The sequence below is a fragment of the Garra rufa genome, chromosome 22 (genome assembly GCF_049309525.1).
Source record: "Garra rufa chromosome 22, GarRuf1.0, whole genome shotgun sequence".
NCBI classification, from domain to species: Eukaryota; Metazoa; Chordata; class Actinopteri; order Cypriniformes; family Cyprinidae; genus Garra; species Garra rufa.
In genome coordinates this window covers 4,074,617-4,146,705 of record NC_133382.1, presented here as the reverse complement: position 1 = coordinate 4,146,705, position 72,089 = coordinate 4,074,617, and the positions used below count along the sequence as shown (strand labels likewise).

The following is a 72,089-nucleotide window of genomic DNA, read 5'->3' as shown; positions in this document are numbered from 1 at the left end:
AGGGAGCTCTGGATAGGAGCAGGGTCTCAACAACCTCGGTTGAGAGACCCTAGTCTATGAGTTGCGCCCCCCCCAGGGGCCATACTCATAACTTTCCACCTCTCCATGTGGGGGTAGCAGGCCGCGCCCCCAGCTTGAGAGGGAAGGTCCAAGGCCATGGTTGGACTAGCCGTGACGATGCCGGCATGCTCTTTCCAGAACTCCAGGGTGCACAGTGATCGGGAGAATGTGTACAGACGCAGCCTCAGCCACGTCTGTACTATGGCGTCCAGTCCGGGCGGACCTGGAGGCACTAAGGAGAACCAGAGAGAACCTTGCGATATCTATCGAGTCGCCAGAGGTCCCAACTTCTGAGTCTCCATGCTTCATTACTTCCTGATGAAGCCTGGATCTCCCGACCGTGGAGGAAACGTGTGACCAGGGGGTACTTGCCCACTGAGAGGCCACCTAGAGGGGCGTGGAAGGCGTTTATAGCCGCCACGTAACCCTCAGGGTGGAGTGAGCTAGCCCTGCGGAAAGGCGAGACTGTAGGAACTCCAGAACTGTACCGACCGGGCAGTTGACTGGGTCCAGGTGGTGCTCGCGGCACCATCTCGTGAATAAGTTCCACTTAAGGCCATACAGTTTCCTCGTAGAGGGAGCTCTGGATTGGAGAAAGGTCTCAGCAACCTCGGTTGAGAGACTCGCTCCTATGAGTTGTGCCCCCTCAGGGGCCACACCCATAACCTCCACTTCTCTGGGTGGGGGTGGCATATTGCGCCCCCAGCCTGAGACAGGAGGTCCCTCCTGACGGGAATCTCCCATGGAGAGCCGTCTAGGAGAGATACCAGGTCCGAGAACCATACTCGTGCCGGCCAGTACGGGGCTACTAGTAGCAGCCGCACTTGAAACCGACGGACCCGTTCCAGAACTCCCGGGAGCAGAGCGATCAGGGGAAAGGCGTACAGACGCAGCCTCGGCCACGTCTGTGCCATGGCATCCAGCCCCAGTGGAGCTGGAGGAACTAGAGAGTACCAGAGGGGACAGTGCGATGTCTCTTGAGTCGCAAACAGGTCCACCTGTGCCTGGCCAAATGTTCTCCAGATCTGCTTCACCACCTCTGGGTGAAGCATCCATTCCCCGGGCCTCAGCCCCTGCCTGGCAGGACGTCTGCTCCCACGTCCAGAGATACTGGACTGCTCTCAGGGAGAGAAGTCTTTCCTTAAGACCATAGGAGAATCCGGTACGCCAGCTTATATAAGGGGCGTGAGCGGATACCTTTTGGAAGGAAACACTTCAGGGCGTGGAACACGGCTAGCATCTCTAGGCGATTTGTGTGCCAGGAGAGATGGAATTGCTCCACAGGCCTTGGGTTGAGCGGCCACTCATGACCGCCTCCCCATCCGGTGAGGGATGCGTCCGTCGCTAGCATGACGCGGCGACGAGGAGCTCCCAGAACCGGACCCTGAGAGAGAAACCAGGGTTTCTTCCACATGGCCAAGGCACGTAGGCAGCGCCGCGTGACCTTGATCTTGCGAAATGGGTTTCCCCTCGGGGAGAACCGCCTGGTTTGAGCCACCACTGAAGTGGTCTCATAAGCAGCAGTCCAAAAGGTATCACGTTGGAAGCGGCTGCCATAAGACCTAACAGTACTTGGGACTGTAGACAGTGGGTGACGGGCCTAGCTTGACCGCATTTACTGCAGTAAGGATCGACTCGAACCGAGCAGGTGACATTCGTGCCTGCATCGTGGTCGAATCCCAGACTACACCTAGATAAGTGATTTTTAGAAATCACACCCTTCTTGGTGTTGAGTCTCAACCCCAATTCTTTCATGAGAGCGAGAACAACACCTCGATGTTGAGCCGCTAATTATTCTGAGCTGGCCAGAATCGACCAGTCGAGTATGCGGATGTCCTGGAATCACGGAGGAGCCAGAGCAGCATCCACACACTTCGTGAAAGTTCGGGTGAGAGCTAGGCCGAAAGGAAGTACTCTGTATTGGTGAGCTTTGCCCCTGAAAGCGAGCCTGAGAAACTTCCTGTACTGACTTCCTGTTCCAGACCCTGCTCGGGGTTTACCCCGCTGAAAGGTGTCGGCTTGGCGCCGAACTGAATAGTGTAACCTTTCTCTACAGTACGCAGGACCCACTTTGAAACATTTGGCAGTAGTTTCCACGCTGCCAGAGAGTTTACTTAGGGTACCAGCCTCTCGAGACTGGTGTCTGGATTTACTCGAGGAACTAACTCGGAGACCTGTAACAGCAAGCTGGCAGGAAGCTCCTGAACTAGCTCTTCGAGAGACCCCCGCGGGGGCTGCGAACTCTCCAGGGCCGCTACGTTTCCGGGCGGAACAGCTAGAGGATGTTCGCGGGAGATAGCCGCGCCCTGTAACACTGGCAGGGTTAGCTGACTCATCTCCTGAGGGCCACGAAGGGGTCTGAAACCCGCACCCGGAGGTACGGTGCAAACCCCCTCGCGAGGGGCTGCCCTCAACGGCCCTGAGCCACAACCGTCAGGGCCGTTTAGGCGAGGACTTCCTGGATAGGAGGACGACCCTCAGGTCGAACCTCTTCTTTTTCTTGGAAGCCCCCGACTTAGAGCGTTGCTTTCCGGGTCCTCTAGGCATAGCCGGAGGAACGCGGGCGGCATCGCTCTGTTTCTGCGCCTCTGATGTGGAGAGCTGGTACACGGCTGGGGTTTAAATCTTTCCCGTCAGGAACCCCAACACGTGTTCATTTGCTCATCAAACCTGATTTTTAATTTTATTAAGCGGCCTGAAGAGCAAAGATGGAGCCTTCAAAAATGATGCCTAGACCGGGGAACAGAGGCTGATAGCGTCTGTTCAACCCGCGGCGTCATCTTTACTTTCTAGTTTTTCCTAGATCTAAAACTCAATGTAGATCGGGAAGGACAGAAAGCTCCGTTTGGAAGTGCTGACTTAGTCCGCAGGAAGCAAAACGTTTGCTTTTCTGCGGCTCATGTTTGCTTATTTAGCTAATGCACAGTCAGCACAACCACCAGCTCATATACTGAGGCGATCAGGGGGGGGCGGTTGAATACTTTTGACAACGCACTTCACATCAACCTCCTCGGAGGAAGATATGGAAAGCGTTGGAAACCTTTCCTGGAGGGAAGTAACCGCATTGCGGGCTTCCTCATCCAGAAAAAAAGGTTTACCGATCCACCAGATAGGAGAGGAGATAGGGTATTATTAAAACACCCGTCTCCAGTCCCTCTAATAGATCGAGCCGCGATCCCAGCGAGTGAAGCAACCGCTCCGCCTCGGCGGAAGCGGGGCCAGACCCGCGAGAAACGCTGGCGAAGGCTCCCTCCTCGAAGAGAGCCTTCTGTGGAGCACCCACAGTGGAGATTTTTACACTCACACTGTGGACAGTCAGCCTTTTCGAGGGCTGACTGTGCGTGCTCTACACTCAAGCAGACCACACATAGACTGTGTGTATCCCCACCAACAATGAAGCATTGGCAGGAAGGAACACACTATCTATGTGGCTGCTTGTACCGCCTAGTTTCGTAACACTTCTTTCCCCCATGGTTGCATTTTAAAGGTCATACTACTCAAATAAAAGCCGTGCAAACTGGCACGAAAAAACAGCAGTATGACCGAGACAGACACAGACACAGAGCGCTCTCGCTGAATGACAAAAGCTGCCGCCGGCTTCAAACGCACGCGCTTTATACTTCCCGGTCGATGACGTCACCGCGCCTGTGACGTCACTCCCGTCATTTCATTGGTTGTTAGACATAGTTCAGAGTGCGGCCCGCCAATGGCGTTCCCCATAGCGTTCCTGACGCGGCTCGAGTTCCCGGAAGGGAACTACCTTATGTACAACTGAGTTGTAGACAAACATTTCAGTTTTGGTTTGAGCTGAGGATTATAGCCATATGGAGTGTTTTCACAACGCGTCATAAATCAACAATGCCACTGAACTGAACAAAACTCGCATATTTTGGGGGGAGGGGGGGCGAGCAGAGCTAATTAGCATTTAAAGGAACATGCAACAGAATAGCTCGCTCTAAAAAGGGCTGATTTTGACAAGGTAAAAAGAGTGTTTTTTACACTACCATTTAGAAATCTTAACCAAAGTATGTTATATAGACTTCTCATTAAGACCCAAAAGAATCATATCAACTTGTGGAAAATGGGCATCCGATGACCCCTTTAACAATGAATGACATAGGCATAGCATAAGCATATTAAGAATAAGCTAGTCTTGAGAGAATCAAGTTTTGTTTACTACAAGTATACTCATAAGTTTTCTTTAAGTGAACTTTACATAATGCTTTTAAGTATACTATTATGTCCCTATTTAGGTATTAATTTGTATATATTTTGTTATATGAATATCTGAACTTCATATATCTGAAATATAATATCTGAAACATCAGAAGAAAGAACAGGGTATCTGCTTGTAAACAAAAACATTGTATTCTAGCTTCATGCATTGTTTTTTATAAACTCTTGAATGTGGGTAAGTTTCAACAAATAACCTTTTGAAAAAATAAAAATAAATACAGTTCATGTTAACCAAAACATAGATGGAGTCAATCAACACCCCAAAGTTTGACAGTCATTATTACCTCTTCATGGGTCGACATTTTATTCCATAACGTTACACAGTTTTACAAATCTATGGTTTTGATTCTGTTTTATGTCTGACGATTGTGTTAGATTACATGTGGAAGCATCTGTTGTTTCAGTTTCTTCTTCACTTGTGTTTTGAAAATTCTGTACAGAAGATGTGTAATAGTGCCCCTAACATATAACAATGAAAACACAGATTCTCAGAGCACAAATATAGTTCAAATATATTTAGACGTTTTCTTAATATAAGTCAAGTATATTTAAATGTCATTTTAAGTATATTCCTTAAAAATATATAAACCACATTTCTGAGAAGTACATAAAAAGTAGACTGAAAGTATACTTTCCTCTTTTATTTTAAAAGAAGTAAACTAAAAGCACACTTGAATAAACTTCTTTTTTTATTAGGGAAAACATTTTTAAAAGGCTATAACTCTGATTGTATTTGTCTAAAAGAAGAAAGTCTTGGATTGAAGGTGAGTAAATCATAGGGTAGTTTTAATTATCAGTATCAGCAGATGTCCTTCTGAATTATCGACTACTGGTATCAAAGGAGAAGTGTATTACTATTGCATGTATATTTTTGACATTGTAATGATTTTCTCCACATCTTTACCTCTGAGAAACCATTCCAAAAGTCAAACACTTCAGTAATCAAATTGCCCAATTCAATGACACAAGCTCACAAAACTCCCTCCAAAGCTCCTAAGCAAGCTTAGTCATGAAACATCTCCTGGAGGCAGGAACAAAAACACAGATCTTTAAATATCCTCATTCATGCGGTTCCCCAGAAGTGACAAACATTGGCAGGCCTGCAAGGATCCAGACAGGAGGGCTGTTTATTCCCATTCATCTCCAAACAAGACACTTCATGCTCCGCGCTGGAGATCTGAGCGTTGGCCGTCCTTTAATGTTATTTTCTTAATTAGGATCAGCTGTGTTACTTCACTTAAAGACTGCTGTCTCACCGCCGCAGCGCTGACAGATGATGATGATGGACAAGGATAAATTCGCTGTAAATGGGGCAGAATCGCTCCCTCAGGCTGAGTGCATGAAATATGGATAGGTTTGGCTCTTCCTCTTTACCTGCCCGATCACTTCATGCTGCGGGCGGAAAGATTCGAGCAGAGGCGGGTTGGTATCGATGGACCCGTGACAAAGCAAGATTTGCCTACGATAGAAAACAAAGTGCTGGTTTCTTATTGACAGACAATTTATCTTCACAGCCTACCCTCAGTGCATTTCCCAATTTAGTTGTCTGTGTTGTTGACGGCCTGTAGTGTTTGTGAATGTTCCTGGAGTGGAAGGTGTTTTCTGGGAAACAATCCTTCTTGCAAGGGTTGGGCCTGCTGGTGAGAATACAACATGCTGTTTTCACACTGAGAACAACAAGGTTACGTGCGGCCGGTGTTCCTGGATCTGCAGACGTGCCGAATGTGTGATGAAAACACTTCTTTAGAAGCGTAAACAGATGAGTTGATTTCTTCATTTTGGAGATCAGTTGTTCACCAATGGATCTTCGGCAGTGAATGGGTGCCGTCAGAATTCGAGTCCAAACAGCTGATAAAGACATCTCTAAAATCCACAAGTAACCCCTCCACTCCATCAGTTAACATCTTGAGAAGCCGAAAGCTACGTGTTTAGAAACAAATCATTAAGACGTTTTAACTAAAATATGAGTCCATAATGCATAATATCGCCTTTTCTATAAAAAAAGGGGTCTGGTCTGAATATGGAGCGAAATCTGCACAGATCAAACACTGTTTACAAGCCTAAACAATGATTTAGATGAGTTTGTTTCTACATTTTGGAGAATTCCATTACTTGTTTACCAATGGATCTTCGGCAGTGAATGGGTGCCGTCAGAATTCGAGTCCAAAGAGCTGATAAAGACATCTCTAAAATTCACAAGTAACCACTCCACTCCATCAGTTAACATCTTGAGAAGCCGGAAGCTACGTGTTTAGAAACAAATCATTAAGACGTTTTTAACTAAAATATAATCCACAAAGTCCATAATATATAATAATGCCTTTTCTATAAAAAAAGGGGTCTGGTCTGAATATGGAGCGAAATCTGCACAGATCAAACACTGTTTACAAGCCTAAACAATGATTTAGATGAGTTTGTTTCTACATTTTGGAGAATTCCATTACTTGTTTACCAATGGATCTTCGGCAGTGAATGGGTGCCGTCAGAATTCGAGTCCAAAGAGCTGATAAAGACATCTCTAAAATTCACAAGTAACCACTCCAGTCCATCAATTAACATCTTGAGAAGCCGGAAGCTACGTGTTTAGAAACAAATCATTAAGACGTTTTTAACTAAAATATAATCCACAAAGTCCATAATATATAATAATGCCTTTTCTATAAAAACAAGGGTCTGGTCTGAATCTGGAGTGAAATCTGCATAGATTAAACACAGTTTACAAGCCTAAACAATGCTTAGATGAGTTTGTTTCTACATTTTGGAGAATTCCATTACTTGTTAACCAATGGATCCTTTGGAGTGAATGGGTGCCGTCAGAATTCGAGTCCAAAGAGCTGATAAAGACATCTCTAAAATTCACAAGTAACCACTCCAGTCCATCAATTAACATCTTGAGAAGCCTAAAGCTACGTGTTTAGAAACAAATCATTAAGACGTTTTTAACTAAAATATAATCCACAAAGTCCATAATGCATAATATCGCCTTTTCTATAAAAACAAAGGTCTGGTCTGAATCTGGAGTGAAATCTGCATAGATTAAACACTGTTTACAAGCCAAAACAGTCAAAACAACAAATATGTGTGTGGATTTTAATGTGAGAGACAACAGGAAATGACTTTTTTCACTAAAGGAAGAGTTATTATGGATTATGGATTTAAGAATGGATTTGTTTCTTACAAACACAGCTTTTGGCTGCACTAGATGTTAACTGATGGACTGGAGTGGTGTGGTTTATTTGTAAACAATGATGCAGATGAGTTTGTTTCTTCATTTTGGAGAATTCCATCACTTGCTCACCAGTGGATCCTCTGGAGGGAATGGGTGCCGTCAGAATGAGAGTCAAAACATCACAATAATGAACAGTGCTTGATCTGTGTAGATTTTACACAGACCAGACCAGACCAGACCACTTTTTACTAAATGAAGCATTATTATGGATTATAGACTCGTATTTTAGTTAAAAATGTCTTAATGATGGATTTGTTTCTTACAAACATGCAGCTTTTGGCTTCTCAAAATGGTAATTGATGGACTGGAGTGGTGTGGATTACTTAATTATTGTGATGTTTCTATCAGCTGTTTGGACTCTCATTCTGATGGCACCCATTCACTGCAAAGGATCCATTGGTGAGCAAATGTTGAAATGTGACATTTCTCCAAATCTGATGAAGAAACAATATTTTAATATGTTTTGTAATTTTAGGGTGAACCATTAACTACAAAAACTTGCTTTGTACTCCCGTGGTGTTATTTTGACTTTTTTTTTTTTGGCAATTTGACAACAACTTTACACCCTGAAGACTGGAGTAGGCATGCCAAAAATTCAGCTTTGCATCATAAGAATAAATTACATTTTACAATATATTCACATAGAAAACAGTTACTTTAAATTGCAATAATATTTCACATTTACAGTATTTTTTATCAAATAAATGCAGCCTCGGTGAGCAGAAGAGATGTATTTTATGAATATTTAAAAATCGTACTGATCCCAAACTATTTTATTTAAAAAAGGTCTTAATGATGGATTCGTTTCTTACAAACATGCAACTTTTGGCTTTTCAAGATGTTAACTGATGGACTGGAGTGGTGTGGATTACTTGTGGATTATTGTAGTGTTTTTATCCGCTGTTTGGACTCTCATTCTGACGGCACCCATTCACTCCAGAGGATCCATTGGTGAGCAAATGATGAAATGCGGAATTTCTACAAATCTGATTAAGAAACAAACCCCAAAGGTGAGGATATTTTCAGCAGATTTTTATTTTGGCCACAAAAACCTGCATTGTACTCCTGTACCGTTATACATTTTTGGCAATTTGACAACACCTTGAAGACTCGAGTAATGATGTTGAAAATTCTGCTTTTCATCACAAGAATAAATTACATTTTACAATATACTCACATAGAAAACAGATATTTTAAATTGTAATAATATTTCATAATTCTTAATGTATTTTTGATCAAATAAATGCAGCCTTTGTGATAAGAAGAAACTCAAAAACAGCCAAAAATCCTACTGACCCCAAACTTTTGAACAGAATGTATGTATTTTGAATGTTTTTTTTACAGTTACATTGTAGCATATTAGTGTAACTTTATTAGTTTGTTCATCAGCTTAAACTGTCTAGCATTTCTTAGCAAAGTGCTATTAATTGTTCTCCTTAAATAATTAGTATACTTCAGTTAGCTGTGTGAAAGCTTCCCAGTCGATATGATTTCAAACTTGCGTTTTCCCAGAACTATCTATCCTGTTATTTTAATGGCACACCCTGCGGTTGCATCAGCTCTCACTCAAGATGTTCAGACTGACAGGAGTTTATTAATTTTTTGTTCCCGTTACTATATTTCCTTAAACAAATACATCACACATCGCCTCCGCAGAGGGCAAGTAAGGTAATGCGTCTCCGAAAGCAGGTACGTGAAAGAATGCAGTGTGTTGCAGCTCCTTCAAGCAATCAATCACACGGAGCGCAGAAGAGCTGCTGTTGCAGTATGTTATCAATGTGCCAGCAGTTAAAGCGGCTCATCAAAGCCTTTTTATTCCTCCTGGAGGCCAGATACTCTCCTCAACCTGGATCCTTCACTCAAACACGCTTCCTCTGCAATGTTGGAGGCAAAAATACGTGATTGTTAGAAGTTGGGAGTAATGATATATTTGGATATATTTGGACTCCTGAGGCGTGAGATATCATCTGTTTGGATATCAACTGTTGATGGCCAAATTGTAGCGGATCTTTTCTGAATTTCAGTGTAACGTCTGAGAGGTTTGATGAGGTAAAATGCATTACCTCATCAAAATGCATTAGAAAAAGGAGGGGAAATAAAGAAAGAGTAATTCATAAATAGTTTATCCTCATTTGACACTTGAGAACCTGAGCGTTTTTTTTCCTCCCGTTTGGAACGATATGTGAAGAGAAGGAATTTCTTATAACTGTTAAACAGTTAAAGTTAACAACAAGGCACTGTTAAAGTTAATCTATGGTCACAGGGGTAAAATAAGGTGAGGCGTCTCATAAGCAGCTCAATGTTAAAAGACGCAGAGTAAAATAATAGCAAAATCGTTTCTTTTGAGAGCATAAATTAAAAAGTTAAAATATTTTTTATAATATTTTATTTTAGTTTTAATATTTCCATTAACATGTTATATTTGAGTTATTGTTTTTTTTTTTTTTTTTTTTCAGAGCATTATTGAGTCCAAGGTGTGAACCATGAGCCAAAGTGCACTGTGAATGAAATGTTCTTTGTTCTGTTCACATTCTTTGGCAGGACTAATGAGGGTCATGTAGCCCTTTTGTAATCAGAATTAGTGTTTTTTACTCACAGTTCGGTCCATGTGTTCAACATAAGATAAACCCTCATTTTAATTGACATTTGTGACCATGGACCACAAAACCAGTCATAAGGGTCAATTTTTTGAAATTGAGATTTATACATCGTCTGAAAGCTGATAGATAAGCTTTCCATTGATGTATGGTTTGTTAGAATAGAACAATATTGGGAGAATCTGAAATGTAAGGGTGCAAAAAAATCTAAATATTGATATTGAAAATTTACAAAATATCTTCATGGAATATGTTCTTTACTTAATATCCTAATGATTTTTGGCATAAAAGAAAAACCAATCATTTTGACTTATACAATGTATTTTTGGCCATTGCTACAAATATACCTGTGCTACTTTTGTAGTCCAAGGTCACATTTATTGATTAAGGTTATTTTAATCCAAATGTACAATTTCATCAACACTGGCTGATTGACTTGATTAAGGAAAATGTGTTTTGCTCCCATAGTGTATGATTGCAGAAAAAGGAATATCTTTTTATTGATCAAGGGCTACACATTCTGTGGGAAACCATAAAAGTAGTTTGTTTTCTTTAAATCTGTATATACAGTGCCTTGCGAAATTATTCATAACCCTTCATTTTCTTCACATTTTGTTATGTTGCTGCCTTATGTTAAACTACTTTTTTCCCCACATCAAACTACAATCCCTACTCCATAATGGCAAAGCAAAAAATAGGTTTTTAACATTTGTGCAAATTTATTAAAAATAAAAAACTGAAAAGATCCCGGTGCATAAGTATTCATACCCTTTTCTGGGACACTCGAAATTTAGCTCAGGAGCATTCATATTGCTTCTAGATGTTCCTACACTTGGAGTGGAGTTAAACTGTGGCAAATTCATTTGAATGAGTCTGATTTAGAAAGGCACACTCCTCTCAGAAAAGGTCTAACAGCTGAAAATGCATATCTGAGCAAAAACCAAGTCCTGAGGTGCCTGTAGAGCTCAGTGACAGACTTGCGTTAAGGCAATGATCTAGGGAAGAGTTCAGAAAAAAATCTGTTGCATTGAAGGTTCACAGAAGCATTCTCCATAATGGAAGACGACTGGAACAACTAGGACTCTAGAAAATGTCTGCCAGCCCCCATCCAAGCTGACAGAGCTTGAGAGGTGAAAAGGTGAGGCAAAGAACGACAGATAATTGCCAAATGCAGATGTGCTCAGCTTGTCACATCATACCCAAAAAGACTTGAGGCTGTAAAGGTGCTTCAACAATGTACTGAGTTAAGGGTATGAATACTTATGCAATGTGCTTATTTCAGTGTTTTATTTTTAATAATTTTTTTAAATTTTTGCTTTGTCAATATTATGGTGTATGGAGTGTAAATTGATGTGGGGGAAAAACTAATTTAAAGCAGTTTAACATAATGCTGCAACAAAACAAAATGTGAAAAAAATGAAGGGGTATGAATACATTTGCAAGGCACTGTATGTATTTATACAAATACTTCAGCAAAAGTGGTAATATCTAAGTTAATACTTTTTCAAGACAATCACTTCAGCAAAGTTTAAACCATTTTCTGTTTATTTTGATAAGCAAAATAGTGCAATTTACATGTATTCACTCAAATATAAATATCAATATTCAATTAAATAAAAATGCATTGAACAAAAGTAAAAATAATTAACAAGACATTTGTGACCATGGACCACAAAACCAGTCTTAAGTAGCACGGGTATATTTGTAGGATTGTATGGGTTGAAATTATACAGCTTTATTTTATGCCAAAAATCATGTTCCACAAAGATATTTAGTAAATTTTCTACCATAAATATGTCAAAACCTAATTTTTGATTAGTAATATGCAATGCTAATAACTTAATTTGGAAAACTGATATTTAGATTTTTATTGCACCCTCAGATTCCAGTTCAGATTTTCAAATAGCTGTTCACCATATATTGTCCTTTCCTAACAAATACATCAATGGAAAGCTTGTTCACCACAAATCCAGTCTTATGTAACACAGGGTATATTTGTAGCAATAGATTCAAAAAATACATTGAATGGGTCAAAATGATACATTTTTCTTTTATGCCAAAAAGAGATATTTAGTAAATTTCCTACCATAAATATATTGAAACTTAATTTTTGATTGGTAATATGCAGTGCTAAGAACTTGATTTGGACAACTTTAAAGGTGGTTTTCTCAATATTTAGATTTTTATTGCACCCTCAGATTGCAGTTTTCAAATAGTTGTATCTCGGCCGAATATTGTCCTATCCTAGAAAACCATACATCAATGGAAAGTTAATTTATTCAGCTTTCAGATAATGTATAAACCTTAATTTCACAAAACTGACCATTGTGACTGGTTTTGTGGTCCAGGGTCACATTTATCTTAAAGTATATTCAGAATTACTTTTTTGCTACATAAATCTAAAACTTTTTTAAGAACTTTAAATATTACATCTAATTAGCATAATCAGCCTATTTAGCATAATCAACGCGGTCGTGTCCACGTGCACGCGTCAAAACTAAGTTTACCTTTCATGCTTTAAAAGCGAATAAAATCAAATACGTCTTCTGTGCATCTTTAGTAGTTTTGTACCTTTATGTCGTTTCTTTCTTGTATGTTTAAATGTACCGACAGCATTGTCTGTTTTTTTTTTTCAATCTGTTTTTCACTTTGTTATAGGTTTTATTCGCCTACTCCTTAATTTTGCGATTAAAGAACGTTTAACATTGTGGTTGTGACTTTTTATTTGTGTGACAGGATTAGATTCTGTTTATGCTATATATCTGATAGAGCAAGCTCATTTTAATTAATAAATCCTATGATATTGCACGATAAACGTTTAATTGATCAACTCGTCAAATGAAAACCAAAGCTGATGGCATAGTATTTGTATGATTTAAGTGGATTATGACGGATGCTTATATACAGTACCTGTTGATTCTGTCATTTATTGTCCATCAACAAGATCACAAAGAAATAGGCTAATAATTCAGCTGTGACATCTTGCTTTCTTACTTCGCACATATAGCAGGCTAGTTTTGTCCTGAGAAGCCTTTGTATTGCTCAAGCATGATGAAGATATTATCTGTAATTGTTTAAGCTGCTATGTATTACTGTACTTAAACACTGATATTTGAAAACCAGCTCTTGCTTTTGGATTCTTACGTGGTTTTAAAAGGGATCGCGTACGCGCAATTCCCACGCGCGCGCTTCCCAAGCGCGCATCACGAGGATAAAGGGTTAAAGCAGCAGCCTAGAGCGCTTTGAAAGAGAGGCAGGTGTCCCAGTACCAACCCAAATCTGGACCAGATGTTTTTAATCCTTTCTCTAGAACTACAGAGTAATTCATTACTGTCATAGCGCGTAAGGCGAGTTTTGTGGTTAGGAGAATAGCCTTTGTTGCTCAAGAAGTCAAAACTATTAAAGAGTATAAATACAGAGATCTAAACTCACTCTGCACTCACAGTATTCTGAATCACTGGGAGAGAATTTTTTCCTTGTTTCCTGCTGCTTGGAAGCTCGAGGCGCACGATTCTGGCTCAGCTGTTTCAATAAAATTAGGTTAGTAACTCCTCAAAATAAGTCCTCATTTCTGCCCTCCAACATGTGGTGGATGCTGTTTCCTCGCTGGATCTGGTTCGTCTCGGGACACTTTTTGCTGCTATTTGTGGACAGGCAATGCGTGAAAGGCATGACTTTGCAAAGAGTTGCGTATTCCCACGCAGGGATCTGTCCAAACGACATGAACCCAAACTTGTGGGTTGATGCAATGAGCACCTGTATGCGAGAATGTGAATCTGATCAGGTTTGCCTTTTCATTCCATTCAAATCAGTAATCATTTTGACTGCAATTGATGTATATGTATGCGACCATTTAATGTATATATACATACAGTTTGTATATATGTATATATACAATATTAAAAACACATACATATATATACATATATATGTATTTATGCATGCATGCAATATATCTATCTATCTATCTATCTATCTATCTCTCTATCTATCTATCTATCTTGCATGCATATGTCTATATATATACTGTACACTGCTGTTCAAAAGCTTGAGATCAGTAAGATTTTTATTTTTTTTTTAAATAAAGTTTCTTATGCTCATTAAGGCTGTATTTATTTGATCAAAAATACAGAAAAAAAACTGTAATATTGTGAAATATTATTGCAATTCCTAATACTGGTTTTCTACTTTAAAATTTGAAAAAATAATATGAAATATTATTTATTTATTTGACGCAGCCCTGAATGTTCATCAACCTTTACTCCAGTCTTCAGTGTTATACAATCCTTCAGAAATCAGAAATATGCTGATATATTATCAGTGTTGAAACTGTTGTGCTGCTTATATTTTATTGGAACACATGTTACTTTTTTCTTTGATTTTTTGATGAATAAAAAGTTAAAAAGAACAGCATTTATTCAAAATAGAAATATTTTCTAACAATAGAAGTCTTTGCATTTCTATAAAAAAAATAAAAAAAATTAAGCAGCACAACTGTTTTTAACTGTGATTATAAATCAGAATATTAGAATGATTTCTGAAGAATCATGTGACACTGACTGGAGTAATCATGCTGAAAAATTCAGCTTTGCATCACAGGAATAAATACTATTTTAAAGTATATTAAAAAAAAAAAAAAACACAATTGCAATAAATGCAATAATATTTCACAATGTTACTGTTTTGTCCTGTATTTTTGATCAAATAAATGCAGCCTTGATGAGCATAAGAAACATATTAAAAAAAAACATTAAAATCTCACAAACTTTTGAACAGCACTGTACATATGCTTATATATGCTTATCCATTTCATTTATATATCAATATTATATATATATATTTATATATATATATATATATATATATATACACACTTTTATCTATACATGTCAATTTTATATGTGACCCTAGACCACAAAACCAGTCAAACGGGTAAATTTTTTTATTTATACATGAATAAAGCGGAAATAAATAAGCTTTCCATTGATGAATGGTTTGTTAAAATAGGACAATTTGGTCGAGATACAACTGAAAATCTGGTATCTGAGCATGCAAAAAATCTTAATATTGAGAAAATCACCTTTAAAGTTGTCCAAATGCAGTCCTTTGCAATGCATATTACTAATCAAAAATTAATTATTGATATATTTACGGTAAGAACTTACAAAATATCTTAATGGAACATGATCTTTACTTAATATCCTAATGATTTTTGGCATAAAAGAAAATCTATAATTTTGACCCATACAATGCTATAAATATACCTGTGCTACTAAAGACTGGTTTTGTGGTCCAGGGTCACAAATGACTTATATGTACAGATGCGGCCAAAAGTTTTGAGAATGACACAAATATTAGTTTTCACAAAGTTTGCTGCTAAACTGCTTTTAGATCTTTGTTTCAGTTGTTTCTGTGATGTACTGAAATATAATTGCAAGCAATTCATACGTTTCAAAGGCTTTTATCGACAATTACATGACATTTATGCAAAGAGTCAGTATTTGCAGTGTTGGCCCTTCTTTTTCAGGACCTCTGCAATTCGACTGGGCATGCTCTCAATCAACTTCTGGGATAAATCCTGACTGATAGCAACCCATTCTTTCATAATCACTTTTTGGAGTTTGTCAGAATTAGTGGGTTTTTGTTTGTCCACCCGCCTCTTGAGGATTGACCACAAGTTCTCAATGGGATTAAGATCTGGGGAGTTTCCAGGCCATGGACCCAAAATTTCAACGTTTTGGTCTCCGAGCCACTTAGTTATCACTTTTGCCTTATGGCACGGTGCTCCATCGTGCTGGAAAATGCATTGTTCTTCACCAAACTGTTGTTGGATTGTTGGAAGAAGTTGCTGTTGGAGGGTGTTTTGGTACCATTCTTTATTCATGGCTGTGTTTTTGGGCAAAATTGTGAGTGAGCCCACTCCCTTGGATGAGAAGCAACCCCACACATGAATGGTCTCAGGATGCTTTACTGTTGGCATGACACAGGACTGATGGTAGCGCTCACCTTTTCTTCTCCGGACAAGCCTTTTTCCAGATGTCCCAAACAATCGGAAAGAGGCTTCATCGGAGAATATGACTTTGCCCCAGTCCTCAGCAGTCCATTCGCCATACTTTTTGCAGAAGATCAATCTGTCCCTGATGTTTTTTTTGGAGAGAAGTGGCTTCTTTGCTGCCCTTCTTGACACCAGGCCATCTTCCAAAAGTCTTGGCCTCACTTTGCGTACAGATGCGCTCACACCTGCCTGCTGCCATTCCTGAGCAAGCTCTGCACTGGTGGCACTCCGATCCCGCAGCTGAATCCTCTTTAGGAGACCATCCTGGCGCTTGCTGGACTTTCTTGGACGCCCTGAAGCCTTCTTAACAAGAATTGAACCTCTTTCCTTGAAGTTCTTGATGATCCTATAAATAGTTGATTTGGGCGCAATCTTAGTAGCCACAATATCCTTGCCTGTAAAGCCATTTTTATGCAACGCAATGATGGCTGCACGCGTTTCTTTGCAGGTCACCATGGTTAACAATGGAAGAACAATGATTTCAAGCATCACCCTCCTTTTAACATGTCAAGTCTGCCATTCTAACCCAATCAGCCTGACATAATGATCTCCAGCCTTGTGCTCATCAACATTCTCACCTGAGTTAACAAGACCATTACTGAAATGATCTCAGCAGGTCCTTTAATGACAGCAATGAAATGCAGTGGAAAGTTTTTTTGGGATTAAGTTAATTTTCAATGGCAAAGAAGGACTATGCAATTCATCTGATCACTCTTCATAACATTCTGAAGTATAAGCAAATTGCTATTATAAAAACTTAAGCAGCAACTTTTCCAATTTCCAATATTTATGTAATTCTCAAAAATTTTGGCCACGACTGTGTTCTGTAATGTTTACTTCTTTTCATTCATGTAATTATGATTATCAAGAGAATACAACTGCAATATCATGCCAAATGATGCATTCACTCTTTGCTTTCTTAGGAATGTGAATCGTTTGAAAAATGCTGTGCCAACGTTTGCGGTAATCGCAGCTGTGTGGCGGCCCGCTACATCGACTCAACAGGCAAGAAAGGGCCCATGGGGATGCCAAAGGAAGCGTCCTGCGACAAGTTCATGTGCACTCAACAGGGCTCCGAGTGTGACATCTGGGATGGCCAGCCCGTGTGCAAGTGCCGCGACCGCTGCGAGAGGGAGCCCCACTTCACCTGCGCCTCGGATGGGATGACCTACTACAATAAGTGCTACATGGATGCAGAAGCGTGCTCCAAAGGCATCTCCTTATCGGTGGTCACATGCCGCTTCCACCTCACCTGGCCCAACACTAGTCCTCTCCCGGCAGGCACCACCATACTGCCCACAACCACTCTGCAACGTACCACTCCTGTAGACGTGCATGCTCCCGTCATGGTGAACAACCCTTTGCAGCAGTCCGTGTTAGTCGGCGACACGGCCAGCTTCCTTTGTGAAGTTGCTGGCAGGCCGAAGCCAGAGATCACCTGGGAGAAGCAGGAAGGAAACGTGATCATGAAACCCAACCATGTGCATGGGAATGTTGTGGTTACCAACATCGGCCAGCTGGTTGTCTACAACGCCCAACTGCAAGACGCCGGTATCTATACTTGCACGGCCACAAATGCAGGTGGCTCCGTCCAAGCGCAGTTTCCACTCTCCGTAGTTAAGCAAGAGCCAGTCAACAAGTCGAACTCTGAACGTTTCCCAGCAGAGGAGTGCTTTAAGGTGCCTGAGAGTGAAGATTGTGGGGAGGAAAAGCTGAGTTGGTTTTACGACCCCCAGAGAAACAACTGCTACACCTTTACCTACGGCAACTGCAGCAAAAACCGCAACCACTTTGAGACTTACGAGACCTGCATGTCGTCCTGTCGGGACGAACTCACCGTTCCTTGTAACCTTGCTATCTATCAGGGACCTTGCAAGGCATATGAACCTCGCTGGGCCTACAGCGGCTCCCAGCGCCGGTGCCAACCCTTCGTATACGGCGGCTGCAAAGGTAATGAGAACAACTTCAAAACCAAAGAAGCATGCGAGGACACCTGCCCATTCCCGAGGAACCATCGGTGCAAGCCGTGCAAGCCACGGCACAAGATGGTGACCAGCTTCTGCAAAAGCGATTTTGTGATTCTGGGACGTATGACGGAGCTAACCGAGGACCAAGACTCGGGTCAAGCTCTGATCACCGTGGAGGAGATACTGAAGGATGAGAAAATGGGGCTGAAGTTCTTCGGGAATGAACCCTTGGAAGTGACATTGCAGAACATGGACTGGGCTTGTCCGTGTCCGAACATCACCACCTCTGACGGTCAGATCATCATCATGGGGGACGTACACAACGGCATGGCCATCCTACAGCCTGACAGCTTCATCGCCCTTTCCAGCGTCAGACGCGTTCGTAAACTCCGCGAGGTCATCAGTAAAAACACCTGTGACATTTTGAAAGAATTCATCCAGTAGGACTTTTTCAAGATGTCTGACGTCACCTAAAGTAACGATTAAATCGTTGTTCTAAGAATCGGTCTTTTATGTACAGCTTTTGTACCTGGACTGTTTGCTTTGACAAGGTTAGATATGTTTCTACAGCTTGTATAGAAATGCTCACATCTACTTGGAAGGTGTTTATAAGAGTTGCCCTTACAGTTTAAAGTTAAAGAACATTTGTAGACATATAAATCAAACCCATCTGCTCTCTCTAAAATCCCTCAAATGGAGCCTGTGTCATCTGATGATTTTGATAAATTAATGTTTTTTTTCTTTCTGCTTGGTTGAACTTTCATTGCAGATTTGTTGTTGCTCCTAGTAATTAAATGACTGTTGTATTATAGAGTTAGACTTGCTTAATGCACTTAGATAAGTTGTATAATTTTGAATATAAGATCAATTTCAGTAGGAGAAATAATCTGTCTTTAAGGCTCACTTGTGTATAGAACTGAGTGTATATGATTTAGCACGGACTGCATTTAATTTTAAGCTATTTATTTTGAATTTTGTTTTGATGAACCAAAATGCTAATTTCTTACAAGCACTTATGTATTTCTTCAGTTGTCTTTTTTATTATCTTTCTAGTTCCATGTCTGTCGTGATTTGCATCATAAAGTGACAAAAATAAACATCTGAAACTTTGTCTAATTCTACATTTTCAAGTGCATAACACTGATTATGCATTATGATTATGATTACATTTTCTTAGCCAAATGTTTGAAAGGAAATCTGCTTTCACAAAACAGTGTTCAGCCATTTGCATTTAACCTCCTGGTTCAAACATAGGTAAGGGTTTTTTTATACTACTTTTTTATATGCTTTATTACAAGTTTTTCCTAAAAAGTTATGTTTAAATATGCAAAATAATGCATTATCTAATTAAACATGGGCTAATTTTCATAAACTTTCAGGAGATTAATAGGAACATAGGATAAAGCCAGGTTCAACAAAAAAAAATTTAATTTTTTTTTTTTGACAAATTAGAGTTAAAGGTTTTTACTGAGGGGATTTGGGATTTCTCTTTTTATCACTCCATAAATCAGAAAATATTGTCAACAGTCAGAAAAAAAATCATTTTCATTATGTTCTCAGGAATTAAATATTAACTATATGTGACCCTGGACCACAAAACCAGTCATAAGGTTAAATTTTTACAAAACTGAGATATATACATCATATGAAAGCTCAATAAATAAGCTTTCTATTGATGTATGGTTTGATAGGATAGGACAATATTTGGCCGAGATACATCTATTTGAAAATCTGGAATCTGAGGGTGCAAAAAAATCAAAATACTGAGAAAATCACCTTTAAAGTTGTCCAAATTAAGTTCTTAACAATGCATATTACTAATAAAAAATTACATTTTGATAGGTTTACAGTAGGAATTTTACAAAAAATCTTAATGTAACATGATCTTTACTTAATTTCCTAATGATTTTTGACATAAAAGAAAAATCAATAATTTTGACCCATACAATGTTTTTTTGGCTATTGCTACAAATATACCCCAGCGACTTAAGACTGGTTTTGTGGTCCAGGGTCACATATATGAAGTGAATGATATATGAACAAACCCTTCAGTAAAAACTTTTATAATATAGATAGGAATAAAACTGTAAATTTTGGTAAATGTAAGCTGCTGAAGTGGAGAAACAAACTTTTCATTATCTATAACCTTTTTTTGAAACTAATTTTCCAAAAAAAAGTTTTTTTTTTTTTTTGTTGTTTTTTTGTTGACATATTAGAGTTAAAGTTTTTCACAAAAGGGATTTCTATATTTATCACTTCATAAATTTGGAAATACTATCTACAGTCAGAAAAAAATACATTTTCATTATGTTCTCAGGAACTAAATATCAAGTAAATTATATATGAAGAAACCCTTCAATAAAAACCTTCAGAATATAGACAGGAATAAAACTCTAAATTTCGGTGCATGTAAGTGCTGCTGAAGTGGAGAAACAACCTTTTTCAGATAACGTGTATAAAGATTGCAATTGAAATCTACAGAGGCAAATAGATAAAGTCTAATCAAACAAACACTAGGATAAGCCAAACAGCCCAACATTTCAAAACTGACCAGTGCATGAAAAAACAATGCATGTGCCTGTGAAGTTTTGCCTTAAAGCTTCATGTTGTGTGAAATGAATAACATCACTATTGCATACAATCCTATAGCGTTGTAGATATTTGCCTCCAGCATGGACGGGGCCCCTCGGATCATTCCAGTCCAGACGCAGGGCCATGCTGAGATACGGGGGGAGCTAGAAGATGAAGAACTGTTTGGATATGAGCTTTGACCATTTGGGACTTCCTCTAACAGATGGTTTCCTTATAGTTTTTCAGGGTGGGCTTCAAAAGACGCCTGCCGCAGGCGGTGGAAAGCAAACCCGTGACCTTAAAGGCAGGGAGTGGCAGAATAGAAAAATATCAAAAGTGTTTTTTAGCTGCCAAGTGCTCAGTAGACCGATCAAGGGGGCCGAAGGGAAAGATTGGTAGAATTATGTTGGAATCCGTCCAGTTCGATGTCATTCAGAATTACAGCACATGGGTGAAACCTGAGTATTTTGACGACAGTTTTTAACGTCCTTCTGTTAGAAGAGAGAGATTGGGACGTGTCCTGGGATGCCCTGAAGTTTTCTAGGTATAGTAATAACTTGCAATGGAGCAGGGAATACCTTCTCTCACCCAAAGTAAACATGTTGGCTTCCTTTAGTACTCTGAATGTTCCTGTTGTAAATATGGCAGCGTAGAAACGTTTCATTGTAGCTGCAAATCCTCCTGGCATCATAAAAGAAAATTTACGGCACTTTGTGTGCCGTTCCAATTCAGATTAATAGGAACCTCACGCAGGTCTCTGATCTGCCAAGTGTGTGCTGAGTTATGTAAACCTTGTTCAATGAATTTCACCTGGTGGTTCCTGTTCCCTGGTTTCTGCTTCTTCAATCTGGCCCCACAGACTCCGCAGACCCACAGCGACGTGTCCCCGTTTAACATCGAATCATAAAGCAGATGTTTGCCAAGGTAATATATACATATATATATTACAATTTAAATGCATATTACAATCAGCAAACATCACCTCGCTAGTCAAAAGCTGCCTAATTGGTTGATAATTATAGGGAGCGGTACTGGTTTCAATGAAAGTCAAATTTGGAGCCATAATTACTATTCAAATTATGTTGTTTACACACTGGGATATTATCCAAAAATCTTACCTCAAATAACATCGTGGAGTCTATTCAGAAACACAAAGTGTAATTGTATGCATTTATTTACATGTTTGGCATTGGAAATTTTTGGCCAGACAACAAAAAAGACACGACTGCCAGACCGTGTGAGGTTTGATACGCACAGCACGGCTCACGTATTTGTCCATTCAGTGATTTTTCAGACAGTCTTTTCATATATAAAAATGCTTTTTGTTTCCACAAAGGATTTTTTTGAGACTAAAACATTCAATGCAACCGACATCAATCAATCTATCTATCTATAAACATTTGATCCATCAGGCTTTTATGGCTCATATAGTCTGATGCAGTGAGAATATGGAGGAAAAATCAGCTCAGTTTTATTCAGAGACTCATGCTGATTTATGTCTTAATAAGATGATATTTATGATCAAATAATTTAATGCAATGCAATCCGATTATGATTCAGAGTACAAAAAAAATCCTCAAAGATCTGAGATGTTCTGGAGGCTTGGGAAGATCATTCCTCCACTAAGGAACATGGGAAATAAAGCTTCTGGAAACAAATGTTGCTCAAAAGATCCTGATAATCAGATTGAACACTCACTGATTTTTCTACAAAAAAAAAAAAAAAGTCTGGATAATCAAGTAAAGCGAAGCTGCTTCAGTCCAGTAAGTGTTCGTCTTGAAATATTACTAAAGTTATTCTAATGTTTACCTGATTAAAATCAGTAAAGATCTGACAGCAAAAAGACACGTGAATTATACTGTAAGAACTTTTACTTGCTAGCTGAGCATTTGTGGTTAAAAATAAATATGATCAAACAATAGTTTCGCAAGATAAGAACCTTATTCCTCGACTGGGGTCGTGTAAAACACTTTAAAGCTGCATTGAAACTACAATTTGGACCTTCAAACCATTGGCCACCATTGAAGTCCACTATATGGAGAAAAATGGAATGTTTTAATCAAAAACATAATTTATTTTCGACTGAAGAAAGACATAAACATCTTGGATGACATGGGGGTGAGTAAATTGTCAGGAATTTTTTATTCTGAAAGTGAACTTCTCCTTTAAATTCCATTTTAAATTTGCAATGTGAGCTATGAATGAATATCTACAATCAAACCAAAATGTATTCAGACACCAACATTTCTCACATCAATAACTGTTTATTTGCTATAGTTTCGAAAATTGTAATAATATATCACAGTAACCCAAGAGTTAAACTGTGTCGAAACAAATTCATCTTGATAATGTGAGATATCTTTGATAGTAAGGTATGTAACAAATCATGGTCAGGTCAAAGTGTCTAATCAAATTTTTGGTCCCAAATTTTAATCAATCTTACTGCTGGTCCACTGTGTGAAGCCTTTTTTTGGTATAATATGTCACAGTTTATTTAGCTATCCTCACGTATATTAATGAACAGTTACGTAATAATATTACTTTTTCCAAGTAACTAGTAAAGTAACGCTTACTCAGTAAAAAAACAGATACAGCATTCCTCAAAATGAATAAAAACAGTGAAATTCAACGCAAACCTGCAATAATTAAATATGTTAAACAATACAAATATCCTTTATGTATTTAATCCCATTTTATTAACCAATGTATTTGCTAACGACCTTCGTTGATCCAATTCATCCATACTAATTAGCAAAAATTACTCTTCTGTGGTCTACTGTACAGATGTGACTTTACTTTTCTCTAAGCCTGAGGCTTTTGGTGTAAAAAGGCTTTTACATTTTACAAAAAAATTTTATATTAAAAACAAACAAGCCCTGCCCAGATTTTAAAAAAGTAACGCAAAAGTAATGTAACGCAGTACTTTCCATAAAAAGTAACTAAGTAACGTAATTAGTTACTTTTTTAGGGAGTAACTCAGTATTATAATGCATTACTTTTAAAGGAAACTTCCCCAACACTGTAAATGAACTATAGTGTTCTGCACCCACTAGTAAAAAAATATCGAACAAATATATTTGGTGTCTGAATAATTTTGGATTTGACTGTATTTCTGCAATAGATATAAGCAGATGATTTTGGTAAGCTAACAGAATATAAGACGAAGACGTTAGCTAAAAGGTACTATAGATTAAAAACTAGTAATATTGAGTTCATACATATTAGAAACACAAACCAACACATTCTTACCTGTGAAAGTTTATTCGGGAATTTAAATTTCGCTTTTTACAACCAGAGGCTGTGCAATATTGTGGAATCTTGAAACGCACTGATCCAAGATGGCGGACGCACCGATAATAATAAATTAATAAAATAAATTAAATTAATAAATTGTATTGGCTACCTATTAGATTGTGTTTTATTAACGTGTACACCTACCCCAACCTTAAACTAAAACCTATTGTTTTTATTCAGCGTGACGAAAAGTATGCAATATTGATGTGCGCATGCCCAGTAGACGCAGCTAAGATACGAGAGCGGCCTCTAGAGGCGGAAACACTGTCGTCTCTTACTGTTTGTTTTGACATGAGGCTGCACTAAACTTACACTTCATATAACGATTTAAAAATGTCGACGACGAAACGGTGAGTATATAGTACACTACATGTTTCCATATCATTATAAATTAATTTATTTGTTAACTAGATGCTGCATTGGTAGGGAAATAATGGCAGGATGTTTGCTGTTAGGACTGAGACGAAACATTAGCAGCACCTCAAGCGGTTAAAACAATGTGAACAAAACACACACAACTCTTGAAAATGTTTATTATCGCGATTGGTTTAGTCTGTTTGCACCAGTTCATATCCAGACTGTTCGCTCTAATGCATTTATAGCTAACTGAGTGACTGATAAGTTCACGCAGAGACAGAATAGCCAATCAAAAAAAATCACATCTGATTTTACTGTAGCTCATTTTTTATAATCACTGTTATACATATTTAGTTATTTTGGTTAATCACGTGTTCTAAAATAGAAGCAAAAAGATGGGAGAGTATACATACAATGTTTCGCTGCTCAGTAAGATTTTTAATATGTAAAAGTCTCTTATGATCATTAAAGTTCCATTTATTTGATCAAAAATACAGAAAGAAGTAATATTATGACATATTAATGCAACTAAAGCAGTTTTTTTAATATACTTCAAAATATAGTATATATAGCAAAGCTGAATTTTCATCAGTCTTCAGTATCAAATGATCCTTCAGAAATCATTCTAATATAATGATTTATTCTTTTAATTATCAATGTTGGAAACAGCTGTGCTGCCTTTTTTTTTTTTTTTTTTTTGGAAACGGTGATCCTTTTTTAGGGTTCTTTAATGAATAAAAAGTTAAAAAGAACAGCATTTATTCAAAATAGAAATCTTTTCTAACAATATAAGTCTTTACAAATATTTTTTATCAATTTAACACATCCTTGCTGAATAAAAATATTAATTTCTTTCAAAGAGAGAAAGAAAGAAAAAACTGACCTCAAACTTTAAATGAAGTGTTTATTGTTACAAAAGTTTTCTGTTTTAAATAAATGCTGTTGTTTTTAACATTTTATTTATCAAATAATCCTGAAAAAAGTATCACAGGTTCCAAAATAAAATATTAAGCAGTACAACTGTTTCCAACATTTTTGAATGATTTCTAAAGGATCATGTGACACTGAATAGTGGAGTAATGCTTGCATCACAAGTATAAATTATATTTTAAGTTATATTAAAATAGAAAACCATTATTTAATTTCATTACCATTTCACAATATTATTTTTTTCCCCTGTATTTTTACGCAGGTTTGATGAACAGAAAAGTTTAAAAAGCATTAAAAATCTTACTAATCCCAAACTTTTGAGAGGCAGTGTATTTATGCAATTTTAGTGCCTTAGATATTTAAAGATGACCATCTTTAAGCTTGACCATTTTGATTTATATAAAACAAAATATAAAAGAGTCCATTTGTGTATTGTATAGTCCACATTAACCCTTTGAGTTCCAACCATGAACTCAGGTCAGGTCATTGTTAGATTGTTAATTTCAACATTCACTAATACATTTTTAAATGATTTGTTATCATTAGTTAAAAGGATAGTTCACCCAAAAAAGAAAATGTGATGTTTATCTGCTTACCCCCAGGGCATCCAAGATGAAGCTGATTTTGTTTCTTCAGTAGAACACAAACGAAGATTTTTAACTCAACCCATTGCAGTCTGTTAGTCATATAATGGCAGTGAATGGGCACCAAACCTTTGAAAGTAAAAAAAAAAACATGCACAGACGAATCCAAATTACACCCTGCTGCTCGTGACAATACATTGATGTCCTAAGACACGAAACGACTGGTTTTTGCAAGAAGCTGAATAGTATTTATTAATTAATTTTTATTCTTTCACATTTGTAATCCTGGACCACGAAAGTCTTAGGTAGCACGGGTTTATTTGTAGCAATAGCCAACAATACATTGTATGGGTTCTTTTATGCCAAAATCATTAGGATATTAAATAAAGGTCATGTTCCATGAACATATTTTGTAAATTTCCTACTGTAAACATATCAAATCTTAATTTTTGATTGGTAATATGCATTGCTAAGAACTTCATTTGAACAACTTTAAAGGCGATTTTCTCATTATTTAGGTTTTTTTGGACCCTTAGATTTCAGTTTTTCAAATAGTTGTATCTCGAGCCAAATATTGTTCTATCCTAACAAAGCATACATCAGTGGAAAGCTTATTTATTTAAAAAAATGACCCTGGTTTTGTGGTCCGGGGTTACATTTGTTCCCCATGCTTTCACCAGAAACACTTCCAGGACAGTATTGTAAAAAAGAATCCTGTCGGATTCAGGTTTGAAAAAATATTTCAGTACATTAAACAGATTGTTTAATTACAAGATTAATATTATGAGAAGGTTTGCTGGTTTATGTCATGTTCTGATCTCATCAGTAGATGTCAGTGTTGTACAGACTGTGTTTCTTCAGTGATTAGTATTTCATTACAGTCTAAATTTGCCTTTTAGCATGCAGCATGTGTACTAGAATACACAATGTTTTAAAGGTTTCATTCTTTCCCTTTTACATAGAGGCAATAGAATAAAACATGAGATCTAAAATTAACATGCATGATCTTGGATTAGCTTTTATATAAGTCTTGTAAAGCTTCAATATAATGTAATTTAATAGTATGTTAATAAAGAAATAAATACATAAGGGTCAAAGACGTTGAGATGTCCACGTCAAAAGAAATTTACAAAAGTGATTTTATGTCTATAGAAAGCGCATTAAATGTAAGTAAAGTGTCTACTTTTAAGGTTTCAAATATGCTTTAGAACAGGGGTCCCCAAACTTTTTTCTGAGAGGGCCACATAATTTTCTCTTCTTTAACGGAGGGCCAGATTGGTTTATAAAAGAAAATACCATGGGCTGGACTGACTACTAGTAGTATTATTATTTTATTTTGATTTTACCTGTATTTATTCTACCTTTTAATGCTAGAATAGTTTATTTTGTTATGCACCACACAGACTGATCATTTCTTTTCAAAAGATATACAGGTGCATCTCAATAAATTATAATGTCATGGAAAAGTTAATTTATTTCAGTAATTCAACTCAAACTGTGAAACTTGTGTATTAAATACATTTAATGCACACAGACTGAAGTAGTTTAATTCTTTGGTTCTTTTAATTGTGATGATTTGGCTCACATTTAACAAAAACCCACCAATTCACATGGTGACATGCTGATCAACTCAAAACACCTGCAAAGGTTTCCTGAGCCGTCAAAATGGTTTCTCAGTTTGGTTCACTAGGCTACACAATCATGGGGAAGACTGCTGATCTGACAGTTGTCCAGAAGACAAGCATTGACACCGTTCACAAGGAGGGTAAGCCACAAACATTGATTGCCAAAGAAGCTGGCTGTTCACAGAGTGCTGCATCCAAGCATGTTAACAGAAAGTTGAGTGGAAGGAAAAAATGTAGAAGAAAAAGATGCACAACCAACCAAGAGAACCGCAGCCTTGAGAGGCTTGTCAAGCAAAATTAAAGATTAAAGAATCCACTGTGTTTTTTCAATCACATCAACTCTGCCTTCATCATTTTCAGCGCTTCCACAGACTTCTCAGACTTTCTCAGCTGAAAAACTTTGGGTAACTGGGAGATGAGTGAAGTCTTGCTTTCGCACATGTCCCACAAGCAGTGCTAGTTTCACCTCAAATGCTATTGAGTCATTTTGTCATCACTCTGAATTTTCACCTGTTCGATTGCGATGACACATTATGTTGAATGTACCGTTCTATTGGTGAATTTAACAAATAATTAGGCTGTTAATAACCAAGGGAAATTTTAGTTTGAAAGCCAACCTTTATAATCAAATACCGATATGATATAAGTGAAACATATTAAAAAATTTTAATTTTAATTTTTCTCTGGCATTGCTCAGAGGGCCGGTCCAAATGTGAGGGCGGGCCGAATGGGCCTTAGTTTGGGGACCCCTGCTTTAGAGAATAAAACGTCAAAATTTGGTTAAAACAATGTTACATTGTTATTTAGTGTAACAATATAAAATTCAAACAACATGCTTATTCTGACTTGTACATATTAAAATAGGTAAAAGAATAAGGGAAATAAGGGGACATTTTATTGTGTTTTAAACGAGTAAAACATTCTTACTGACAAATGAGCAAAACCTAGGATAGTGGCCAATTTTAAAAATGTAGAGTTACAACTAATTAGTATTTGGGGTGAAAGTAATTTGTCTTTTAATGACATTTTAGTGGGTTTCTTCTGGAAATGAGGGAAAAACGTATGATATTTATTTTTTGCTCAAAAAAACAAAAATGCAATTACATTAAAACAATACTTTTTAATATTTTCTTTTGGAAAAACAACAATTTAAAGTAGTATCACACTTATTGTTGTTATGCTTTTGACCCATAAACAAATATAAGAAATAAAAATATGTATCTGGTTTATTAATTATATAAAAACTTTTTTAAAGCTTTAACATAATATCTAATATAATAATGTCAATAAATATAAATCACTATATATCAGATTTTATCTAATTTATTAATTAAAACATTACACAGATAATATTTCACCCTTTCATTTCACTCGTTTTAACCATAAATCAGTGATATTTATGGTTAAAAAGAACTGAAGTCATAATAATATAATATAATATATTAAAGATTAATTAACTGAAAAAAGTCTTGATGTATATATGTAATATAATTTACATATTAAAATAACAAAATAATATTAAAATGTATCTTTCTTAGCTGTATGACCTTTTTCTTGTTTCAAGCTTAAATAAAAGCAATTTTAGTCAGATTTATGGGTAAAAAATCAGAAAGTCATAATATAATAGAATATAACTTTAAGATTAACTAGCTGATAACAAGTCTTCAAATCCTTTGAAAATGTATTTTTCTTACCCCACTGACAATTTGTTTGCTTGTTTTAAACAAAGTGTAATGATTGCATACTTATCATTATATGCAAGTGTGTTGTGATGTGTTATCTGTATACGTGATAATGTTTTGACACTGAAAACTCTCGCTAAGGCCATCATAAATGTAGTCACACATTCCAGCAATAACCTTTGCTCATATTTACAATCAGATCTACCATGTTTGCATGCAAACACTCACAGATTTGATCTGCAGTTCACCTGATCGCCGCTGGGTGGCGCTGTTGCATTGTCCGTTTTGGACCGCCTTCGCAACCCTATTATCTCTAAGCAAAGAGTTACGCTGACGTCACCAAAACACAACATTGCGGCATGTGAGAAGCCAGTTATTGCGTTTTATTTTTGGCCCCAGCTCGCGCTGTACTCAGGAATAGAGCGTGTCGGAGCAGAACCGTCATAATCCGGTGGGACCAGGTCTAGGGTTAATCCAGCCTACCTCACCAGGACTATCAAAAGCACTCTGTATGCGACACTTCAGGATGTCTGGTTAGATCTCAAGCACTCGGTCTGTCTCCGTCTCACGCTCTCGCCGCTCCTCGGCCTGAATTCATCCCTCTGCTCTCTTATATAACTCACTCATCAGGGTTTGAGCCACACAAGCTGCTCCAAAAATCCACTGCCCGTGTTTACTCCAATTACGCAATCAGCTTTCTGCTTCACACATAGGATGCACAGAAACTGAACGAGCACATGACCTCTGCTTGGCCTGTACCTACATAATCAGCTGATTCAGATTCACTTCACATCTGATTGTTCTGTGCACCTGTAATAAATCTTAATAACTTTTCTGTTGGACCATCTTAACATGCAGAAAGAATAAGAAAAAAAAAAAAAACACTGAGTGGGACATTAAAAGAATGGTTAAAAATAGGGAGAAAAAAAAGATTTACCATTGGGTAATGAAAACATTTTAGGATTTGTTTATGACACATAAGTTTATTTTTCCAACCCAATTTTCAGTATTTTTTTTTCTTGCTTTAAGCAGGCTATAAATCAAAGCAAATTTAGTGAGATTTATGGTTTAAAGAAGAAAAAGCAAAAGCGGGGTTTAAAAAAAAACACTTCAAGATTAATTCACTTAAGAACACTTAATATCTTGTATATTGAAATAACAAAAATAATATAAAAGTTTGTTTATTTTTCTTACCCCATTGAATTTTTTTTCTTGCTTTAAGCTTAAAAAAAGTATAGTGAGATTGGTTATGGTTAAAAAATCTGAAAGTCATAGTAAAATTACATTAAATACTTGATTAAAGATTAAATAGTTGAAAACAGATCTTGGTTTATATAATTTACATATTAAAATAACAAAATAATATGCAGCTTTGTTTATTTTTCTTACCCCATTGACATTTTTTTTCGTTTTAATCTTAAATTAAAGCAAGTTCAGTTAGATTTATGGTTAAAAGGAACTGAAAGTCATTAAAAAAAAAAAAACACTGAGTGGGATATTAAAAGAATGGTTTAAAAATAGGGAGAAAAAATTTACCATTGGGTAATGAAAATATTTTTGAGTAAACTGTTTAGGATTTGTTTATGACACATACGTTTATTTTTCCAACCCAATTTTCAGTAGTTTTTTTTTTCTTGATTTAGGTAGACTATATGAGATTTATGAATAAAAGAAGAAAACCAAAAGTGGGGTTTAAAAAAACACTTCAAGATTAATTCAAAATTAATTCTCTGAAAATTAGACTTAAAATCTTGCATATTAAAATGATAAAAAAATGTAAAACCTAGTTTATTTTTCTTACCCCATTGATTTTTTTTCTTGCTTTAAGCTTAAATCAAAGAAAGTATGGTGAGATTGGTTATGATGTTAAAAAAAATGGATATGGTGAAAAAAATCTGAAAGTCATAGTAAAATTAAATACTTTATTAAAGATTAAATAGTTGAAAACAGATCTTAGTGTATATAATTTACATATTAAAATAACAAAATAATATGCAACTTTGTTTATTTTAGTACCCCATTGACATTTTTTTCTTGCTTTAAGCTTAAATAAACAAAAAGTATAGTGAGGTTGGTTATGGTAAAAATGGATATGGCCACAAAATCTGAAAGTCATAGTAAAATTAAATTAAATTAAATACTTTGTTAAAGATTAAATAAGAGATCATAGTTTATATAATTTACATATTAAAATAACAAAATAATATGAACATTTATTTTCCTACTCCAAAAGCAAGTTCAGTGAGATTTATGGTTCAAATGAACTGAAAGTCATAATATAATATAATATAATATAATATAATATAATATAATATAATATAATATAATATAATATATAATAAAGAATAATTAACTGAAAACAAGTCTTAATGTATATAGTATGTCATATAATTTACATATTAAAATAATGTGAAAATTTATATTTCTTACCTTATTACATTTTTTTTGTTTTGTTTTAGGATTAAATTAAAGCAAGTTTAGTGAGATTTATGGTTAAAAAAAATCATAATATAATGAAATATAATATAATACTTTATTTAAATTAATTATCTGGAAACACGTCTTAATTTATATATGTAATATAATTTAAATGTTAAAATAACAGAATAATATGATTTTTTTTTCTTACTCCACTGACATTTTTCACTTGTTTTAAGCTTAAAGCGAGATTGGTGAGATTTATGTTTAAAAAGCCATAATATAATATAATTTCATATAATATCACATCATATAATATCATATAATATAATACTTTATTCAAGATCAGTTATCTGAAAACAAGTCTTACGTTATATATTTATTTATGTAATATAATTTAAAAATTAAAATTACAAGTCTTATAATTTACATGGTAAAATAACATTAAACAATATGAACGTTTAATTTTCTTACCCCATTGACAATTAGTTTTTTTTTTTTTTTTAAGCTTAAATTAAAGCAAATTCAGTAAGATTTATGGTTAAAAAGTTCTGAAAGTCATAATAATATAATATAATATAATGTAATACTTAATACAATATAGTACAAGATTACTTAGCTATAAAGAAGTCTTCATTTATATATGTAATATAACCTTTTTTTTCTTGTTTTGAGCTTAAAGTAAAGCAAGTTTAGTGAGTTTTATTGTTAAAAAGCCATAATACAATATAATATAATAAAATACTTAAATTAATTAGCTGAAAACAAGTCTTAATTTATATAATTATTTATGTAATATAATTTATACATTAAAATTATATATTTATTATAATTTATATATTATATATTATTTTTCCTACCCCATTGCCCCTTTTTTTTAGTGTTCAAAGTAAGTGTTCATGCTGCCTTAAAATGTTAAGTTTAGTCAACATGAAATGTTAAGTTGTACTACATGAAAACGTGGATATTTGAGTTGGGTAAACTTAAAATTTTAAGGCAGCACAAACACGTTTTTTTTTTTTAAGTTGAAACAACTTTTTTTGTCTACAGTGTATGGTTAAAAATGAAAAAGAAAATAAGTCTTTTTTTTTTTTAATAAGATTAATAAGCTGCAAACAAGTCTTACTATGACAAATGTGACCCTGGACCACAAAACCAGTCTTAAGTCGCTGGGGTTTATTTGTAGCAATAGCCAAAAATACATTGTATGGGTCAAAATTATTGATTTTTCTTTTATGCCAAAATCATTAGGAAATTAAGTAAAGATCATGTTCCATGAAGATTTTTTGTAAAATTCCTACTGTAAACCTATCAAAATGTAATTTTTGATTAGTAATATATGCATTGTTAAGAACTTAATTTGGAGAACTTTAAAGGTGATTTTCTCAGCATTTAGATTTTTTGCACCCTTAGATTCCAGATTTTCAAATAGATGTATCTCAGCCAAATATTGTCCTATTCTAACAAACCATATATCAATAGAAAGCTTATTTATTGAGCTTTCATATGTTGTATACATCTCAGTTTTGTAAAATTGAACCTTATGACTGGTTTTGTGGTCCAGGGTCACAAATGGCATAAAACAATAGGAAACTTTATTTATTTTGCTTCATTGATAAATTGTGCTGTTATTTGTTGTTTTCCTTTTTTTAAGCTTAAAGTTTAGTATTTATGGTTAAAACAAGAACTAAAAACAAAAACTTTATTCAAGATTATTGTATTATATTGTATTATACTATATTATATTATACTATATTATAATACAGAGATGGTGATATGCACATAAATATAACATTAGTACTTCTATTTCACATGTCAGAATGAAAAACATTCATTTATTTCAAAATTTTAACACAATTTCTCTAATAAATACATCTTGTTGTAGAGATTAGATATTTGTACTGGAGAACAAGACCAAAATACTTATTTATTAAATACTGATGAAGTAATAAACGGCCACTATTTCTTCTGCTAGAATTCATCTTTATGGATCTGGTTACTTCACCTGCTGTAGCAGGTATTTCTGGTCCAGTGTGAAGATGGAAACACTGACACTTCTAGCTGAAGCTATATTTGGAGCGATCATGCTGATACACGGATACACCGTCATTTTCATTACCTCAGCATGTTCTGGAAATGTTTCACTGTTTTGCAAGAGAGATCATGCATTGGCTCCTGGCTCAGACTTTAACACACAGTGATGACAGCACTGACACCCTGGACCAAAACCAAGTATAATTTGACTAAATAATCATTCTAATTATACGCTGCAATTAGGGATGATGGCTTATTTTTTTTTAAATGTGTGTAGGGTAATTAACATGATTCATTGTTTTATAAGCAACCTGCGTGACATGCTGTACCTTATTTATTCTGTGATGTGTGTGTGTTATGCAATTTCTATGAATCAGTAATTTTATGGTTAGCTAAACCCCCGTGACACTCGCAACCTATTAAAACATCACCTCATGGAAAGCTTTCATTTAGCCGCATCGTTGTTTGCCATTTCAGAGTAATTTGTTCATTTTCACTGTAGCTAAGCCTGTTACAAACTGATTTCCCAAGTACATTTTCGCAGCCTCGAGTCCATGAAATGAAAGCAAACGTCTGCCAGAAGCATCCAGAGAGAGAAGACACGACTAACAAGAGACGCTTTGAAGTCCAAATCACACCTGGTGTATCCCAGGTAATGAATTTTAAAACAGTGTGGGGACATTGTTTTGAAATGCTTCTAAATGTAAACATTGTGCTAACTATATTTTCAACCAAAACCTTTATTTTTAATATTCTAAGAATGTTAAATGTCAAGTTTTTTTTTTGTTTGTTATTATAACGTTATTTAAAGGATAATTTTTTTTTTGAAAGTTCTCAAAATGTAACATTATTTAAATGTTACTATTTAATATTTGAAGAATGTTAAAATTCCATTTTTTTCTGTTGTGATTAAAACATTATTTAAACATGACTAAAAAGTGTATTAAATGTTCAAATAAATTTATTTTTACTCAAAATGTAACATTTTCTTTTTGTGATTAGAATGTTATTTAAATGTATGGAAGCCAGTTTTTTTGCCACTGAATAAAAAAATTGTGAAATTTTTTTTTACTTTTTTTTTCTCAGAATTGTGAGATGTAAACTCAATTGCAAGTTATAAAGTCAGAATTGCGAGATATAAACTTGCAATGCTGACTTTTTCTTGCAATTCTGACTATAACTTGCAATTGCAAGTTTGTATCTTACAATTCTGCCTTTTTTTCTCAGAATTAAAATATAAACTAGCAATTGCAAGTCAATTCTAACTTTTTTTTTAACTCAGTCAATACTGACTTTATCTCGCAGTTATGACTTTACATCTCGCAATTGTCTTTTTTCTCACAATTGTAAGATATAAACTTGCAATTGCGAGTTATAAAGTCCAGTTTTGATGAGAATAAAAGACTGATATGTTTACAGAATTGCGAGTTTGTCACACAATTCTGACTTTATAACTCGCAGTTGCAACTTTTTTATGCAACTTTTTTTATTGCGAGTTTATAAGCCAGTTTTTGCCACTGAATAAAAAAAAAATTGTGAAAAAATTGTGATTTTTCAACATCTTTTTTTTTTTTTTTTTACAAATACGCAAATGACTTTTTTCTTGCGATTGTGACTTTATCAGAATTGTGAGATTTAAACTCGCAATTTTTAATTTTTTTCTGACAATTGTGAGATGTAAACTCAATTGCAAGTTATAAAGTCAGAATTGCGAGATATAAACTTGCAATGCTGACTTTTTCTTGCAATTCTTACTATAACTTGCAATTGCAAGTTTGTATCTTACAATTCTGCTTTTTTATATCACACAGTACTGACTTTATAACACACAATTGAGAGTTTATATTTCACAATTCAGAATTGTGAGATAAAAAGTCACAATTACCTTTTTTATTTTTTTATTCAGTGGTGGAAATGGGCTTCCGTATAAAGGTGAATAAAATAATTTTTAAATATTCTACAGATTTATTTATTTTTTTACTCAAGATATAACGTTATTTAAAAGGTCACTTCAGTCTAAAACTAAAATGTAAAAAAACAAAAAAACAAACAAATGTATAACATTTTTGTGCGAATGTTATGATAATGGTAATACAAAGTTCTGTCATGAAACTCTAGATGACAGCTAATACAATCACATGATTATTCACATGGTGGAGCTAACTGGTTTGTTTTTGTATCAGCAGCCAATAGAGACAGAGCACATTTAGGCCACGCCCACACCAGGGGGGAAAACAATCCAACGCTCTCCATTGACTTTGTATTGCGGGAAGCTGCCTCCTTGTCATTTATGACTTCTTTAAAAAAAAACAAAAAAACAGAACAATGTCTAAAAGCTGCTATGTGACAAGGTGTACAGTAAACAAGCTAAAAAACACAGAACTACGTTTTTATAAGCTGTCGACCCAAAAAAAACAAACAACAACAACAACAAGTGTATAAGGACACAAATAGTTGTGAGTGTCAGGGTATTTCACATTGGGCCATTCAGTTGGATCATTTCTCCAACAAAAGGAAGGTAAGGAAAAGGAGCACTGACATAGACCAATAAAATGTACTTTCTCAATATATCTCCTTCTTTTAGGTTTACATAGGGTGGTGAAATAATATTTTGACATGGTTAAAAGCAATGATTGTTTTCTGTCGCTGATTAAGTTTCCCTCCAGTGAGTGTACTTCTCGGAGTAATATCACACATTGCGCTCTACTTTTATGTCCTTAAATGCTTGTTTTTTGGGTCGACAACTTTAAAAAACGTAGTTCTTTTTTTTTTTTTTTTTTTTTTTAGGCATTGTTTTGTTTTTTGTTATAAGTCAGAAATTACAAGGAGGCAGCTTGTCATAATCTGACCCCCCCCCCCCCTGTTTTCAGATTTTGACGTGTGCCGCTCTGTCTCTATTGATGTTTTTCCTGAAAGCATAAGTCACACTTTGAAGAATGCTTTGCATTTCCGGTCTTCAATGTTTCTAATCAAATTAGTGTATGTTCCAAGTTGATAATCTAATGTTAAACCTATTTAAACTTTTTTTAAAAGCACATAGCTTCATAGCGCCATCACTTTGCAATTTCGCAATGACCGTAATTTGTTAGTGCCTCATTTCTTAAAGTTTAATGAGTGTGTAGATGACACAAAACTGCCGACGTTAGCTACATTAAAAACCGATGGGCGCTATTTGAATGGGTCTCTATGGAGACCAAAACAGAAGAGCATCCAATTTGACATTAGAATTCGTAATGGTGGCGCTCATGGTTTACTCAGGAAAAGGTCTATAAGCTTGCTGCTCAACATTTAACACTATAGCAGTTGCAGAGCACTTCAGAAACCCTCCACCTTCCCCAGCTCCACCTGTATACATCTGCTATGGGGTAATAGCATTTGTTTAATATATGGGAGTTATATTAAAGGTGCCATAGAATGGAAAACTGTATTTACCTTGGCATAGTTGAATAATAACAGTTCTGTACATGGACATGACATACCATGAGTCTCAAACACCATCGTTTCCTCCTCCTTATGTAAATCTGCTGTTTGCAAAGGACCACTGAAAAAGAGGCCAATTCCAACCAAACACTATGGCGTTATAGTCTCGGGATCATTAATAGTCACGCACCTAACATTTGCATAGCCCAATCATTAGAAGTTCTGCGGGTAGGCTATAGGGAAAATGGCAGATCATGGAAATAAATGTTATGTTCCAGGTAATGCAGGGATGGGTTGGTGTCTGTACTCAGAAAGGCACAGAAAACAAATAAGGCATTCTAATAAAATAAGGCGAGCCACTAAAGGGACACGGTTAGCTTCTTGCTAGTGGTAGCCTGTTACATTGCAGTACATAAGATTTCACTTACCACATAAACAGAGTAAGGAGAGATGACTGCGCGGACAATGGTGAGTGATTTGCAGATCCTGATCACCGCTAACAAGCATCCAAACTTGTCATATGTGGTAAGTACTGCTGCTGTAGTATAATGTTACACAGAGCAGGTGCGATCGCAAATCTCAAAAGTGAAAGTAAAAAGTTATTGTGCATTCAAAACGGTTTTAATGCCCCGCATATTAATAGCGGCCGGAGTTCTGTAATTTAATATATATTTTCCTCCATGTGTTTCCTTCCTGCTGTGTGAGATCTAAATGAGCTGCTCTGTGAAACAGCCAATCAGAGCAGAGCTCATCATTATTATTAATGAACCTTCCAAATAAGGTAATAACAGACCATTTTCTTTCTAGGGACAAATCCTAGGGTTGTAAATGGACTTGTAAAACCGTTTCTGAAGAATTTTTGCCCTCACCTAAGCCATATACCTTCAATGTAGATATCAGAGAACAATTTAAAATATTGTATCAATGCATTCTGTGGCACCTTTAAGACCAAACACATTAACATTGCCATGTACATTACCATGTTAAACTCTCGGAGAGTTATTATGACAGATTGATAGACACTGAATTAATGTTCTATTAATGTTACTAGAAGAACATTTGTTCATAACTTTCAGAGAACCTTGCCAGAACATTTTCTGAATGTTCAAAATTTCTGAAAATGTTTTTAAATTTTTCTCCTTTTTTCCTGGTTATGCAGTTATGGTTATGTTAGGGGAACATTCAGTTGTATCATTTTGCAAACATCATAGTAACGTTACTTTTGATTGTTCTCTAAAAATTTTGAAACAAGCAGTAACATTTAAAAAACATTAGACAAATGTCCAACTGAAATGCTAACATTTTGAGAACATTATTAAAGCCAAGATAGCTTTGAATGAGCGTTATATTAACTTTACTGGAAGAATATTTGTTTATAACTTTAAGATAACTTTTCCAAAACATTAGTCAAGGTTCTGAGAACATTCCCTGTTAACTGGGAAACGTTTCAGTTGCAAGGCATTCAGTTCTCTTTCTGTGCAAAAATTGGAAGACACGTTTGTGATGGCTATTACTTGCTATAAATAACATTGTGGAGTACACCTTAGACATCCCAGCTAACAGGGAATGTTCTCAGAACGTTCTAACACAGTTCTCACAAAATTATAAACAGACAGTCTTCCAGGAACGTTAATAGAATGTTCATTCAGAGTTCTCTGGAATTATTTATATAGATCATTCATTCATGGAACATTTTATCTAAGACTTACTAGTTTGCGATAGTTCAGAGAACATTCAAAAGGAACATTCCCATAATGTTTGCAAAATTATCAAATAGATTGTTCCCTTAATGTTTTCTTTAACGTTTAAAAACTGAAGAACATTCAGAAGTAAATGTTTTCATAACTTAATGGGAACATTAGAAAAATGTTTTCAGAACATATTTTGTCAGCTGGGGACTACCTGACTGGCAAACTCATGCACTGAGCGTTGAGAATGTCCTCGCTCTCAGTAATGTTAAGGGGCAGGTCATACAAGAGTAGGATGTTCCTTTCCTTGCCGAGGACACAGTCTGTTCATCATAGTTCAGAGACAATGCTAACACCAGCTTTCTGCTAAGCTCTTGCTCTCCTCTGAGTGTCTGATTGTCTGATCAGAGGCAGCGTTTCATTTGCTGAGCTGTGATCTCTGAGCAGATAGCAGAGCAGTGCAGGAACGCTGGGTTAGCTCCAAATTTTATTTCAAAGGTAGACGATCAATAAAGCCTGTTTTCATCTCCATGTGCAGAATAAGCATTTGATAACTCAACAGCAGGGTCATTCTTATTATGCAGTACAACTTTCAACAAAAAAAAGTGCTTGTGTTGAGCACATAAAATAAAAAAGGCATATCAGACATTTAGAAATATGCTGTGGTCAGACTCAGGTGTTTTAATTGCATTAATTATAACTTAGTTTACACAATGGCAAGAAAACGAGTAAGATGCCTAAGATGGATGGATAAAAAAATGAAGTTAGTCACTTACATAACCTTCAGCAATGAATAATAAATAAAAAGTAATTGCAGAATTGTGAGATATACAGTTGAAGTCAAAAGTTTACATACACCTTGCAGAATCTGCAAAATGTTAATTATTTGACCAAAATAAAAGGGATCATACAAAATGAAGAAGAATAAAAGAAGTTTGTATATAGTCCACTTGAGAAAATAATAGTTGAATTTATAAAAATGACCCTGTTCAAAAGTACATCCCCTTGATTCTTATTATTGTGTTATAGTATTGTGTTACCTAAATGATCTACTGTACAGCTGTTTTTTTGTTTTTTGTTTTTTGTTTTTTTGTTTAGTGATAGTTGTTCATGAGTTCCTTGTTTGTCCTGAACAGTTAAACTGCCCGCTGTTCTTCAGAAAAATCATTCAGGTCACGCAAATTCTTTGCTTTTCCAGCATTTTTGTGTATTTGAACCCTTTTCAACAATGAATGTATGATTAAAAAATCCACCTTTTCACACTGAGGACAACTGAGAGACTCATGCAACACTCACTGACGCTTCAGAAAGAAACACGCATTAAGAGCATAAGGGTGAAAATGTTTTGAATTTGAAAATAAGGTTAAATTTAACTTCTTTTGTCTTCTGGGAAAACATGTAAGTATCTTCTGTAGCTTCTGAAGGGTAGTACTAAAAGAAAAATATATGATATTTAGGCAAAATAAGAAAAAATGTACACATTTTCGTTCTGTTCAAAGGTTTTCACCCCTCCGGCTCTTAATGCATCATTTTTCCTTCTGGAGCATCAGTGAGTGTTTGAACCTTCTGTAATTGTTGCATATGAGTCCCTCAGTTGTCCTCAGTGTGAAAAGATAGATCTCAAAATCATACAGTCATTGTTGGAAAGGGTTCAAATTCACAAAAATGCTGGAAAACCAAAGAATTTGTGGGGCCTGAAGGATTTTTCTGAAGTACAGCAGGTAGTTTAACTGTTTAGGACAAACAAGGGACTTTTTTATAAATTCAACTAGTATTTCTCTTGTGGACTATATGTAAACGTCTTTTATGTGAAATATCTTATTCAGATAGGTACTAAATGAACCATAACATGCATTTTGTATGATCCCTCTTATATTGGTAAAATAACTAACATTTTGAAGATTCTATAAGGTCTATGTAAACCATTGACCTAAACTGTATATATAAATGGAGTTTTACAAGAAAATACAGTCCTACTTTCAGTGTTACTTGCCATTTCTTTGCAATTATTTGTGAAATTTACTTGAAACTGTTTGACCATACATTTTTTCCTTTTTTTTTTCCCCTTTTGTACTTTTATCAAACAGTAACCATTTTGTAAGTGAGACAAAACAACTAATAACACAAAGCATCTCAGAACTAATTAAAATCATTATTCGTGATATTTGTGCTGTTGTTTTGCCACCAAAATCATTCCAAGATCAAGAAATTAGCAAACACAGAATATTTCTTTATAAATCACCAGTTTTTTTTTACATTAATACATGCTGAAACCAAATGTTTGCTTAATTTTATGATATTAAAGGATTACTCCATATCCAAAATAAACATTTCTTGATGCCCATGTCTTTCTTTCTTCAGTTGCAAAGAAATTTGGTTTTTTGAGAGAACATTCCAGGATTTCTCCATATAGTGGACTTCAATGGTGCTTAACAGATTGAAGGTTAAAATGCAATTTTAAATAAGCTTCAAATAAAAGAATAAGGGTTTTATTTAGTGAAATGATCAGTTATTTTCTTAAATGCAAATGCTTAAGTACTCTGGTTCAAGACAGTTAAGGTATGTCGAAAAACTCCCATCTCATTTTCTCCTCCAACTTCAAAATCGCCCTACATTGCTGTTTTACCTTTTTTTGTAAAGGGCGTTTGACCTTCTTTGCATGTTCACTTTGTAAACACTGGGTCGGTACTTCTGCAGCGATGTAGGATGATTTTGAAGTTGGAGGAGAAAATGAGATGGGAGTTTTTCGATATACCCTAACTGTATTGAACTGGAGTACATAGAGTATGCATGCGCATCACAGAGCTAGGCAAAATGAGCAGTTAAGGTTAAAATATATCAATTGTAATTTTTTTTAATCATTTTGCTAGATAAGACCCTTATTTCTCAGCTGGGATCGTTTAGAGCCCTTTGAAGCTGCGTTGAAAATGCATTTTTAACCTTCAATTGGTTGAGACATGAACATCTTGGATGACACAGGGGTGAGTAAATTATCAGGAGTAGTCCTTTAATATAACATTTTGATAAAAGAGAACTAACGACTTCCATCTCTAGCCATTGAGTTTAATGTTTTATCCAGCAAGGTCAAAGACAAAAATATAGCATTTCAACAGAATAGCTAATAGGCAATTTTCATGTCCTGTTCAGAATATCCAGATGTAATTTCTGCAGCTAAACTCTTAGTTTACGCTGGTTATTTGTAGAGATCTGGCTTGTAAGATGCTGTCCCAGTCGCACAGGCCACTGCTGCTGAATCCCAGCCAGGAAAAAGTGCGTCAGTACATTGCGTACAATCCAGACTTCAGTCTTCGCTGAGACACAGATAGCATGCAAGTCAGCTGTAAATGTGCAGCGACACCAGAGCTCACGACAAGCAGCCGAGAGACGCGAGCAAAGCAAAGCTGAGAGCTGCAATGAGAAAACGCCTCATACACTGTCCCAAACATTTCTGTCAGAATGACTTCAGACTTGCAGATCTGTAGAGAAAAGCAGATGATTTACTACACTGAGTATTTCCCTTAATAACAGCCATAATTCATGACATGGTTATCATTAGTGAGCTACTTTACTGTAAACTATTTAAGCTATTCTCAATTTTAAAAAGATATTTCATTAAGATTCACTTTTTACAACATATATTTTGCATACAGTTGAGGTCAAAAGTTCACATGCCCCTTTCAGAATCTGCAAAAAGTTAATTATTTGACCAAAATGAGAGGGATCATACAAAATGCATATTTTTTTTTATACAAGAGAAAATAATGACCCCACTCAAAAGTTTACACCCCCTTGATTCTTAATACTGTGTTGTTACCTGAATGACTCACAGCTGTGTTTTTGTTTAGTGATAGTTGTTCATGAGCCCCTTGTTTGTCCTGAACAGTTAAACTGCCTGCTGTTCTTCAGAAAAATCCTTCAGGTCCCACAAATTCTTTGGTTTTTCAGCATTTTTGTGAATTTGAACCCATTCCAACAATGACTGTATGATTTTGAGATCCATCTTTTCACACTGAGGACAACTGAGGGACTCATATGCAACTATTACAGAAGGTTCAAACGCTCACTGATGCTTAGAAACACAATGCATTAAGAGCTGGGGGTGAAAACTTGAACTTGAATTTGAAGATCAGGGTAAAGTTTTATTGTTTTGTCTTCTGGGAAACATGTAAGTATCTTCTGTAGCCTCTGAAGGGCAGTACAAAATGGAAAAAATATGATGTTTAGGCAAAATAAGAAAAATGTACACATCTCCATTCTGTTCAAAAGTTTTCACCTTATGCATGTTTTTTCCATCTGGAGCATCAATGAGCGTTTGAACCTTCTGTAATAGTTGCATATGAGTCCCTCAGTTGTCCTCAGTGTGAAAAGATGGATCTCAAAATCATACAGTCATTGTTGGAAAGGGTTCAAATACACAAAAAACTAAAGAATTTGTGGGACCTGAAGGATTTTTCTGAAGAACAGCGGGCAGTTTAACTGTTCAGGACAAACAAGAGACTTATGAACAACTATCACAAAAAAACAAAACAAAAAAAAACAAAAACAAAAAAAAAAAACACAGCTGTGGATCATTCAGGTAACAACACAGTATTAAGAATCAAGTGTTTGTAAACTTGAATGGGGTAATTTTTATAAATTCAACTATTATTTTCTCTTGTGGACTATATGTAAACGTCTTTAATGTGAAATATCTTATTCAGCTCAGTACTAAATAAATAACATGCATTTTGTATGATCTCTCTTATTTTAGTCAAATAATTACCATTTTGCAGATTCTGAAAGGGGGATGTAAAATTTGGACCTCAACTGTATATATTTTTTTTTAAATTAAGTAATTTATTTTTTGCTCTATGATATGGATGGGTGATGAAACATGTGCACTTACATAAAATCTTAGTATTTTTTTTTAGTAAATAAACCTACTAGTACTTATTAAAATGGTTTGGAGACCAAAAATGACAGTCTGCATCAGTGAAGTGACATTGAGCGAGCAGGAGTTGTTTGGAGAGTCACGACCTGAAGTCCTCTCATCCGTTCACACATGATGGGTCACTGCTGAACTTTTGCCCAGATGAAGCCAGCAGCTCTTTGCCAACAGTACTGTACTTTTCATCAGGATCATCTTATGTACTGGGGCAAGATAATGTTCTGTTCAATCTGTCCACAGAGTTCATCTGACTGCAGAGAACATACAGTAAGAGGATTAAAACACTGGCGTACTGATGCTATAAATATATATTTAGATATTATATACACTATATATACACTGTACATTTGGAATTAATTATGATTTTTAAAAATGTTTTTGAAAGTCTATTCTGCTCACAAGGGCTGCATTTATTTAATCATAAATACAGTAAAAGTTGTGAAATAATATTACTATTTAAAATAACTGTTTTCTGTGTGAATGTGTTAAAGTGTTATTTATTCCTGTAAACAAAGCTGAATTTTCAACATCATTACTCCAGTCTTCAGTGTCACATGATCCTTCAGAAATCAATCTAATATTCTGATTTGCTGCTCAAGAAACATTTCTGATTATTGTCAATGTTAGAAACAGTTGTGCTGCTTTATATTTTTGAGGAAACTGTGATACATTTTATTTTTCAGGATTCTTTGATGAATTGAAAGTTCAAAATAACAGCATTTATTTAAAAAATAAAAACCTTCTGTTACATTATTAATGTCTTAACTGTCACTTTTAACCAATTTAATGCATCTTTGTTAATTAAAAGTATCAATTTCTTTAAAAAAATGATACTTACCCAAATTTTTGAATAGTAATGTATCACAGTTGTAACAATAATCAGAAATGTTTCTTCAGCAGCAAATCAGCATATTAGAATGATTTCTAAAGGATCATGTGACACTGAAAACTAGAGTAATGATGCTGAAAATTCAGCTTTGATCACAGGAATAAATTACTTTTTAACATATATTCACATTGTAATAATATTTCAAAATTTTTACTGTTTTTACTGTATTTTTAAACAAATAATTGCAGCCTTAGTGAGCCTTTAACCAGTAGTGTATATAATAATATCATAGATTTTTTTGTTTAGACCCCTAAATGTCACTGGCCCACCGCTTTTTTATGCTTTTTTTCACTGTATTTTTTATTTTTATTTTTTTTTACATATTTTAGTAATCATCATAAATGATATATCATTTGAAAGCTTTTTATTGGTCTCCTCCCCCTTAGTGGGCGGTGCCAAGTGCCATATTACAAAATATATTACAGTCTTTTAGAATCAAAACTTTTTATATTTTGACAAAATACACATGGTTGGAAAGGTCTGAGTCTCAAGATTCAATATTTTGTGATAGAAGTAATATTGACAGTAAAATTTAAACATTTGTGACAGAAAAATGCATTAAAAAATCTATTTTTGATGGCTGTTTGTGCTATAATGTCCTAAATAAAATCTAACAGGAACCTCAATTTTTTTATATCAACTTCAAATTTGGAACATAACTTATTTAGACATAAGGCTTTTATTTTATATCAATTTTGGATTGAAAAATATATTGTAAATGTATATAAAATAAAATAAAATGGTGCAGTGATTTTCCTTAACAGAAAATGTAAACTTCTATAGCTTTATTTTTGACACTTTAATATTTTGAAAAGATTCCACTTATGCAATAATCTGCAGATTGTCGTCTTTAAAACTAGAGTCCAACCTTAGGTCTTTACTCCAAAGCATTCATGAATTGTAACACTTTAAGTTTGGATAGTGCACTTTAACCTCTATGTTCAAAAATGGGAGGTGGCGCTTAAGGGGTTAAATTGTTATACAGTAATTAGTAAATGAAAGATTATTTCAGACATACACTGAGGTTCAGTTTTGTTATTAACCAGGTGTTTTGGTCTGCATGCTCATATCATTAAGTAAGTGTTTGTGTGTGTTTTCTGGCTACACGTGTGTGTGCACTAAAGGCATTAAGGCTAACATTCACCCAGGGACTAGTGCAGCTGATATGGATGACTCACTCTCTCTCTCCCTCTCCCTCTCTCTCTCTCCTCTATTTCTGGACTTTATCTCCAGGCTTTTAGTCCAACCGCCAAAAAAAGAGGGTGACGTGGTGTTGGGGTGCCTGGAGTCAATTAGGCTTTAGATGTTCTGTACACATCTCAAGAGGCAGGCGTATACATCCTCTCATAGCTTGCCATTTTGGCCTCACTTTGCTGTTTTGAATGTGTTTTGCATGCATTTGCGCTAATAACTGTGGATGATCTGTATCATCACACTATACTGTCTATATGACAGAAACCCATCCCAGCCAACAGGGAACATTCTCACAACTTTCACTAACAAGTTTTGATTTATGGAATGTTCTTACAACTTTATTAATATTTGATATATGTTCTCATAAAATGCTCTTATATCAGTATTTTCAGAATGCTATTTTTACTTGATGAATGTTCTAAGAAACATTTTTGTTATGTTCTATATAATAATAATAATGTTCTAATCACAAGATTATTGGACATTTGACCATTCTAAGAATATAAAAGTAACATTTAAATAATGTTATATTTTGGGTAAAAAAAAAACTAAATTCTTTTTGTAACCTTTAAATAACATTCTAATAAGGTCTGGAAAACCCTTGAAAATAGCAATATTCCTGAAGAGGTGCTTAAATGTGTAATTTTTTTCAAAAAGCACTTATCTTTTGACACAAAATTCAACAATTCAAAAAACATACTTTTTTCTCGCTAATTTCACTAAATGTTAGAAAACTAATGAGGAACAGATAAACAGATAAAACCAAATCAATTGAGTCATTTATGCTGGAACCGCTCCAAATGATTTAAACTCTACTTCGATCGTTCATTTCAAGCGATTCAATAGCAAAAACCAGATCAAATAAAAAGAACCATTAATTTTTGACATCGCTTGTAATGATTTTAAAAAGTATAGTGATGTGAGAAACAAAGCTTTTCGAAACTTCGAAATCAGTTAACATTGCATCCCAAAATGAATCACTGTTTCGAAGCGCTCCAATCGGTTCACGTATTGTGAATCATTTGATTCAGATCGGGACTTCATATCATACATCACAAATCATTTGATTTAGATTGGTACTTTGGAGCGGGTTTGTGATCATTTGACTGAGATTGGGAGCAGGGACTCAGACTTCGAAGGGGGTTGGTAAACATTTGATTTAAATCGGGACTTCGGAGCGGGTTCGTGAATTATTTTATTTAAATCGGAACTTCAAACCGCATATTGGGAATCATTTGATTGAGATTGGAACTTCGGAGCAGATTTGTGAATCATTTGACTTAGATTGAGACTTTAGATGATGTATTGCAAATCATTTGATTTAAATTGGGACTTCGGGGGGGTTGTGATTCATTTGACTTAGATTGGGACTTCAAATCATGTATTGCGAATCATTTGATTTAAATTGGGACTTTGGAGGGGGTTCGTCAATCATTTGACTTAGATTGGGACTTCAAATCATGTATTTTGAATCATTTGATTGAGATTGGAACTTCGGAGCAGATTTGTGAATCATTTGACTTAGATTGAGACTTTAGATCAGGACTATTCAATTGGCGGCCCGCGGGCCCAATGCGGCCCGCCAATCATCTTCGTCCGGCCCGAGGGAGCAGCAGGTGGCTTGAATTAGTTTGTCCACTAGGCGGCGGGCCAGCCAAAAAAGAAAAGCAAGAGAGCCAAGAACAACAACAGTCTACTGGAGATCGCAACATCAATAGACGGCAGATTTGACAAGGGCTTGTAGGGCTCCAGACTGCGACCAAATGGTCGCTTTTTTCTGCCGGTGCAACTAAATTTTGTGAGCCTTCGCACTAGCGCGACCACCGCGTTATTCAACTCATAAGCGCTGCGCTGCTATTTCTGTTTCATTTGAGAAACATTAAACGGCAAACGAAGCGAAAGAGAAACCAAAGCGCGCCACGTTTGAGCTGCGCAGCGCGGACCGTTTATCAGCTCGGACCGCAACGCAAACACTTGTCCAAGCTCAGAACAGCCTCGGGAACCAAAGTTGATTTCGCGACACTGTTACTGCACAGTGCTGCGAGATCCAGTGAAAAGTGTTTGAATTCGCCCAGAATGAATTAAGGTTGCTGAAAGATCAGTGAGAATCATTCAAATTCTGCTCAGAATTCTGTTATAAACAGCGCTGATGTAGGCTATGTCAGAAGTCACACCAACTTAAGCAAAGTCGAATGTTATTACATTATTCATTTCAGGGTTTGGACAACCTTTTGAGAGAGAAATTCAAGCACTTTTCAATGACTTTCAAGCATTTTGCACAACCATTTTAAGCACTTTAAAGCGCTTATGATCTTGAATGTTATTTTGATGGCCAAAATATACTTTGTGGTAAACAAACACTTATGTAAAATTAAAAACATAAAATAACGATTATAACCAGTATATGGCAATAATAATCTGTATATTTTATGCATATACAATTTATAGTTTATGTGAAGATTGTTTTAAAATCACCTAAATTAAAAGCTGTAATATATTTCAGAGCCTATTAAATGTTTGGCTTTCAATTCTATTGTAATGTTGAATGGACATGATAAATATGTAAAACTGAGAGAAAATTCATTTAATAGAGACACCAGTAGCAATATTAATATCAATAATTCATTAATAATAGGCTAAAAGATGCTATTAAACACATATTTAAAAATACTTTACTGTTTCTACCTTAATTTGGAGGTTAATTGTGAAATTATGACAGTATAAATATATAAATATGCAATTATTCATGATTAATTACAAAAAAATGTTGTTTTTTTGTTTTTTGTTTTTTATTGATTGACAGACAGCACCTTAACCTTTTATAGATGTTGGTGTTGGTAATATTAGTTCATTTTAGTGAATATGCATTTCAATGAAATTGTATAGGCACCCTAGAAAAAGATCGGGACGGCCCCCATCCCCTTGGCCCGCTTCAAATTTCCAGTTGGATAATCCGGCCCTCAAATGGATCTAATTGAATAGCCCTGCTTTAGATGATGTATTGCAAATCATTTGATTTAAATTGGGACTTCGGGGGGTTTGTGATTCATTTGACTTAGATTGGGACTTCAAATTAGAGCTGGGCGGTATGACCAAAAATTTATATCACGGTATTTTTCAAAATTATACGGTATCACGGTATATGACGGTATTTTTTTTTTTCATGCATGACTAGGTGTTAACCACATTTCCTAATAAATTAGAGAATAATTACTGCAGTATATTGGCTTACATTGACCGGACTAATATTAACCCAGGTTTGATTGGTCTCACAAAATGCTGCTGTTCACAAAGAAGTGACAGTGGCACTCATAATTGTAATGAGGTGAAGAAATCAGAATTCATGATTTGCAGTCAAAATACACAACACTTTATTGTGCATTCTTCACAAGTTCACATTTACAAGTCTACGCGTTTCTCTTCCAGCAGGAGGCGCTGTCAGAATGGTAGTATACAAAGTAGCGCAACAAATGATTTTGAAACGTGCAGCGCTCATATTTATTCAATGGATAGCCTTTTGAAGTTTCATCGCAATTCTTGTCTTTCAGTCCCCACATTTAAGACCACCTGAAATCATAATTATGACTTTCATAACCTCCTAATAACACTGCAGTCATCAATGAAAATTAAGAGCTTTATTTAAGACTTTCAAAAACAAACCTTACACAAAATACGTTTCTTTTTTATTTTTTTTCCACCATGTTCGGGGCACAAGAAAAATATTAAGGGACTAAATTAATATCAGCATATGAAGTATAATCGTCTCTCATTGTCTGAAAGAATGCACATCAGATGCTGAAAGTCAGTTTTTACTTTCACTTTAACATATTGATCAGTTTCCACGTTGCTTGTGTGATATCCATTGGCTTTAAAACATAAATATTAATAAAAATACAGTATATAGAAAAGACATATCTTTAAAATATTGCGACGTAACACCAACGTAAAGCGATTGTTTTTCTCTCACTGAAAGCTACATCTGTCTGCGCACAATGCGCCGATCTCTGCTCTCATCTCTGCAGACACACCCCCTCTTGAAATTTCGGCATTACAAGTTTTGCAAATCGCTAACCCTGGGTCTTTCTCAGATATACTGAAATACGTCCACACCTCAGATGTGTTGCTTCAGACAAGCACGTGCAAGCTGCGGTTTCTGTTTGCGTCAACATACGTGTTCCCAGCGCTTTGTACGCACACACTCACCAGTATTGGGGTATATGAAAAATGAATATCATTTAAAAAAAAAACACTGGTATCACACTTCAAATCATGTATTGTGAATCATTTTATTTAAATTGGGACTTCGGAGGGGGTTCGTGAATCATTTGACTTAGATTGGGACTTCAAATCATGTATTTTGAATCATTTGATTGAGCATGAGACTTTGGTGCGTGTATTTTAAATCATTTGATTTAAATTGTGAATTATTTGATTTAAATCGGAACTTCAAATCACATATTGGGAATCATTTGATTGAGATTTGAACTTCGGAGCAGGACTGTGAATCAATTGATTTAGATTGGGACTTCGGAGGGGGTTCGTGAATCATTTGACTTAGATTGGGACTTCAAATCATGTATTGCGAATCATTTGATTTAAATTGGGACTACGGAGGGTTTGTGATTCATTTGACTTAGATTGGGACTTCAAATCATGTATTTTGAACCATTTGATTGAGATTGAGAATGAGACTGGTGCGCGTATTTTGAATCATTTGATTTAAATTGGGACTTCGGAATGAATTTGTGAATCATTTGACTGAGATTGGGACTTCAAATCATGTATTTTGAATCATTTGATTGAGAATGGGACTTTTGTGTGCATATTTTAAATCATTTGATATAAATCGAGACTTCAGAGGAGGTTTGTAAATCATTTGACGTAGATTGGGATTTCAAATCGTGTATTGCGATTCCATTGAGATCGGGACTTTGGTGAGCATATCACAAATCATTTGATTTAGATCAGAGCGGGTTTGTGAATAATGTCATTCATTGAATGATTCAAATCAAATGATATGTGAAGTTCCAATCTAAGTCAAATTATTCGCAGTCCACGCTACGAGTCCTGATCTAAAGTGATGTTCGCAAATCATTATTGAGATCGGGGCTTCATCATTTGATTTAGATCAGGAATTCTGAGCGCAAATCATTTGATTCTGAACAAGACTTTGGAGCATGTATGGCAAATCATTTGCTTCAGATCAGGATTTCATAGCAATTTCGTGAGGTTTTTTTTCTTAAAAAGTAGAGGACATCAAAACAAAACAAAGAGAATAAAAAAGAAAGTATACACAAATACAAATCTAATAAGAAAATGAAACATCGTTTTACTATAGTAAAAGTGTAGTACTAGTACTTTGCATGTGCTTTGCTTTATTTTTGCCATTTTTATCAGCATATTTTTATTTATCAATTAGCCTTTTATTAGAATTTGAAAGAAGACATTGTTTGATAAGTGAGATTAAAAATTAAAAAAGTAGTGCTTGAAAGGTCATTGAAAGTCCTTGATTTTCATTTTTATGTGTCTGTATGAACCCTGTAGAACGCTGTAAGAAATGTTTTTGTAACCTTTAAATAACGTTCTAATCAAAAAAAGAAAACTGGACATTTTAACATTTTAGTAACATTTCAAAACAATGTTCCCACAACGTTGTTATAACCTAAGTTTTGCTTTTACACAATTTTTTAAATTTTTTATCTACAGCTCAGTTTTCTAGAAGTTTCTAAACTTCAGGACCTGGTCGTGAGCAGCTTCTTCACCCGGGTTCTAGACATCATGACCCACTGAACGCCAGAAAAGGTCATCTTTCATCCTAAATCTGAACACCAGAGCGCCACATGCACCCAGTTCTCACAGTTTCAGATCTATTAGTAAGTTTCAGGATGACACACATCAGTTCAGCTGATGACAGAAACAGTGAGTCAGCCTGCAGGGAGGACAGACAAATCCCTTGTGTTTTTCAAAGCTGATCTTTAGACTTTTGCAATTGAAATATTCAGCAAACTAAATGTATAATGTAAACATGTTCCTGCACACTTATGTTGGTTTCTATAGTAATAGCATGGAAATGCTTCCAACTGGACTTTCTCCCACATCTAGCTGGGACCAGAATAGAAAGAGAGCTGACAAGCAACTCAGGACCACTTATATTTGATCATTTTTTCTGGTGAAAATAGTATGACAGTATATTATCCCTGAGGAAAAACCTCTGCCTACTAGTCTGGCTGCTGGACAAATCTACAAACACAGTACTGAGAAGAAAGTTATTAATTGAATTTAGTACATAGCTACTATATATAATATTGACTCCCCTGCTCACCAAAGCTGCATTTATTTGTTCAAAAACACAATAAAATTGTCTGTATGTATGTATATATATATATATATATATATATATATATATATATATATATATATTTATATTTTGAAATGTTAAAATGTTATGAAAATCATGACGTAATACAAAAATATTTCACATTATTGCTTTTTTTTTAGGTTTTTAAGTTTTTGAACAGTAAGATTTAAAAAAAAATTAAGTAGTACAGTGCAATTTTAAAATATTTTTATTATTTAAAATGACTGTTTTCTATTTATATATATTTAAAAATGTAATTTATTCCTGTGATTTCAAAGCAGTATTTTTAGCATCATAACATGATCCTTCAAAAATCATTCATAATTCTGATTTTCCACTCAAAAAACATTTATTATTATTAATATGTTAAAAAACAGCTGAGTATTATTTTTTTCTGTTTTTTTTTTGATTAATAGAAAGTTCAAAAGAGCAGCATTTATCTGAAATAGAAGTCCCTTGTAACATTATAAATGTCTTTATCATCACTTTTGAGCAATTTAAAGTATCCTTTCAAAATAAAAGCATTAATTCCTTCGATTTCTTCCAAAAAAAAAAAAAATCTGACTCTAAGCTTTTGAAAGATATAATGTATAATGTTACAAAAGCTTTTTATTTCAGATAAATGCTGATCTTTGGATCATTCTATTCATCAAATAATCCTGAAAAAAAAAAATGTATTCAGTTTGTTTTTTAAATATTGATAACAATAATAAATGTTTCTTGAACAGCAAATCAGCATATTAGAATGATTTCTGAAAGATCATGTGACACTGAAGACTGGAGTAATGATGCTGAAAATTCAGCTTTGATCACAGGAATAAATTCAATTTTAAAATATGTTTAAATAGAAAAGAGTTACTTTGAATAGTAAAAATATTTCAAATTTTTACTGTCTTTGCTGTACTTTGAATCAAATAAATGCAGGCTTGATGAGCAGAAGAGATTTCCTTAAAAATTCCCTTTTTACTGTATTTTTTTATCAAATAAATGCAGCCTTTGTGAGCAGAAGAGACTGCCATACATTTGTACAGTATATGCATTTATATTTCCATGTAAACATGGTTATACTTCTCTCTGATGCAAAGGATTCGCTCTGCACATTTTATACCAAAGTAAGCCAATTTTAAAACCACTAAAGACTGGTTGGTTTAAAGCTGCTGACAAATGCTAATTCAATTCTTCAGGCTCACAAAACTTTCCTCTGTTGGGTCTGAATAAATGGCAGGTAATAAATGGCTAGAGACTCCGTATGTGCACTTTGGCTTAATCAATAACTCTGGGAGTAATATAAGCCGCTGATTAAACTCCACCTGTACAGATAGCAGGCAGCTCAGCTGATGGAGATACTGCTCCGGCAGATCCCTTATCATCAGCCAATTTATGAGCCATTTATTGTGATAGATTCTCAAAGCGCTCTGAGGTACTTACAGCTGCGTGACTGAGACGTCCTTTATAACCAGTACTTATCAAAGGCCTTGGAAAATGTACATATAATGATCTACAGATAGTGTGTGGCATTACAATTTAACCATTCTGGTTAAAACAATACCAAAAAATCCAGTTAAAATAATATTAATGTAGATGGTACAGAAACCAAACCAAACAAAGGAAGTGTTTAATAACCAAATTTCACAATGAAAAACTACACTACCCAGAATTCTTCAAAAGATCAGCCAATCAGAGAGCTGGAATAGTCATTAAACACTGCAGATGAACCAAGTCTGTCCCCCTGCTGTCAGACTACTTTTGTGTTCAATATGAATATTTTGCAATAAGCAATAAACAATATTATTTTATATTTGTAATTAATGATTGCGAGTATTGTGATATTTACATTTACTTCCAATTTACATATAAAATTTACATCTGCAATGTAATTTATTTATTCATAAAATAGTTTTATGAATAAAAATTCAAAATATTACTCATTAAAGCATTTATGTGCATAGTCTTATAGAATATCTAATTTCTTCTGTTTTTCAAACTCAGAAGTAAACATGTTGAAAATGCACTATAAACAATATTAAATATATAAAATATAGTAATAGTAATATAGTAATATTTTTAAAATGTTAAATATTTTTATCAACACTGTATTGTATTTTTTGCATATAGACATGTATTTTTTTATAAAACAAAAATATAATATTTTATATTTTGAAATATAAAATATAGTCATATTTAAAAAAAATGTAATATTTAATACAAGATAAATGTTTTATTAACACTTTTTTATAAAACAAATGCTATTAAACAAAAATATTATGTTTTATGTTTTGAAATATGAAATATAATATTTAAAAAAATTAAATATTTAATACAAGATTATTGTTTTTATCAACACTGCATTGTAATAATTTTTTGCATATAGGCATTTATTATTTATAAAACAAATGCTATAAAACAAAAATATTATATTTTATATAAAATATAGTAATATTTTTAAATTGTTACATATTTAATATAAGATAATATTTTTATCGACACTCTATTGTAATATTGCTATAAAACAATATTTGAAATATAAAATGTAATTATATTTAAGAATTTAAATATTTAATAAACAGATATATAATTATCAAGACTTTAATGTTTTAATTTAATTGTATTGTAAAATAGTTTAATTAGAATATTAAATATAAATATTTTATCAACACATTTTTAAAAGGTTTAAATAATATTTTATTTAAAACTATTTTAAAGGCATTGATGATTAATAAGTCATAAGCAGTGTGTTTTAGATTTTAAAATATACAATATAGTTGCATTTAATTATTACTAGTTATATATAAGTATATTAATTGAATAGTATTCTTAAATATAATTATATTATTAGTAGTAGTATTATTATTATTCAGTCTTATTATAAATATTTAGTATAAGATGAATGTAGATAGTTTACACAGCTTAATTTCATGATTTATTTAAAATAACGTTTTATGACAACTGAGCAAACTACTCATCCACTGTGTTAAAAATAAATTTGTGCAGAAATCATGCAAATTGCATACAGTTTTAGGCAGTTTATAACGTTGGATTTGAGTTAGGTTACATTTTGAATGTAAATTGAGTAAATTAAATTTCAAGACTAGTTCACGGCTACAAAACAGGCCTCAGCGAGTGTTATTTACGGTGGCCGAGAGAGGCCACCGTAGGGTTATTGTGTCGGAGTCTCTGCTGATCTTCATGCACTTGCAATCGTTCTCACTAGTGATGTGCGATACCACTGGTTTCCTATCCGATCCGATACCAAGTAAAATGAAGGCGAGTATCGCCGATACCGATCCGATACCGATACTTTGCCCAAAAATAACTGTTTGGGAAATTAAAGTAACAAGTGTCCTTAAAAGTGTCACTTCATACTGAATACGAGTTATATTACGGGTTTTTGTTTATTGATGAAGAATTATCATACAAAAAAGAGCCAACTTACATAGTTATTGACAGCATCTGAGCATGTATATCTCAAACGCCTGCCTGAACATCTTAACAAATGTACTGTTAAGTCCAATGCAGCCTTGTCAATGTAATTTAAATGATCTACTCTGCAGATAACCTTACCTAACTACTCTAAATCTGGGCCGGCTGAATTGTTGTGCGATTATCTCAGGGACACATTTTACTCCAAGCTGAACTATTCAGACATTTTGTTCATTTAATTATTTCATTACTTATTTCATATAACCAAAGTTCTAAACCAAATTTGTTTTAAGAATTCAGGGAACTGCCGTAGTTTTGTCACAAAAACCCAAGCCCCCAAAATACAGCCACATCGCCACATTTTCTCCCTCTGTACCTGGATAGTGCCTGCCTGCTGCACCAAAGGACTCTGAAATCGATGTCTGTCTCGCCCTAGCAGCACCTGTGCCTCTCATTTCCTCCTCTTCTGACCGCCTTGTCATGACGTCGTCATATTCTGTCTTGTGTAGATGTTTAATTAGGTTTATGGTATTACCACAGTACCTCACTGTTTTGTAACACGTGTCACAAAACACATCGTTTGAGTTTATAGAAGTGAAGTTTAACTTCGCTTGCGTTCACCCATATCCAACCCGCCGGACTGACAGCGTCACTGAACAACATGTGCAAGCGGACTGAGAGGCTACTAGCGTGCTCTGCAGTTGTACAGTGCCATTTTACGCACATGACTTGGCAGGCGGAAGAACAAGTAGTTCTGACTAACTTGGCATTATTCAGATAAAATAGGGTAATTGTGGTTACTTTCCTCTGTATTTCTATTTCCAATAAACTACATATTTGCTCCAAATTACTGAAAAATCGATATTTTGATCAGATAATCGATTCTAGAACATACAAAGCTGGTATCGGAGATATCGATATTTTAGTATCGATCCGCACATCACTAGTTCTCACACTGCATCTGACCTTGAGAGGATCTGAGCGTTTTACCAATCCCAGAGCAGGGAGGAGCAGCCTTTAAGCACAATTAACTGATAGTGAAGTGATCAACCAGATAATCAACTTAAAATGTTTAACCGCAATAGCTCACAGCAGCGGCCGTGTCTGTGCCAGTGCACTCAGACGTGTTTCACACACAAACACTCACACACTACTGTACTGCTGTGTCACATGACTGCATCTCTGACACTTACCCTGTGGGCAACAGGTCAGAAAGATCATTTCAGTAAAGCAAGCAGAGCTGCTGACCTTCATGCATTGTTTGCTTGGCTTTCGCTCATGTTGTGCCGTGCAGCGGGATCCTGTGTAATCGCTCCCTTGTTAGTGGAATATTAGCAGATCGAGTTTCTCTCTCACTTTATATCATCTCTCCACCAGTGTTTACAACATCGAACATGATATAAGCCTTCAGCATGTGACTATTCTCTCTGCTGCTTAACTTATTAAAAGCATTCTAAAAAAAATATTTCTTTAAGCTTCTACAATCGCAAATTCTCAGGTCAACTTTTTTTTTTTTTTTTTTTTTTTACATTTTTTACAATTTTACACACATTTCTGAATTTTAGTAGTTGTGCAGCCTTATGGTTTTATTCTTTGCTAAAATATTATACTTAATTCCAGGTTTTAAAAAAAAGACAAATCCCATTATTTAAAATAATTCTAATAAACAAATTACAGATTTGATTTTCATTATGACAATAACTGATTTATTTTTTAAGTTTTTTTTTTTTTTTTTTTACACAAAATGTCAATTACACATAGTTCATTCAAAAGTAACATTTCCATAATTTTTGCAAAGCAAAAAATGAAAATAATCAAGAAACAAACATTTTTAAATATCAGAGAACGTTCAGAGATAATGTGTTCTTAACTTATTAGAAGCATTCTGAAAACAAATTTCATTTAGCTTCTACATTCGCAGATTCTCAGGTCTCTAGTTTTTCTTTTTTTTAACAGTTTTCTACAATTTTACATACTTTTCTGAATTTAATAGTTGTGGAGCCTTATGGTTTTATTCTTTGCTAAAATATTATAATTAATTCCAGGTTTTAAAAAAAAGACAAATCCCATTATTTAAAATAATTCTAATAAACAAATTACAGATTTGATTTTCATTATGACAATAACTGATTTATTTTTTAAGTTTTTTTTTTTTTTTACACAAAATGTCAATTACACATAGTTCATTCAAAAGTAACATTTCCATAATTTTTGCAAAGTAAAAAATTAAAATAAACAAGAAACAAACGTTTTTAAATATCAGAGAACGTTCAGAGATGATGTGTTCTTAACTTATTAGAAGCATTCTGAAAACAAATTTCATTTAGCTTCTACATTCGCAGATTCTCAGGTCAAGTTTTTCTTTTTTTAACAGTTTTTACAATTTTACATACTTTTCTGAATTTAATAGTTGTGGAGCCTTATGGTTTTATTCTTTGCTACAATATCATAATTCCAGGTAAAAAAAAAAAACATTATTTAAAATAATTCTAATAAACAAATTACAAATGAGATTATTAGCATGACAATAGCTGATTTGTTTTAACGTTTTTTTTTTTACACAAAATGTAATTTACACATAGTTCATAGAACATTATTCTGAAACTTTTAAAATTTATTTTTAAAGAAACATTTCAGAATGTTTAGACAACATCCAAAAGTAACATTTCCATAATTTTTGCAAAGTAAAAAATGAAAATAATCAAGAAACAAACGTTTTTAAATATCAGAGAACGTTCAGAGATAATGTGTTCTTAACTTATTAGAAGCATTCTGAAAACAAATTTCATTTAGCTTCTACATTCGCAGATTCTCAGGTCTCTAGTTTTTCTTTTTTTTAACAGTTTTTAAAATTTTACATACTTTTCTGAATTTTATAGTTGTGGAGCCTTATGGTTTTATTCTTTGCTAAAATATTATAATTAATTCCAGGTTTTAAAAAAAAGACAAATCCCATTATTTAAAATAATTCTAATAAACAAATTACAGATTTGATTTTCATTATGACAATAACTGATTTATTTTTTAAGTTTTTTTTTTTTTACACAAAATGTCAATTACACATAGTTCATTCAAAAGTAACATTTCCATAATTTTTGCAAAGTAAAAAATTAAAATAAACAAGAAACAAACGTTTTTAAATATCAGAGAACGTTCAGAGATGATGTGTTCTTAACTTATTAGAAGCATTCTGAAAACAAATTTCATTTAGCTTCTACATTCGCAGATTCTCAGGTCTCAAGTTTTTCTTTTTTTAACAGTTTTTACAATTTTACATACTTTTCTGAATTTAATAGTTGTGGAGCCTTATGGTTTTATTCTTTGCTAAAATATACTTAATTCCAGGTAAAAAAAAAAAAAAAAAAAAAGACAAACCCCATTATTTAAAATAATTCTAATTAACAAATTACAAATTAGATTATTAGCATGACAATAGCTGATTTGCTTTTAACGTTTTTTTTACACATAGTTCATAGAACATTTTTCTGAAACTTTTAAATGTTATTTTTAAAGAAACATTTCAGAATGTTTAGACAACATCCAAAAGTAACATTTCCATAATTTTTGCAAAGTAAAAAATGAAGATAATCAAGAAACAAATGTTTTTAAATATCAGAGAACATTCAGAGACTATGTGTTCTTCATTTATTAAAAGCATTCTGAAAATAAAATTCTTTTAGTTGTGACAGTGCATTTTCAGCATTCACAGATTCTCAGGTCATGGAGTTCACTTCAACCATGTAAACAAGCATAAATATCATTTTTTACAGCTGTCTTTTGAAGTGCAGCATTCCCTCAAAAAGATTTTTTTTTTAATATAATAGTCTCCATTCTTCTTAAAGCCATTTTGCGAGGGCTTACTAAATTAATCCTTTGTAAATTAGCCTGAATTATAACGTCACGGATGACGCTTTGGCTTTAAACCATTACTTACACAAGCCAGGCATTACAAGTTATATAATTTCGATGATTTCTTTGAGCAGCAGACGGGTCACTCCAGGCTGGGCTTCCATCTTTCACAATGACTCATTCTGCAGGACGGGTGATCCTCACGGCTCACATGCGTATGCCTTATCCGGTTCTTCCTCAAAAAGGGATTCTGCACAGACCTTAGAGAGCCGGTTTGTTTTGAGTTTAGCAGAGCAGAATTAATCTGAGACAAAGCCCAGCTCTGTCAACTGGAACTGCGTTCCTATTAGTCAACATATTTCACAAAATGCATAACAAATGAGTATGAACTTTGTGTTTTGTTTGATTTCTCACATATTTTCATTTGTGACAGTGCAAACTTAACATATTAAAATTTAGGGAAAAAATCTGAGAAAAATAGATTAGTTATAAAATAATTAAAATAATGGTCTATTTTGTTTATTATAGTATTATGCTATTATTAAAGTTCTGCTTATTTCAAGGTTTCCACAGTTTCATTAAAAATTATTTAAAATGGCTGTAATTTTTGCTAAAATTAAGTGCTTATTTCTGAGGTTAAGTAAAACCTAATCAATAAATCTTCAATAATCTTTAAAAAAGAAACATTTAAAATAATTCTAGCCACAATTAAAAACAAATTACAAATTAAATTATAAGTGTTATTAATAAGTGATTTTTTTTTTTTGGTTTTGACATTTTTTACATCCATTTCTGAATTTAAGTATTTGTACAACCTTATGGTTTTATTTTTTGATCAAATATTATGCATAATTCCAGGTTTTAAATAAATCAAGAAAAAACCCATTATGTAAAATAATTCTAATAACAATTAAAAACAAATTAGAAATTAGATTATTTTAGATTATCAGCATGACAGTGAGTTTTAAAAAAAATGTACATACATTTTTGAACGAATTTTGCATTTTTGTCTAAAATATTACGCTTGTTTTTGTTGTTGTTGTTGTTGTTGTTTTTCATTTTACATAAATTTCTGAATTTTAGCTGTTGTGCGACCTTATGGTATTATCTTTTGCTAAAATATTATACTTTCTTCCAGGTTTAAAAAATAAGAAAAATCCAGATTTCTTTTTTACTTTTTCTTTTTTTGTTGTTTTTACAATTTTACATACATTTCTGAATTTTAGCTGTTGTGCGACCTTATGGTTTTATCTTTTGCTAAAATATTATACTTTCTTCCAGGTTTAAAAAATAAATCAAGAAAAATCCAGATTTTTTTTTTTTACTTTTTCTTTTTTTGTTGTTTTTACAATTTTACATACATTTCTGAATTGTAGCTGTTGTGCAACCTTATGGTTTTATTTTCTGCTAAAATATTATAATTAATTCCAGTTTTTTAAAAAATTAAGACAAATCCTATTATTTAAAATAATTCTAATAGCAAATAAAATCAAAATTACAAATTAGATTATCAGCATGACAATAAGTGATTTATTTGCATATTTATATAAAAATAAAGTTTTTTTTAAAAAATGTTCTAAATTGTTCCGTTATTTAAAATAATTCTAATAAAAATTACAAATTCGATTATCAGCATGACAAATTAAGTGAAAACGTAAAAATATTACATAAATTAATCTTAACCTCAGTCGTTGTTGTACAAAACTACAATATTAAAAAAAAAATCCTGTTATTAATAGAATACAGTAATACAAATTACAAAGTATTTTGTTTTTAATCATTTAGTTATTAATTAATTCTTAATTATTTTTCATTAATTGTATTAATTTCTTACATTTCACCTTATGGTTTTAATTTTTGCTGAAATGTTCTGTTTTTTCCATGTTTAAATATAATAATAATAATAATAATAAGTTAAGAAAAAACACATTATTTTGGTCTCAAACTTTTAGACCTGGTTATATTTGACTCTTTCTATCAAATATGACTGGTTGAAGTGTATTCAATTAGTGTTGGTCACTTATGGCAGATCATACATCACCTGGGCCACGTGAAAAAATATTGATTTCGTTTTACAAAAAGTGTCATATGGGTCCTCCAGTAGTGCCGACAGTCAATCATTCACCGTGTGCGTGTGAGTTGTTTGTGCACATCTGTAGGAAGTGGCGTGATTAATAGCCATTTTTGCATATAGATTGGATTTGGGCTGAACTCTCAGCCACGGCAGCATTTCATGTCAAAACGCTCTGTTACAATCCATGCTTTCTGTGCTTTATTGCTGAGCATAGAGAGATATTACATAAGGCAATCCCGGTAATGCATCCTGGGGATTTACGGAGAGAGATAAAGGAGGGGGAAGGACACCGGTTACTTAACACTAACCCACGGCTACGGCCTTTACCTGACCCGCCAACAACTCACACACATGACATGACCGAGACAAGCGGACGGCACAATGAAACAGCCACTTCATTATGAGGTTTATGCAATCTGAGTGCTCATACGGGACAATAAACACAATAATTCAGTGCTTTTATTTGTTGGGAGATAAGTGGATTGAATGTTAAAGCCAAAGTGAATCAATTCCTATTTACTTTTCAATCCATTTTACTTCCTGAATGTGATGAAAGAAGATATTCAAAAACGTATGCTGAGATTTTAAACTTCTAGAATGAAAAAATAACTTTTGTGAAAAAAAGCTTTATTTAATTGATAATAATTGGCAGATATTTAATTAAGGGGAGACACTGCAGGCAAAAAATACTTTTTCATGCACCTGTCAAGTTTAAGTTTTGGGGCTTTTTTGGTGTTTCATAAAGTGTTTTTTCAGACTAGTTGAAAGAAAACATCCAAAAGACATAGTTAAGTGTTTCTTTTATAGCCCTTTATCTATTTGTGTCAATAGATTTCAATTACAATGCAAGTTTTTAAAGGCTGTATTCTCAAAATGAGTTTTTCTCCTACAGTGAACCATAAATCTTCACTTCAGTAACACTTAGACACACAAAACTTTACATTTTTATCCTTGTCTATATCCTGAAGGTTTTTACAGATGGATTTGTTCATATATAATTTGCTTGATTTTATACAACATTTTATTCCCCCCAAAATTGTAAAAAGAAATATAGTTTTCTGCCTGTTCTAGGTATTTTCTGAATTATGGAGTGACAAAATGAGACCCAAAATACAAAAAAAAAAAAAACCAACAACAACATTTGACTCTAATATGTAAAATAAATAAATAAATAAATAAATAAATAAACAAGAATTTTGAAACTGACCTCATCCAGTGTTTAGATTTTTGTGCTAGAAATGTATGCAAATTAGTGCATATTTCATTACATAATGCCTCATTTGCATATTAAAACCTAACATTTTAGGAAACTTGTAATACAAAAAATATTTGCAATCAAAATAATCAACCAACTGAGTAAGTAAGATGATATTAGTTAATTTTTTTTACCCTATTCACATGCAGTGTCTCGCCTTAAATGTTATAAACACTAAAATAAAAATAAAAATATTCTTAAAAATGACACTATTTTCAAGCAGTTATCTCCTTCAGAAAAAAAAACAGATATAAAAACAAACTATATATACATTACCGCTCAAAAGATTGGGATCAGTAAGATTTTTAATGTATTTTAAGTTTCTAAGTTTCTAATACTCATCAAGGATGCGTTTATTTGATCAAAAATACAAAAAAAAGTAATATTGTGAAATATTATTACGAGGTAAAATAATGTTCTTCTATTTTAATATAGATTAAAAATCAAATTTATTTCTGTGATCAAATCTGAATTTTATGCTTATTATCAGTGTTGAAAAATATTTTTTGTGATATTTTTTTTTCTGGATTCTTTGATCAATAAAAGGTTAAAAAGAACAGTATTTATTTAAAATATAAATCTTTTTCTAACAATATACACTACTGTTCAAAAGTTTGGGGACTGTAAATTTTTATTCTTTCTTTTTTGAAAGAAATTATTACTTTTATTCACCAAATTAAATTATAAATTAATAAAAAGTGATAGCATAGATTTACGTTGTTTGAAAAGATTTAGATTTTGAATAAATGCTTTTTAACTTGTTATTTATCAAAGAATCTTGAAAAAAGTATCACAGGATCCAAAAAAATATTTGCTGGCACAACTGTTTCCAACATTGATAATAAAATTAATGAATCATTATATTAGAATGATTTCTGAAGGATCATTTGACACTGAAGACTGGAGTAATGGCTGATTTATAATATTAATGGTAAAATTATAAATCCATAATTTCCAACATTTGTTTAAGTTTTAACACTATCAAGTACAGTATGAAAACCAATGTTTATTTTGAGATTTGTACTTTTAACAGTGTTATGAATTAAATTATTAGTGTTTTAAAAGATTAAAGTAAATGTTTAATTGAATAGCTAATACCTGCCAAAACTGATAAATTAAATAAGCTTTTGTATTGAACAATAAACAATATAGTACCAAAAATATTCATTAGTGCAAATTTATTGAAATTTTCCCTCCTAATATTTAATCAAAAGTAATATTACCATAATTCAAAAAAAAATGGAATGTTCTATCAACATTTGCATAAGAATTATTTTTAAAAACGTATTTAAAATTTCAAAATGAATTTAAAATGGACACTTTACTTTGTTAATGCATGTTTCTGGTCTTATTGTTGTTGATTTATTCAGAGATGCACAATATTAATATTCCACCAATAATGCTGATAGTTATTTATGGCCTTAGAACAAGTGAATGGCAATATTATAAATACATAATATTTAGTTTAAAGCTAAATATTTACGTTTTAACATTATAATGTACAGTATGAAAACCAATATTTATTTTGAGATTTGTATTTTTTAACAGTGATATAAATTAAATTAATAGTGTTTTTAAAAAATACTGATCAATTAAATAATCTCTGAAGCTGAACAATAAACAATATTCATTAGTGAAAATTTATTTTAATTATTTAAATTTATTTAATCAAAAGTAACATTCCTATAATATTTGAAAAATAATAAAGTTAAATGTTACCTTAACCTTAAAAAAAAAAAGTTTTGAAACATTTTTAAAAAGGATGCTTTGAAGGTTCAGAGAATATTAAAAATAACGTTTTTATAACTTAAAGGGCACATATTGTTAGCTAGCACACATTTTGCATACACTACTTTTATACCATTTTTTTGTTGATTTATGGCCTTTTTTTGAAGGTTGACCTTTTTTGGAAACTCTGAAGATTCTTTGAAAATGATTTTTGTCATTTTGTGTGTTTGTGTTCACAGAAAACAGTGTACAAGTTTGAAGCAAGAACATACTGAGATCATTTTAATCTTACGGTGAAATGTTTCTTTAACCAACTTAATTTAAGACTAATGATAAAGCCATTTTTAGCAATGCAAAGGTTTGCTGAAGCCCGGAGAAAGCAGACGGCCCATCTCGTGTCTTTTCTCCTCCTCCTCCGCAGAGCACTTCAGATTGTCAGACTCTGTCTGTGCCTCCTGCTAGAAAGTTGTGATGAATCCTTTCCAATTTCACTTTCCGCTTGTGGAAGTGAGTCAATCAGTGCATTGTGCTGCAGAAGAGAAAAAAATTGGCTGTGAAATAAATTCAATCTGTGGAAAATGGCTGCGCTTTAGCAAGAGAGAGACTTGAATGTACCATCATCTACTCTGAATACCATCAAACAGTTGCCAGATTTGAGAAAAAAAAAAACTCAGGGTTAAATTCCCTTCCATATCTAATATTTGCTCTTGTGCATGAAGCTAAAAACAGGGTTCATACAAGCTGCTTTTTGAAATTTAAGGCCTGGAAAATCCTTGAAAATAGTCATATTCACGAAGAGGTACTTAAAAAGTGCTTGAATTATTAAAAGGCAGTGTATCTATGAAATAAGTGTTTACATTTTTACATCTTTTTACTTAAAATTCACACAATTCAACAAAAACAAGACTTTTTTTCGCTTATTTCAGTTAATGTCATAAAACCAGTGAGCTAAGCCAGTAGTAGTACTGATAGTGTCGTGTAAACATGGCTGAAGATGCAAAAAGAATAACAGATGGACATGAATCAATTGAGTGAGTCGTTTATGCTGGTTCCGCTCAGATTGATTCACTCATGACTTCGAGCATTCATTTTAAGTGATTCACTAGCAAAAGCCAGATTAAATTAAAAGAGCCATTCATTTTCGATTTTCGACATCACTTTTGGTTTTAAAAAACAAGTAGTGATGGATGACACAGAGCTTTTCGAAACTCAGAATCAGTTAAATCATTGCTTTGCAAAATGATTCACTGTTTCGAAGCATTTCAGTTGTTTCGCAAATCATTTGATTTAGATCGGAATGGGTTTTGCGAATTGAATGATTCAAATCAAACGATTCACGATCTGGAGATTCATGCACTACGAGTCCTGATCTGAAATGATGGTTCGCAAATCATTTGAATAAGATTGGAACTTCAGAGTGCGGAGTGTGAATCATTTGATTCAGATCGGAACTTCGGTGCAGGTTCGTGAATCATTTGATTCCGTTCAAGACTTCGGATTATGTATGGCGAATCATTTCTTTCAGATCAGAATTTCGGAGCAGTTTCACGAATCTTATGAAACTTCAGAGCATGGATTGAGAATCATTTGATTCAATTCGGGACTTTGGCGAATCGTGTATGGCGAATCATTTCTTTCAGATCAGAATTTCGGAGCAGTTTCACGAATCTTATGAAACTTCGGAGCATGGATTGAGAATCATTTGATTCAATTCGGGACTTTGGCGAATCGTGTATGGCGAATCATTTCTTTCAGATCAGAATTTCGGAGCAGTTTTGCGAATCTTATGAAACTTCGGAGCATGGATTGAGAATCATTTGATTCAATTCGGGACTTTGGCGAATCGTGTATGGCGAATCATTTCTTTCAGATCAGAATTTCGGAGCAGTTTTGCAAATCTTATGGGACTTCTGAGTGCGGATCGAGAATCATTTGATTCAATTCGGAACTTTGGTGAATCGTGCATGGCGAATCATTTCTTTCAGATCAGAATTTCGGAGCAGTTTTGCAAATCTTATGGGACTTCTGAGTGCGGATCGAGAATCATTTGATTCAGTTCGGGACTTTGGAGCATGTACGGCTTGAGAATCATTTGATTCAGATCAAAACTTCGGAGCAGTTTCATGAATCTTTTGAAACTTCGGAGCGCGAAACGAGAATCATTTGATTCAGTTCGGAACTTCGGATTGAGTATGGTGAATCATTTGTTTCAGATCAGAATTTCAGAGCAGTTTCGCAAATCTTTTGAATCTTTGGATCATTGATCAAGAGTCATTTGATTCAGGACTTTGGAGCATGTATGGCGAATCATTTGTTTCAGATCAGGATTTCAGAATGGTTTCACGAAATATATATATATATATATATATATATATATATATATATATATATAATAATTTTTTTCTTTTTTTATAACATAATAGTGTTATTTTTTGTGTATTATGTTATATTATTTTATATTATATTATAATAAATACCATAAAGAAGATATTTGTAATTAAAGCACTCAAAATTATTTTGGCAGAGAGATAAAAAACAGTATTTTTTTTATTTCAGTTGTGTTTTATTGTGTTTAATTTAATTTAATTTAATTTAATTATTTCATATTTTATTTTATTTATACATTTACAACCTAAAACAGAAAATAACACAATGGTGTCTTTTGTATATTATATTAAAATATTATATTATATTATATTATATTATATTATATTGTATTATAGTAACTGATTTTTTTATTAAACAGTAGAAAACATCAAACAATTAAGGCAGTAAAGTTCTAAAAACAAAACAGAGAGAAAAGAAAAAGTATACACAAAAACTAATCCCTTAAGAAAATTAACCATGATTTTACTATAGTAAAAGTGTAGACTTTGTAATACTTTAGTAGTAATAGTTGGCATGTTCCTCAATTTATTTTTGCCATTTTGTTTTATTAGTATATTTTTATTATTTATTATTTACTTTTTTTTTTTTTTTTTTTTTTAGAATTTGAAGGAGAAGACATTGCTTGATAGATGAGATCTCTGTTTGAAGTCCTTAAAAATCCAAAAAGTAGTGCTTGAAAATCCTTGAAAGTCCTGGAATTAAATTTTACAGTATCTCTACAAACCCTGTAAAAATCCCCACTAATCTTTGCATTGCTGTATGCAGGCTTGCTTTACGGTCATAACTCATATGCATTGATCAGTAGTGATTTCCAGGTTTTCTGACAGCACAATGACACGGACGTCCCTCTGGAGGAACGGCTGCCATAAATAGCAGCTGATGTGTTTATGATGAAGAGCTTTCCGTGTTTGGACCCGAGGGACATGGGCTTTAATCAGTCGTTTGGTAAACGACCCGCACCGTTAATGTTGAGAGTCAATGTTATTTGTGTGGAAATGAACTTATGTGATTCATCTCTTCCGCATACTGGACGTGTTTGAAATGACTTTTATGAATGAGCATTTTAATGAGTCCACAGTTGAACTGAGAAAGTGATTTCCGTACAGTAATTATGTTCCTCGCAGGCACTTTTGTACAGCTGCAGTGTTTGGGAAACCATGCTGCTCAATAAATGCACAGCTGATGATAATGTCATGTGCTGCATATTGATTGAGGCTGTATTAAACACACGCAAGTACAGTATAGTCCTCTGTGTAGGCCTAAAATAATGGGTGGGAACACTATTTTATCAATTTTCACTAGTAGCTATAGCATGTATATTAATATTATTACTATTACATATTAGTAGCATATCACCTGTTAAAAAGCACATTTTATTTTGGATCCCTCAATCCTTAACTCCCTTACTAGCTATTAATAAGCAGAAAATTGTGAGTTTATTGAGGTAAAAGTCGTAGTTAATCATTAATAGTGAGAATTAGACATTCAAATAATGTGTGAACTAATGGGCAATTTTAGTAATAAGAGACACATTAAAAATATATATATTAATTGTGTATATTATATAAATAAAATAAAATAAAATAAAATATATTTCTCTGCCAAAGTATTTTTGAATGTTTTAATTACAAATATCTTCATTATGGTATTTTAGAAATGTAATTGTTTATAATATAATATAATATACAAAAAATTACACCATTATGTTATTTTCTTTTGTAGGTGGTATAATGTAATAATATATATTTTACTGAAATGACACCATTATGTTATTTTCTTTTGTAGGTGGCAATTGTATTAATAAAATCAAGACCATTTTATGTCTCTGCCAAAATAATTTTGAGCGTTTTACGAATATCTTTATTATGTGATTTTAGGAATATAATTTCTTTATAATATAATATACAAAAAAATTACACCATTATGTTATTTTCTGTCATATGTGGTAATTGTATTTAAAAAAAAAAAAATTAAAATGAAAATTTTTATCTCTCTGCCAAAATAATTTAGGCTGTTTTAATTACAAATACAGTCATTATGGTATTTTAGAAATATAATTTATAATATAATATAATATACTAAAAATTACACAGTTAAGTTATTTTCCGGTTTATTTCATTGTTATTTTCTGCTGGTTGTAAATGTATTAAAATAAAATAAAATACAATAAAATACAATACAATAAAATAAAAATTTTAAATTAAATTAAATTGAATTAAATTAAAATCATTTTTGAGTGTTTTTAATTACGAATATCTTCATTATGAGATTTTAGGAATATAAATTTATTTACAATATAAAATAATATAATATACAAAATAATTACACTATTGCGTTATTTTCTGTTATACGTGGTACTTGTATTAATAAAATAAAATATAATAATAAAATAAAATAAATTTGAGTGTTTTAATTACAAATATAATATTTTATGTAATTTTATTTTCTGTTTTAGGTGACAATTGTGTTAATAAAATAATAATAATAATAATAATAATAATAATAAATATAAATAAATATATATATAACAAGAACTAGATTTTCCTATATACATATAGGTTTTAAAAAAGCAGAAAATCTAGTTCTTGTTTTTAACAGCTGTCTTTTACACAACCAAGTTTATATTTGCCATATCAGTTAATAATTATTGCATTAAAACAATAGCTGTATTTAATGGATATTCTCAATGATTTAAAATATATATTTTTGTAGTTTTGAGCTTATTTAAATATGTAGCCCAGCGGCATTCGTAATCATAAAGATACACGTTTGAGTATGTTTTGTAGTGACATACATTTACTTCTAGTTTCCGTGCAACTCCATGTATGTCAAAGATGTTTGAGGCAAAATTTCGAAGCTTTGCGCCGAAAGCTTTTCTGAATAAAGGAGTAAAACCCCAATTGTCACAGTCCCCATTTCACACATCACATCCAGACGGCGCTTCTCAGTGCCTTGAGGTTTGGGTAGCATATCACACACAAAATAATGAGTTCCAGAGCACATCTAATAAGCCGAAGCGACTGTAAAGTTCAGCGCACGCAGGAGGCTGCTGTTTATATAGGGCACCATCACTTTACTGTTGTCAGGAACGGGGTAATGCGGCTGATGATGGTTAATGAGCAGCCCGGCTCTCCTCCGTCTCATAGGTAATTTGGGATGAGATGTTAGATGCCACTTAAGATCTGCCGCTCTGACATTTGTCGCTGTCTGTGACACAAGGACTCTAAAAATAATCCTGGAGGAGATGCAGAGACTCACCCAGGTGCTCAAGGGCTGCTCTCGTATCGCTTCCTCTCAGTCCACATGATACGGATATATATGAGCGTGTTCATCCAGTTAACAGACTTTAATGGTCACATCTGTGTCAACATGGTGTTCGCTCAGCTGTTTGATCTCATAATGTTGTTCAAACATGACATGCTTAAAGTATTATTGCTGTTGATATTTGTTCATCCATTACATGTGAATTCACATTCACACTGATCTTTCATAAGTATCCAGTGTCTGAATCATATTTCACTGTAGAATGCAAAGAAAAAAGTTTATTTATAGATGTAGAAAAATATATGTGACCCTGGACCACAAAACCAGTCATAAGGGTCAATTGTTTTCTAAATTAAGATTTATACCTAATCTTAAAGCTGAATAAATAAGCTTTCTATAGATGTATGGTTTGTTAGGATAGGACGATATGTAACTATTTGAAAATTTGTAAAAAGATAAAAAAAAAAATTCCATGAAAGTTGTCCAAATGAAGTTCTTAGCTATGCATTTTACTAATCAAAAATTAAGTTTTGATATATTTACGGTAGGAAATTTACAAAATATGTTCATAGAACATGATGTTTACTTAATACCCTAATGATTTTTGGCATAAAAGTAAAATTTATCATTTTGGTTATTGCTACAAATATGTCTGCCAGTTTTGTTCTGACCAACTGAAAGAAAAAAAGTTTTACAATAAATTGCGCTACCAATGGTATGGAAACCATTTTCACCACTGAATAAAAAATGTAAAAAGGTTATTGCAACTTTTTATCTCATAATTCAGACTTTTTTTAGAGAGAATTGCATGATACAAACTCACAATTCTGACTTTCTTTCTCAGAATTGTGAGATACAAACTCGCAAATTGTGAGATATAATGTCCAGTTTTGAGTGGGAAAAACTGATGTTCTCATAATTGCAAGTTTATATCTCACAATTCTGACTTAATAACTCACAACTGTATGTTATTAAGTCAGATTTGCGAGAATTTGCAATTTGGAGAAAAAGTCACAATTTTGAGATATAAACTCACAATTCTGAGAAAAAAGTAACAATTTCGAAATATAAACTCACAACTGAGAAGAACGTCATAATTTCAAGATATAAATGTGCATTTCTGAGAAAAAAAGTCAATTTCGAAATATAAACTCAATTCTAAAAGAAAGTCAATTTTGAGATATAAACTTACAATTCAGAAAAAGTCACAATTTTGAAAAAAGCCAGAAGTCAGAATTGTGACTTTATATCTTGAGTGGCAGTTCTGACTTTATTTTTGAGAATTGCGACTTTATGTCTCGTAATTATGACTGTAACTTGTTATGTCTCATGATATGCATGTTATAAAGTCAGAATTGCAAGATATAAACTCGCAATTCTAAGAAAAAAGTCACAATTTCAAAATATAAATTTAATTCTGAGAAAAAAGTCACAATTTCGAGATGTAAACTTGCAATTCTGTGGAAAAAAAGTCACAATATCGAGATATAAACTCAATTAAAAGTCAATTTCAAGATTTAAACGTGCAATTATGAGAAAAAGTCAATTTCGAGATGTAAACTCACAATTCTGAGAAAAAAAGTAACAATTTCTACATTTAAACATGAAATTTTGAGGAAAAAAGTCAATTTCAAGATAAACTCACAATTCTGAGAAAAAAAGTCACAATTTGGAGATATAAACTCGCAATTCTGACAAAAAAAGCCTGGAATCTGAGGGTGCAAAGAAATCAAAATATTTAGAAAATCACCTTGAAAGTTGTCCAAATGAACTTCTTAGCTAGGCATATTACTAATCAAAAATGTACTTTTGATGTATTCACGGTAGGAAATTTACAAAATATCTTCATGGAACATGATCTTTACTTGATATCCCTAATGATTTTTGGCATAAAAGAAAAATGTATCATTTTGACCCATACAATTGTGTGTTTTAAAGTCAGAAATAAAAGATATAAACTCGCAATTCTAAGAAAAAAAGTCACAATTTCAAAATG

The 72,089-nt window shown here is 33.6% G+C and overlaps 1 protein-coding gene and 1 long non-coding RNA gene across 2 annotated transcripts; one reads left to right on the top strand and one right to left on the bottom strand.

Annotated features, from left to right (window-relative positions):
* The first annotated feature begins 13,418 nt into the window (after positions 1-13,418).
* Positions 13,419-19,255, top strand: wfikkn2b (WAP, follistatin/kazal, immunoglobulin, kunitz and netrin domain containing 2b). Its single transcript, XM_073828591.1, has 2 exons — positions 13,419-13,906; positions 17,101-19,255. Exons 1-2 carry the CDS (start codon positions 13,706-13,708, stop codon positions 18,586-18,588), a joined length of 1,689 nt encoding a protein of 562 aa, XP_073684692.1. The 5' UTR covers positions 13,419-13,705; the 3' UTR covers positions 18,589-19,255.
* A 22,541-nt stretch (positions 19,256-41,796) lies between these two features.
* Positions 41,797-56,190, bottom strand: LOC141297909 (uncharacterized). Its single transcript, XR_012341485.1, has 3 exons — positions 55,912-56,190; positions 43,671-43,925; positions 41,797-42,223 (listed from the first exon to the last, which is right to left on the bottom strand). It is a non-coding gene; the product is annotated as an uncharacterized lncRNA (long non-coding RNA).
* Between the last annotated feature and the right edge of the window lie 15,899 nt (positions 56,191-72,089).

Coding starts and splice junctions, on each gene's coding strand:
- wfikkn2b (XM_073828591.1), top strand. CDS start 13,706: ATGTGGTGGATGCTGTTTCCTCGCTGGATCTGGTTCGTCTCGGGACAC. Junction 13,907..17,100: donor GAGAATGTGAATCTGATCAG/GTTTGCCTTTTC, acceptor TTGCTTTCTTAG/GAATGTGAATCGTTTGAAAA.